The sequence below is a fragment of the Quercus robur genome, chromosome 6 (assembly GCF_932294415.1).
Source record: "Quercus robur chromosome 6, dhQueRobu3.1, whole genome shotgun sequence".
NCBI lineage: Eukaryota > Viridiplantae > Streptophyta > Magnoliopsida > Fagales > Fagaceae > Quercus > Quercus robur.
Window position 1 is genome coordinate 25,909,389 of NC_065539.1, and position 71,834 is coordinate 25,981,222.

General features: G+C 35.9%; 3 protein-coding genes and 2 pseudogenes across 29 annotated transcripts; 3 read left to right on the forward strand and 2 right to left on the reverse strand.

The window, feature by feature from the left end:
- Nucleotides 1-1,473: 1,473 nt before the first annotated feature.
- On the forward strand, nt 1,474-11,841 carry LOC126733381 (putative disease resistance protein RGA4). Of its 26 annotated transcripts, XR_007659687.1 has the most exons (18): nt 1,845-1,904; nt 5,116-5,224; nt 5,350-5,412; nt 5,904-5,978; nt 6,112-6,247; nt 6,580-6,667; nt 6,835-6,974; nt 7,065-7,110; nt 7,211-8,705; nt 8,822-8,918; nt 9,044-9,106; nt 9,636-9,719; nt 9,856-9,988; nt 10,320-10,407; nt 10,574-10,718; nt 10,828-10,865; nt 10,978-11,081; nt 11,683-11,841. XR_007659687.1 is itself a non-coding variant. In XM_050436679.1 (9 exons), exon 1 carries the CDS (start codon nt 1,605-1,607, stop codon nt 4,986-4,988), a length of 3,384 nt encoding a protein of 1,127 aa, XP_050292636.1. In that variant the 5' UTR covers nt 1,474-1,604; the 3' UTR covers nt 4,989-4,999; nt 5,116-5,224; nt 5,350-5,412; nt 5,904-5,978; nt 6,112-6,247; nt 6,580-6,667; nt 6,835-6,974; nt 7,065-7,110; nt 10,978-11,537. The 26 variants fall into 26 exon arrangements, 24 of the variants coding, with proteins under 24 accessions (XP_050292636.1, XP_050292615.1, XP_050292617.1 ...); XR_007659688.1 differs by lacking the exons at nt 5,116-5,224; nt 5,350-5,412; nt 5,904-5,978; ... (2 more) ...; nt 6,835-6,974; nt 7,065-7,110 and having other exon boundaries at nt 1,711-1,904; nt 8,052-8,705; XM_050436679.1 differs by lacking the exons at nt 7,211-8,705; nt 8,822-8,918; nt 9,044-9,106; ... (4 more) ...; nt 10,828-10,865; nt 11,683-11,841 and having other exon boundaries at nt 1,474-4,999; nt 10,978-11,537.
- Nucleotides 11,842-15,374: 3,533 nt separating this feature from the next.
- LOC126690048 (uncharacterized) lies at nt 15,375-17,584 on the reverse strand (annotated as a pseudogene).
- A 3,807-nt stretch (nt 17,585-21,391) lies between these two features.
- On the forward strand, nt 21,392-28,730 carry LOC126733385 (probable aldo-keto reductase 2). The gene is made up of 5 exons (XM_050436685.1): nt 21,392-21,724; nt 21,810-22,010; nt 24,136-24,308; nt 24,390-24,492; nt 28,179-28,730. Exons 1-5 carry the CDS (start codon nt 21,509-21,511, stop codon nt 28,515-28,517), a joined length of 1,032 nt encoding a protein of 343 aa, XP_050292642.1. The 5' UTR covers nt 21,392-21,508; the 3' UTR covers nt 28,518-28,730.
- Nucleotides 28,731-33,918: 5,188 nt separating this feature from the next.
- On the reverse strand, nt 33,919-37,189 carry LOC126733382 (APO protein 3, mitochondrial-like). Of its 2 annotated transcripts, none has more exons than XM_050436683.1 (4): nt 36,984-37,189; nt 36,053-36,340; nt 34,947-35,377; nt 33,919-34,666 (listed from the first exon to the last, which is right to left on the reverse strand). In XM_050436683.1, exons 2-4 carry the CDS (start codon nt 36,199-36,201, stop codon nt 34,257-34,259), a joined length of 990 nt encoding a protein of 329 aa, XP_050292640.1. In that variant the 5' UTR covers nt 36,202-36,340; nt 36,984-37,189; the 3' UTR covers nt 33,919-34,256. The 2 variants fall into 2 exon arrangements, with proteins under 2 accessions (XP_050292640.1, XP_050292639.1); XM_050436682.1 differs by having other exon boundaries at nt 36,053-36,452.
- Nucleotides 37,190-68,159: 30,970 nt separating this feature from the next.
- Nucleotides 68,160-71,834, forward strand: part of LOC126733387 (probable aldo-keto reductase 2) — a 7,964-nt pseudogene continuing 4,289 nt past the window's right edge.

Here is a 71,834-nt window from a genome sequence, read left to right on the forward strand (position 1 = left end):
GGAGAAGCTTGCTTGTGACATCCAATCCTACCTAATTTTATCATGCACTAGTCATGCTTTCATTGCTTCTTCCAACACCGCCATTGCTCAAAAATATCCTTGATCTCCAATAGATAAATTTCCCCCCCAAAAAAAAAACCAACAAGGTAACTATTACAAAGGCATTGAAACGTAAGCATTGTGACATGCTTGGAAGTGCACTAAACAATTGGTCTTAAAATGGCAAAGTAAACCCTCAAGTCAATCGAAGGATTGCAATTTTGTGCAATTATTTTTATTATGGAATGAATCAATCATTTACTACTTTGATATCATATTAAACAAAATGGCAACATCATCTAATCTAGAATTTTCTTTTCAAAAAATCTATTCTAGAATTTCAAGATCCAAATAAATAATTCTTGTACGATGAAATTTAAAAAAAAAAAATTAAGTGTTTGATGCATTAATTTTTTTTTAAAGCATTTTTAATAATTTTATTATTATTAAGAAGAGCTAGTTTCTAAACCCTAAACCCCCTCAAAAAGAAAAAAGAAGTTAGTTTTGGAACTGTCATTAAGAAATTATAATAGCTATTTCATTTCTATAGTTAAATGTGAAGGACACCTATGGTTCAAAACCAAATTAACCAATGGTTCTATACTATTACATCTTGTATCTTGAAAAATGAGTCCATTATAGGGATTCTTATGGTATGATACTTAAGAGATGGATGAGATAGATTGAAGCAGGGAAGACCTTAGAAAAATGCCAACATACTAGGTAGTCATGCGTCAAAAAATGTCAATGATAAATTCTCACATGAAATGCTAAGAATTCTATAAATTCAACTTTTAATTCTTGTGGATAGGGTTAATTGCTTCCCCCAGATAAAACATAGAGCCAAAAGAAACGAAGGACTAGCATTGAAGAGCTTTAGCATCGAATGTACTAAATAAACAAATACAACATTGCATTGTACATATTCATAATAGGCCCAAAAAGACACGATGGATATATAAATTGGCGTAAGATTTTTGTCTTCCTAAATCCTATCACTATCCTTTTGAAATTATATTTTTATCCTCAAAGACAAGTGAGGGTAAATAACGCCAGCCATTTTAAGTTCACATATGAAAAAAAAATCTAATAAGTGTTTAAAACTCAGGTGCAAACTTTTTCACCAAAGAAGAAATCTACATTATGTGAAAAAGGTTATTATTTATAATCCCATCAGCAATTTTTTTTTTTTTTTTAAAGTCATGGGCCGCACTCAAAGCCCATCAACAGAAGTTTTTGGACTAGGCTTTTGCAAGCCCTTCCTGAATCACGTATGAACGCGGTTTGCATTCGGTGCAGTGGGGCCATTCCGCCATTGCCATTGGTGTTTTGTCTGATTTTGATTATTGATGCAAGTTGGGCAAATATGAATATTTTTTTCGTTTGCATCGTTGTATTCCACTACTATGTGTTATTATACTAATTAAGAGCTCATTGTCATCGAAGCACTAGAGACAAACAGCATATTCCCTACCCTTTTCACAGATCACAGATCCTTCTGCTCTCAGTTCTCTGTTCTCACAAAGACACAATTAGCATTCATTCAATTCTCTCTAATTCAAGAAATGGCGGAAGGAGTTCTGTTCGACGTTGCTAAGGAAATCATTGGGATGGCGGGCAAGCTCGCACTGCAAGAGGTTGCGCTCATCTGGGGTGTCAAAGACGAGATCAAAAAACTCAAGGAGACAGTTTCCACAATCAGTGCTGTGCTTTTGGATGCAGAGGCGAAGAAACACAACAATGAAGTCAAACTGTGGCTGCAAAGGCTTAAGGAGGCCATGTTTGATGCGGATGACTTGCTGGATGAAATCTCCACTGAGGCCTTGCGACGGGAAGTGATGACCCGGGACAAGAAGGCCAAAGAGGTACGCATCTTCTTTTCCAAAACTAACCAGCTTGCATATGGTGTTAGAATGGGCCATAAGGTTAAGGAGATGAGGGAGAGGCTAGTTGCTATAGCTGCGGACAGGCAGTTTCCCTTGGAAGAACGTTGTGAGGAGAGGAATGAGTCAAGACGGCAGACTCATTACTTTGTAAGTGCTGAAGATGTTATTGGGAGGGAGAAGGATAAGAAGGCCATCATTGGATCTCTGTTGGATCCCGATGTTGAGGAGAATGTTTCTGTCCTTCCGATAGTTGGTATCGGAGGACTAGGAAAGACCACAGTTGCTCAACTTGTCTTCAATGATAAAGAACTCAAAGACCATTTTGAGCCAAAAGTGTGGGTGTGTGTCTCTGAGAATTTTGATGTGAAAATAATTGTTCAGAAAATCTTGGAGTGTGTAAAAAATGTGAAACCAGCAAAAGACCTTGAAATGAACACATTAGTCAATGATATTCATAAAGAAATTAATGGAAAAAGATACTTGATTGTGTTGGATGATGTGTGGAATGAGGATTGTGAAAAATGGTTTAGCTTGAAAAAAATTTTGATGGGTGGTGCAAGAGGCAGTAGAATAGTAATGACTACACGTAGTCAAAAAGTGGCTAAGATTTCACAACCTAGTCAACCACATGTGTTACAGGGTTTAGATGAACAACATGCTTGGTCTTTATTTAAGAAGATGGCGTTTGAAGAGGGGGAAGAACCGAAGGAAGTAAGTTTTGTAAATATTGGGAAGGATATTTTAAAAATGTGTGTAGGGGTTCCGCTTGCAATTAGAACCATAGGAGGTTTATTGTACTTTAAAAAATCTGAAAGAGAGTGGTTATCATTCAAAGACAATGAACTTTCGAAAATACCTCAGAATGAAAATGACATTTTACCAACACTAAAGTTGAGTTACGATTATCTCCCATCACACTTGAAGCATTGCTTTGCTTATTGTAGTCTATTTCCAAAGGATTATAAGATTAAAAAGGAAAGTTTGATTTATATGTGGATGGCACAAGGATTCATTAAATTGTATAACGAAAAGCAATGTCTAGAAGATGTTGGGCATGAGTATTTTATGGATTTGCTTTGGAGATCATTCTTTCAAGATGTTAAAGAAGATGAACTTGGCAATATATCAACATTCAAAATGCATGATCTCATGCATGATATGGCAATACAAGTAATAGGATCAGAGAGCACCACCATTTATTCAAAAGAGAAAGACATTGACAATAAAAATCGTCATGTGTCTTTTGTAGATACGTTGAACTCATCATCAGAAATTCCCATCTCATTATATAAAGCAAGAAGGATAAGAACATTTCTTTGGCCATGTGAAACAACGTATTGGGACTGTTCAACTTTCAGTGAAATTATTGCAAGTTTTAAGTTCATACGCTTGTTGGATTTGCATAAAATGGGGATTAAAACAATTCCAAGTTCTATCAAAAAGTTGAAGCATCTAAGATATCTTGATCTTTCTAGGAATGAAGACATTGAGATGCTTCCTAATTCTATTGTCAAGTTGTACAATTTGCAAACACTTAAACTCTCTCGGTGTTCTAAACTTAAAGAATTGCCAAGAGATATTAACAAATTAGTCAACCTCAGGTTTCTTGAGATTGATGGGTGTTTTGGTTTGACTCATATGCCAAATGGACTGGGCCAATTGACTAATCTACAAACATTGTCAAGATTTGTGATGAGTAAAGGTAGGATTGATTCAGTGCCTAAGAGTAACGGTGGATTGAAGGATCTTGAGAGGCTAAATGAGCTAAGAGGAAATCTGTCAATTGAAAATCTCAAACAAATAAAAGATGCCACATTAGAGTATAAGGCTGCAAATTTGAAAGAGAAACAAAGGCTTGATAGGTTGGACTTAAATTGGGTAGAAGAAGACACTGATGAGACGGGTGTTGTTTGTGACATGTCAGTAGTGGAAGCCTTGCAACCGCATATAAATCTCAAAGCATTGAGATTAATTAGGTACGGGGGAGTGATATTTCCACATTGGCTTGTGACGCTCACAAATCTTGTCCGATATGAATTATATTCTTGTAATAAATGCGAGTATCTTCCACCGTTGGACCAATTGCCTTCTCTCAAATTTATTTATTTGGACAGATTGGATTGTTTAGAGCACATATCAGATTCAGAGAGAGATTACAGTGATTCTTTATTCTACCCATCTTTGAAGAAACTCGATATTTTGAATTGCCCTAATTTAAAGGGATGGTGGCGGGGAAGGAGGGATTCTCTTCCTTCATTTCCTCTTCTTTCTGATTTAGACATTAGGGGTTGCCCTCAGCTGACTTCCTTTCCTTTGTTTCCATATCTCGAAAGATTGAACCTATGGCATTGTAGCTTGAAGCAGTCATTAGAGAGGATGATGATAAACAACAAGACTTCTTCAGGGAATCTACCATCAATTGCTTCTTCTTCTTCTTCTACAATTGTTGCCCCTCTCTCCAAATTAAGTTACATGCAAATAGAAGAAGCTTTGCCGGAGGAGTGCCTACCAAATCTCATTTCTCTCCGTACTCTAATTCTAGACAACTGTCCTCTTCCTCAAGGCATGCGATATCTTACGGCACTTCAAGATCTGAATGTTTGGAAGTCTGAGGTGGTTGATTTATCCAATGATTGGGATGAGATGGAATGGCAAGGACTTACGACCCTTCTCTCTTTGGAATTCTATAATCTTCCGAAGTTGGTCTCTCTCCCAACAGGGCTTCAATATGTCAGCTCTCTACAAAAACTCCAAATTTGGAATTGCCCTAGTTTGATAGCTATACCTGAGTGGATCTGCAAACTTATATCTCTTCAATTACTTGTAATTTGGGAGTGCCCAAATTTGGAATCATTGCCAGAAGGAATCGGTGCCCTTACCTCTTTGCAAGCACTACAAATTTGGGATTGCCCTAAATTGGAATCATTGCCAGAAGGAATCGGTGCCCTTACCTCTTTGCAAATATTAGAAATTGGAGAATGTCCCATCTTACTGAAAAGATGCGAGAAGCAAATCGGGGAAGATTGGCATAAAATTTCTCACATTCCCAATTTGAAATGTTAAAGAAGAGCCAGGTATGTAAAAGTCACCATTTTATTCCCAACCTTCGATTAAAAAAAATCCAAATGCACAATTCTTCTTCTCCATTGTTCTCTCTCAACGGCTGTATTTCTTGGTGATTAAATTTCAGATGAAGAAGAACCAAACGAAGAAGCAAAGAAACCTGCTTGTCAGAATTGGGACTTAATTAAAGCTTTTGGGTGCTGCAGTTGTTCAACAACACAACAACTCACTCACTGGTACTATCTCCTTTCTTTTCTTTTGCCTTTTCCCCCTTTATCTGCTTATAATATTCTCATTTTTTAAATTATGTTTTGGAAAAAAATTAATGTGAACTTTCTTTCATTACCCATTGTGTAAACAGAGTCAATATTACTAGGAGAATTGAACTAGGCAACCGTGCCATAGGATTCAGCTCATTGTACAGGTATTCATTCAATTCCTTTTTAAATATATAAGCTTCCAATTTTCTGTTATGTCTACAGATAATGCCATTTATCACAATTTGTTATCCAAGTTAAATCACTATGGGATCATGCTTTGTAGCAAAATATAATTTTCAAGCATCATGGTTTTATTTTGAAATGTAGCTTTTGATAAGTTGATATTTAGAAGGAAAATGTTACTATATGTTACCGAAACATCGAACCATCTAAGCTTTCTCAGTTTGTTGATTTTAATATTGTTGTCTGGTTTGAGCTAAAAAACATGAATTCTACCACTGACCTGTTTTATAAATTATAACACTAAATATACTTTATAGAGATCAAGCACCGATTCATTATTTTTATTGTCATTACAGACTAAATTCTGCAGTCAAGACAAATCCTTGTTTTTATTTTTTATTTTTTTATAGCTAGTTTTTCTACTGATAGTAACAGTAGAACCTGATGCATCATTTTAATGCAAGTGCTGCAGGCTTTTATCATGTACATTTATATAGCTAGCTTTCAACAACAATCTGTGGCTTTCTCAAGTGATTTATCAATGTAGGTAACTCATATACAATATCCTAACCTCTCTCTCAAGTGTCCTTTGTCCTTACTTCTTTAGTTTCTTCTTTCACATCTTTGCATCTTCAGATACTAACATCAATTCTTGTTTTACTGTATTTCACATGCATCAGCACAAGACAAAAAGTAGAGAATAAATATAGGGCCCCATGTGTAAGTGATGTAGTGCTTTTGATCTCAAAGTACATTGAGATACAGAGATGATTGCTTTCATACAGTTTGCATATAGCCTCAAGACTCCTATGAAAGGTAAGCCTACTTATCTAAAATCGTAATGGTTTAAGTACTGCTTTTGTATATTTTAGTATTTTATATTTCCAACTTTTACTTCTACTGTCTAATTCTGTTTCTAGGTATAATTTTTGTATGTCCTTTTTTCTTTTCCCTCTAAATATCCAATGATACTTCCCCTAGTAATGTGGGAGCTGTTTCACCAGTTTGTTTAGCAAACAAGATGTGTTTGCATCATAGTGCTTTTTTTGAGACATTTTAGCTTTATCTATTGAATGGGAAAGGAAGGGGAAGAGGAGGAATTTAATTCCTATGAACCAAAATAATATGAATTTATTTGAAAAATGTAGGAGGAAATAGGTCACTAGTGCATTAAGCTGCTCACATCCCAGAGATTGAAATTTACTTTGGAAGGATTTAGCTCCAGTGTGTATACAGGTTTCTCATATCCCTCCAAATTTCTCAAGTACTTTTTTTTTTATCAGTATATAAGTAAGTATTTTATCAAACAAAAAGACAAGGTCCAAATATACAGTTAGTATACTACAGAACCAAATTTCTCAGATACTATCACGTTCACTCTTAAATTTACCCTTTGGTTTCAGGTTGATGACTTTATCATTTATTGGGCTCTATATGCAAAAACTTGAGAAATGAATACTAAAGCAGGCAAGAATTTAAAAGTGCATGTTTTTTTCCAAACTCGACTATGCGAAGTTTACACAGAAACAAGGAGAAAATAATGGTAACTATCTCATTCCTCACCACATTAAATCTTTCCTCATAGGTTTGGCTTCAATTTTTGAGGTTCTTAATTTTTTTTTTCTTCTGGCAGTATGATAGGCAACATCAACAGCAAAGTGTTATTCCCAAGTTTTGAGGTTACCTATGGATCCTCATTTCCTCTCAAAACTTTTTCCTTCTTTGAAATATGGTGGAAAACTTATTCACCTTTTTATTTCTCAAAATTTGGTCTGATAGGTTACCATGGATGAAAGCTATAGCTCGGTGTTACCACTCAAAGTATTACCTACTTTTAAGGATAGCTTAATTTCATGGTGAATGATTTTTGGACTTCTCAACCGGTAAGACTTCGTTGAACAAGGGTTGCTTGGAGAGTTCCGTTACATTATAAAGAAGGCATTTCTTTCATCTTTGGATTAATTTCTTAAGGTTACTTAGCATATCATGAAGTTATATTAGAGATATGGCACCTGTGAAATATCACATGAATCTAACACCTTGTTGAAATTTTTTGTTAAGTGCTCTGTCTGATAGGTTCAGGCTTGCTGGTTTATTTGTATTGCTGTTGTAACGTGTCATTCTTTTGTTGTCCTGAGTTGTAACTTGTAATTGTCTTAGTGCTCTGTCTGCTGCTTCAGACTTGCTGTTGTATTTGAGTTGCTGGTTTTTGGCTTGGTTTGAATGAATTTTCTGCCTGATTATCCAATAATAAAATAAAATAAAATCTAGCACCTTTTATTCTCAAGAACAGGAGTTCCTAACTTTTCTAATGGCTTTTAAATTGAATCTGGGACAAATAGGACCCTTTTACTTCATTTTTTATAAATAATTTCCAATTATGTTTACTTATCATTTTTTATAAATTGATTCTTTATTCTACCCATCTTTGGAGACACTTGAAATTTGGGGAAGCCCTAATTTAAAGGGTTGGTGGCGGGGAAGGAGGGATTCTCTTCCTTCATTTCCTTGTCTTTCCTACTTATTCATTAGGAATTGCCCTAATCAGCTGACTTCCTTTCCTTTGTTTCCATATCTCGAAAGATTGAGCCTAATTAATTGTAGCTTGAACTTGAAGCAGTCATGGGAGAGGATGATGATAAACAACAAGACTTCTTCAGGGAATCTACCATCAATTGCTTCTTCTTCTTCTACAATTGTTGCCCCTCTCTCCAAATTAAGTTACATGAACTACATAAAATGGAAGAAGCTTTGCCAAAGGAGTGCCTACCAAATCTCATTTCTTTCCGTACTCTATATCTAGACAAATGTCCTCTTCCTCAAGGCATTCGATATCTTACGGCACTTCAAAATATGAGTGTTTTGAAGTCTGAGGTGGTTGATTTATCCAATGATTTATCCAATGAATGGCAAGGACTTAGGACCCTTCTCTCTTTGCAATTCTATGAACTTCCGAAGTTGGTCTCTCTCTCAACGGGGCTTCAATATGTCAGCTCTCTACAAAAACTCGACATTTGGGACTGCCCTAGTTTGATAGCTATACCGGAGTGGATCTGCAAACTTATATCTCTTCAATCTCTTCTAATTTGGGACTGCCCTAATTTGGAATCATTGCCAGAAGGAATTGGTGCCCTTACCTCTCTGCAAACACTAAATATTAGTCGATGTCCCATCTTACTGAAAAGATGCAAGAAGCAAATCGGGGAAGATTGGCATAAAATTTCTCACATTCCCAATTTGGAAGGACAACTGTTTTGGGAAGAAGAAGAGCCAGGTATGTAAAAGTCACCATTTTATTCCCAACCTTCGATTAAAAAAAATCCAAATGCACAATTCTTCTTCTCCATTGTTCTCTCTCAACAGCTGTATTTCTTGGTGATTAAATTTCAGATGAAGAAGAAGCAAAGAAACCTGCTTGTCAGAATTGGGACTTAATTAAAGCTTTTGGGTGCTGCAATTGTTCAACAACACAACAACTCACTCACTGGTACTATCTCCTTTCTTTTCTTTTGCCTTTTCCCCCTTTATCTGCTTATAATATTCTCATTTTTTAAATTATGTTTTGGAAAAAAATTAATGTGAACTTTCTTTCATTACCCATTGTGTAAACAGAGTCAATATTACTAGGAGAATTGAACTGGGCAACCGTGCCATAGGATTCAGCTCATTGTACAGGTATTCAATTCCTTTTTAAATATATAAGCTTCCAATTTTCTGTTATGTCTACAGATAATGCATGCCATTTATCACAATTTGTTATCAAAGTTTTTTTTTTTTTTTGACTGAAGAAGGTAGATTTGTTATCTAAGTTAAATCACTATGGGATCATGCTTTGTAGCAAAATATAATTTTCAAGCATCATGGTTTTATTTTGAAATGTAGCTTTTGATAAGTTGATATTTAGAAGGAAAATGTTACTATATGTTACCGAAACATCGAACTATCTAAGTTTTCTCAGTTTGTTGATTTTAATATTGTTGGCTGGTTTGAGCTAAAAAAACACGAATTCTACCACTAACATGTTTTATAAATTATAATACCAAATATACTTTATAGAGATCAAGCACCGATTCATTATTTTTATTGTCATTACAAACTAAATACTGCAGTCAAGACAAATCCTTTTTTCTTTTCTTTTTAAGCTAGTTTTTCTACTGATAGTAACAGTAGAATCTGATGCATCATTTTAATGCAAGTGTTGTAGGCTTTTATCATGTACATTTATATAGCCAGATTTCAACAACAATATGTGGCTTTCTCAAGTGATTCATCAATGGAAGTAACTCATGTACAATATCCTAACCTCCCTCTCAAGTGTCCTTTGTGCTTACTTCTTTTGTTTCTTCTTTCGCATCATCTTTCGCATCTTTGCATCTTCAGATACTAACATCAATTCTTGTTCTACTGTATGTCACATGCATCAGCACAAGACAAGAAGTAGAGAATAAATATAGGGCCCCATGTGTAAGTGTAGTGCTTTTGATCTCAAAGTGCATTGAGATACAGAGATGATTGCTTTCATACAGTTTGCATATAGCCTCAAGACTCCTGTGAAAGGTAAGCCTACTTATCTAAAATTGCAATTGTGTAACTACTGCTTTTGTATATATTAGTATTTTATATTTGCAACTTTTACTTCTCTTGTCTAATTCTATTTCTAGGTATAATTTTTGTATTTCCTTTTTTTTTCATCTCTAAACATCCAATGATACTTCCCCTAGTAATGTGGGAGCTGTTTCACCAGTTTGTATAGAAAACAAGATGTGTTTGCATCATAGTTCTTTTTTTGAGACATTTTAGCTTTATCTATTGAATGGGAAAGGAAGAGGAAGAGGAGGAATTTAATTCCTGTGAACCAAAATAATATGAATTTATTTGAAAAATGCAGGAGGAAATAGGTCATGAGTGCATTAAGCTGCTCACATCCCAGATATTGAAATTTATTTTGGAAGGATTTAGCTGCAGTGTGTATACAGGTTTCTCATATCCCTCCAAATTTCTCAAGTACTTTTTTTTATCAGTATATAAGTAAGTATTTTATCAAACAAAAAGACAAGGTCCAAATATATAGTTAGTATACTACAGAACCATATTTCTCAGATACTAATCTCGTTCACTCTTAAATTTACCCTTTGGTTTCAGGTTGATGAGTTTATCATTTATTGGGCTCTATATGCAAAAACCTGAGGAGAAATGAATACTAAAGCAGGCAAGAATTTAAAAGTGCATGTTTTTTTTTCCAAACTAGACCATGCGAAGTTTACACAGAAACAAGAAGAAAATAATGGTAACTATCGCATTCCTTACCACATTAAATCTTTCCTCATAGGTTTGGCTTCGATTTTTGAGTTTTTAAATTTTTTTTTTTATTTTTTTTTTTTCTGGCAATATGATAGGCAACATCATCAACAAAGCGTTATTCCCAAGTTTTGAGGTTAGCTATGGATCCTCATTTCCTCTCAAAACTTTTTCCTATTTTGAAATATGGTGGAAAACTTATTCACTCACTTATTCACCTTTTTATTTCTCAAACTTTTGTCTGATAGGTTACCATGGATGAAAGCTATAGCTTGGTGTTACCACTCAAAGTATTACTTGCTTTTAAGGATAGCATAATTTCATGGTGAATGATTTTTGGACTTCTCAACCAGTAAGACTTCATTGAACAAGGGTTGCTTGGAGAGTTCTGTTATTTAATAAAGAAGGCATTTCTTTCATCTTTGGATTAATTTCTTAAGGTTGCTTAGCATACCATGGAGCTATATTAGAGATATGGCACCTGTGAAATATCACATAAATCTAACACCTTGTTGGAATTTTTGTTTAGTGCTCTGTCAGATAGTTTCAGGTTTGGTGGTGTATTTGTATTGCTGCTGTAAAGAGTCATTCTTTTGTTGTCCTGAGTTGTAATTGTCTTAGTGCTCTGTCTGCTGCTTCAGACTTGCTGTTGCATTTGAGTTGCTGGTTTTTGGCTTGGTTTCAATGAAATTTCTGCCTGATTTTCCAAAAATAAAATAAAATAAAATCTAGCACCTCTATTCTCGAGAACAGGAGTTCATAACCTTTCTAATGGCTTTTAAATTGAATACTAGACAACAATAGCTATCAGACAAAAGAGAATAAATGATTTTATTTCCAGCGATTTGAGTTCCAAAGTAAAATTATAAGGTCCTTACACAAATTGGTCCCTTTTTCTTCATTTTTCATAAAAATTTCCAATTATGTTATATAAGTAAATTCTTTTCTGGCAGAAGTTGGTTTTCAAGGTGAAGGCAAGACTGTTTACCTAAACGAGTAAGATCAATTGTTTTAAACATGAACTTCCTCTCTTTTTGGTCGCGGGATGTTGGAAAGGATACCAAGGCTTATTTGACTGAACTCACTGGTATTTGACTGAAATTAATTCTTGCAACCATGCTGCTGGAATTAGCTCATTGTATAGGAATTTTGCGAGGTTTTGTGCAGAACAGATGTGAATAGTGATTCAAAATAGTAAGTTAGGAACGGTTTGAAAGATTTAAGAAAAGTAACATCTCGAGATCCATATTAGAACTCGAGTCCGAAAGACTCGCGTTGCAAGTGTGAAAATGCCACATAGATCTCGAGTCTTTAAGACTCAAGTTTCATGCAAAAAAAAATTCACCTATAGTGGCGTTTTTAAGCCTTACAGTGACGTTTTAAATCCCTATAGCGGTGTTTTCCTGCAAAATTTTTTTTCTAAGTACCAGGTTTATGGGGTCCTATAGTGGCGTTTTTAAGCCCTATAGTGACATTTTAAATCCCTATAGCGGCATTTTTCTGCAATTTATGGAATTTGAGTCTTTAAAACTCGATTTTCACGTCGATTTTTTTCTCACATTGGACCCATCTTCTTCCAAATCGAGACTTAAAAACTCGAGTTTTATCTTAGAACTTGAGTTTTAGACACTCGAGATGTTAGTTTTCAACATTGTTTTGAAACATGACAATTAACTAAATTTTTTAATATTTATTGTTATTTAGAAAAAAAATTCGAATTTTGCTGTTTCAAATCCTTTTTATATGTAAGCACCTAACTTGCTGTTATATCTTCAAATCACAATCATAATAATAATGACTCGCAATTTTCTCTTGTGGCTTGGTCTTATTTGAAAACACAGCTCAATTTTTTAAAATCATTTGATAAAATCAAATAAAATGGAAAATATTCCTATATGTTATCGAAACAACAAACTACTATATTTTTCTCACTATCAATTTTTGAATTATAGGTTGCTTGGAAAAGAAAAAGAAAAAGAAAATCTCTAGCATATGTTTCATAACACTAATTATCATATATTATAAAACTAGAGATCCAAAAATCTTCTAATTATTGGTGTTGCTATGACAGACTAAATAATATAGTTAGCACTATTGTTTTGTGAAGCAATCCTTTCTATAGAGATATTAGCAACAGAACTTGATGCTTCAGGGATATTAGCAATAGGACTTGATGCATCATTTTAATGCGTGCACTTTCAAGCTTTTATCACGTACATTCGGCAGTTTCTCACAACAATCCATAGCTTCCTTTAGTGAACTATCCAAGGAGGCAACTCATACAATATCCTAATTTCCCTCTCTAGAGTCCTTTATGTCATTTCCCCCTTGTTTCTTCTTTCACCTCTTTAAGACCTAATTTACTTGTAGATTCTATATGACTTCTTGTTGTCAGTTTATGTACTAATATCTATTCTTGATTTAATCCATTTCACGTGCTAATATGATGAGAAGTGTAGAGTAAATGATAACCCATGTATAAGGTGATGTAGTACTTTCTAATTCCATACTTACATTGAGATACATGGATGACAGAGTATGTAAATAAACTCATGAGTCCTGTGAGATGTGAGCCTGGAGGTATTGTGCATAACAGATGTCTTCAGCCATTCAAAATAGTAAGTTAGGAATGTTTTGAAAGAATTAAGAAAACTAACATCTCGAGTTTTTGAAACTCGAGATTCAACTTAAAAACCGACTGTTACAAAGTAGCTTTGCATTTGTTCTGAACAGCTGAGGTGGCAAAAATTGCCACGCAGATCTCGAGTCTTTAAGACTCGAGTTTTGCTTGGCACAAACCGAGTCTATAAGACTCGAGATTGGATTAGAGGAATTAACAAACTTTCAACAGATCTCGAGTCTTAGAGACTCGAGTTTTGCCTGACACAAACCAAGTCTATAAGACTCAAGATTTACTTCAGCAAAGCTCATTCTAAATAAATTTTGAACAGAACTCGAGTCTATAAGACTCGAGTTCTGGTGGAACTATTTTACTAACCCGTTCTGTCCACACTCAAAAACAGATAGTATATAATAACTAACGCGTTCCTGGGACTATATTATTCAGTCCACACTTAGCCTCACTAAACTCTCACCCAAAAACAGAGCATCCTCAACTCTCACAGTCCACACTCAGCCTCACTAACTCTTACACCTCTCAGTCTCACTCACCACATTGCCTCTCTCACTGCTCTTCCCTCTCAACAATTTCATATTTCAGGTATGGGTTTTTTTATTTGATTGTTATTGTAGTTGGGTATTATGGGTTTTGCCACTAAGAGAACTTTCCAATGGTTCTTAGTGTCTTTAAATCTTTTTATTGACTTCTTATCACAATTCATATTCCCATTCTGTGCTGCCAAACGCTACGTTAATTTATGTGTTTTGAGTTTTGTTATCTGATTTATTCTGAGCTGTGATGAAATTTATTTATTTGTAAGGATTTTGGGCTTTTGACTTACCAACATATGTAAGATATATAAGCTCACTTGGTGTAACTTTTTTCAATGTTGCACTATTAAATTAATAACTTTCATTGGATTTCCATGCTTGCAAAATTCGCAGATGAGTATATATATATGTAAATTGCAAGGGTTTTTTTTTTTTTTTTTGGTGCTTTAAAAATGTTGGGAAAAATATGAGTTTATGGATTAGAATTAAATAATGGTTGAGTAAAAGTGTTTGATTAAATTGTAGAAAACTTTCCAGTGATTCTCAGTGTCTTTCGGTCCATGGGTATTAGTTGTAGTTTTCTACTAAATGGTTCTTTGTATTTGATTAATGGGTTAAACATGCTGCCAGCCTTAGCGTATTGGAAATTCCTCTTAAGTAGAATGTTAACCTGCTTTCAAGCATGTAAGAAGTAAATATTTGTCCAATAGCATTAAATAGCATATTTAAGATAATCAAGGTTCTGGTATCTTCCGTTTTGTTCAATAATAAGCTCTCTTTACTTCTTTTTGATAAAAGGTTAGAAAATATGCTATGTACTTGTAGTACAGGTTAATATAAGCTCACGCGCGTGCTCAGAGGCTCTTCTATTTTTTGGGTAAGGATTAAATTAGAGCATTTATTATAATTTGGAATTATTATATTTTTCAATCACAAAAAAAAACCTAGGGGTGTGATGAGTGTCATGCGTGGAGAAATAATTTTTCAATCACAATAATTTTTCATCACAAAAAAATCTAGGGGTGTGATAAAAAAATTACTTCTCCACACATGACACTCATCACACCCCTAGGTTTTTTTTTGTGATTGAAAAATATAATAATTCCAAATTATAATAAATGCTCTAATTTAATCCTTATCCAAAAAATAGAAGAGCACGCGCGTGCTCAGAGGCTAGTATTCCGTAATTATTATCCATTTTTGCCCAAAAAAAATAATTATGCAGTAATCAACGTATTATTGATTGGGAGATAATGCAATAATTTAGTATTAACCTTTAGGGGGAGGAAAAAAAAGATCCTCTAAATAAATCTTATAAATAGTGCATATATTGAAAATGCATAATAAAACTGTAACAATAAGACTACTTACAAAATACATGTGATGACCTTGCCAAAAGCAATTATGATAAAACTGTAAAATAATGCACTACATCTGAAACATGGAATAGGTGAACTTATTAATATTATGACGACTACGGTGGAGAAGTTGGTGGAGCAATGCTATTTGTTTCACCTTCTAATTGCTTTCCAGCAGCATTTGCCATGAACCTATGATACAAAATGTGTTAGTTTGTGTTATTAATAGAGACTTTAAAACGTACATAATAATGATAAGCACTATAAATATCATGCATAAACTTGTAAAATGAAATATTTGAACTGACCTTGTGATGATATTGCATAGCTCCATGTATGTGAAATGGTCTACTTCAGCTTGGGACTTGAAGAACTATCATTTAATTACCAAAATTTAAAAAAAAAAATTAATTTAAAAACTATATAATTTTTTTTTTTTTAAGTAGACGTGGTAATGTTTTGTACCTGCTTTATTATTGCATCGTCCTTGACTCTCATTTTCTGTTTGTCTTTACTGTTTTTGGTGTTAAAGATTGCATCGTCCTTGATTTTTTTTGTTCGTATCTTTTTTTGCTCTTTGATGTTGGAAACCACATTGTCCTTGATTTTCATTCTCCGTTTGTCTCTGTTGGCATGAGTGTTAGAGATCACATCGTCCTTCATTTTTCCTTTGTCTTTATTCTTATGGATGTTGGAAACTTCATTGCTCTTGACAGCGATTTGTTGTTTGTCTTTGTTCTTGGTCCTTCAAAATGAAGGAAAAAAAATGTTTGTATATTAAAATTATCAATTAGTTATTTTCCTATTTTTAAAAATAGCATAACAAACCTTTCAATTCTTGTGACTCTAAAACTCGTTTCACTTCTCTCCAAAGCTCTTTCTTGTCAGCTCGAACAGTGAATCCCCAACCAGGTGAATAAATTTGCAATTTTCGAACCTAACCCATTCGCAACATGACATTTTTAATATTATTTTTGATAAAACAATAGAAAGGATGCTGATTATTGATATCATTAGAAAGAAATATACCTTGTTATCAATGGCCTCCATGTTCGATATTGACTGATCATCCTTCCACTTCTCCCAATGAGCAGTAGGAACAGCATGCACTCCATTATTTAGCATAGTGGACTCAATCCTCACATTTGAGTTAGGCATTCTTCCTGTTACCAATTAATTGTATACATAAAAAACTTCAAAGAGTGAAATATTAAAATGCAGATAGCATAACCATTAAAATTTGTAAATTATTAAAATAAATCTATATGTAAGACAGTTCTTTTCAATTGTTAATTAATACCTATGATGAAGGGAACAAAACATCTTTATATACAATATTTCTTGTGTGAACACCTTTCTCCTCAGGTATTCTGCCTTTTTGCACCAATAGTTTTGTGGTGAATTGGGAGACTCCCCTTGACAATGCCACATATAATTGGCCATGACTAAAAACATGATCAGGAAGATAAATTCTAACAGTTGGAATTGTCTGACCTTGCGCTTTGTTTATTGTAAGTGCAAAGCTTAAACGTACAGGAAATTGTCGTCTGAACATTACAAATGGCAAGTGTACATTTTCTGTTGTCTTTAAAGGGATTCTTGGCAAAAAAATGCGTGTACCCACATATTGTCCAGTCAAAATTTCAGCATCAATTACGTTGTTAAAACATCCACGGCATATCAATCTTGTACCATTACATAATCCGGCTTTTGGATCTATATTGCGCAACAACATAATTGGAGCACCCTTTTTTAGCCTTAATATATGTGGTGGTAAACCCCCTGGAGATATAGAATTTAGGAATTCTTGTTGATATAGATGTTGTGTATCTCCTTCAACCTCATCAAAAGAATGTAATGTAAACTCATCTCATGGAAACTGAGAAATTATCTTTGCATTAAGTTGTTCAACATCATCATTTATAGGTGTTAGCAAAGCCCTATCAACCATATACCTTGCATCATTGACATGGTCTTGTAAATTTGGAAAAACTTGATCAATCAAGTTGTATATAGAATGCTGACCCTCCCATTGCATTGCCATTGAAGGGGGTAGTTTAATCAAATCATCAATTATATATGGTTCATTCCCATCACCAATGTGTTGTATGTACTCAGCAAACTCTTCATCATTGCTAGACCTCATATTCTGCTTCAAATGTAATACTTTGACATCTTTCCATAATGGAGACTTGACTATGCATGCATCAATCATTTTTGCCTTTGTACCCTTTGGAACAACCGGAAGTAGAGATTGATGCAATGTCAGATAGATTGATGCGATGGTGAGATTCCAACCCTTCAGTATATCTCTATCATTGCCCATCAACAAAGCTTTGAATCCCTTCCATCACTGCCATTCAGGAGCTCTGTTACCACCGTGAAACCTTGATTTATTATTATTATTATTATTATTATTTAAAAATTTTGCAAGCAATTTGTTATGTTTTTATACTTCATTTCTGTTGAGGAATTTGAGTTTGGGTTGTTAAAATTTCTGAGTTCTGTAAAAGAGGAAAAAATTTTACAAAAACCCAACCGAATACAAAAAATTCAAATGTTCGCATTTGAAAATTGAAACTAACGGAGCCTTGCTTTCCTACCATTTTCTTTTTTGTTTTTGTGACATCTAAATAATAGGACACTGGGAAAATGGGTAAAAAATGTTTCATTCATGCCACAAGTGTGACCTTACATGTGTGAAGGGCATGGTGGCCACATGGCATTAATGGTCTGTTTGGATACCACTTATTTTATTGGAATTGAAAACTTATTGCTGAAAGTATTGTAGATAAAGGTAAAAGTTAATTGAAATAATACAGTAAGACCCATGAATATTATCAAAAAGTGCAGTGAGGCTTATTTTATTGAAATTGAAAAGTTATTGCTGAAAGTACTGTAGATAAAGGTAAAAGTTAGTTGAAATAATACAGTAAGGCCCATGAATAGTATCAAAAAGTGCAGTGTGGTCTATAAATAGTAGTAAAAATAAGTTAAAAAATAGTAGTAAAAAATGTTTCATTCATGCCACAAGTGTGACCTTACATGTGTGAAGGGCATGGTGGCCACATGGCATTAATGGTCTGTTTGGATACCACTTATTTTATTGGAATTGAAAACTTATTGCTGAAAGTATTGTAGATAAAGGTAAAAGTTAATTGAAATAATACAGTAAGACCCATGAATATTATCAAAAAGTGCAGTGAGGCTTATTTTATTGAAATTGAAAAGTTATTGCTGAAAGTACTGTAGATAAAGGTAAAAGTTAGTTGAAATAATACAGTAAGGCCCATGAATAGTATCAAAAAGTGCAGTGTGGTCTATAAATAGTAGTAAAAATAAGTTAAATAGTGAAATAATTTATAATTTTTATTGCTTCCCAAACACACACTAAATGTGATTGTGTGGTAGGTAGTAATGACTTAAGTTGCTTAAGTAGTTTTAATGACACCTAAATTTTATTTATATATATTTTTTAATGATAAACATGTCCAATCAAACCACACATTAGCATCCAAATTAGGATTGGTATTAAATGGAAAGCTTTCAGATTAATTAAGGACACAACTGACTTTTCAAACTTTAAGTATGAAATCGGAACCACTCACATGTTAGGGCGTAGGCGGATGATACCTCCCAAGCCTCAGGTTTTGTTTTGTTAAAGAAATGGAAAAGTAGGGGGATAGAAAATGGGGAAAAAATAGAAAAGTTGAGGGATAAAAAAAAATTTAGTTTTTTTTCATGGTGTTTGGTTTGAGGGGGTGGAAAATTTGTGAGATTAAAAACTCTTTTATTTGGTTGAGAAGAAATGAGATGATAGAAAATATTATTTGTAGAAATTTACTCTCAAGCGGTCATGCCCCCCCCCCCCCCCCCCCTTTTTAAAAAAAAAAAAATATTTTACTAGGAAAAAATGGAGTTCAAGTATAAAAATGCAAAATGCATGCCCAATGTTAACCGAAAAGTAGGGGGAAAAATGAAGGAAAAAAGAGAAATGATGTAGAAAATAGTTGGGGGGGGGGGGGGTTTGAAATTTGGTGGGTTAGGAGAGAATGATGTTGGGCCATTCCATTTTCTCCCCACTTTTCCCTTTCCAACCAAACACTCATCTCCCCCATTTTTTTTTCTCCCTCTTGTTTTCCACTCAACCAAATGGATTGTTAGATATTGGTGCTTAATATTTCTAAACTTGTGCACAAAAAAAAGAAAAGAAAAAGAAAAAGAAAAAAAGAAAAAAAAGAAGAAGAAAAAAAAAGAAGGATATGAAATTGGAAAATAAGGTATGCTTTAGGGAGGGAGAAATTGTGGTTTTTGGCTCTTTGCCCTTTTTTTTATACATTGCTTATTTTACCATAGAAAATTAAAACTTGTCTATTTTTAAATAGTACTATAATTTTTTTTGGGAATAAATTACATAATTATAATAGGGGAGAAGGAATTTGAACCTTTGATGTCCTTTATTGAAACATCAAACAAATATTACTATCATCTAATTAACAACAACAACAACAATGACATACAAAGTCTTAATCCCAAAATTTTGGAGTCGGCTATGGATCATCAACATATTAGTTAGGGTTGACCATATGTATTATTTACCTCTATTTTGCTCTATCTAAAGTTATATTTTTTGTTATTCTCTTAATTGGCATGTTATTTCTTTTATTACTTCTACTAATATGATTGTTGGTCTTCCTCTACCTCTTTTTTGTTCCCCCAACTTAGATAAACTCGCTCTTTCTTAATTCTTACTAATGCATTAGTTGCTCTCTCGACACATGACCGAAGGCTTAAGCGACCTACTCTCATCTAATTAAAATAAAAGAAATTAAATTATCTAATTTCAATATTTCCATCAATACAAGGGAAAATGTTAAAAAAAAAATTATTTTGGTAAATGTAAAGTGGTGCATATATTTTGGTAATTTTTAAAATATTAGAATTTTAAGCTAACTTCAAGGATAAGTTTTTATTTTTTATTTTATTTTGCTGATTAAGAAATATAGGATTTCGAGTGTCGACTTACCGACCCTATGTCACGTAATGATAAAGATAACGTCACGTGTACAACTCTAAGGATAGTTGTGGTTGAGGTCATGAGTTTTTGATATTCTTATGATGTTGATGATGATGATGATTATTATTATTATTATATAAAAGATGATGATGACGAGGACTTGTAGCATTAGGGTCAAATCTTTTAGGTGACTTTTGTAATTAAGTTATTAACGCTGCGATTATTTTGAAGTAAAATATTTTTTATGTTAAAAGTTTTATATGCCAAACATTTTCAAATGTTTAGTAAGATAAATAAAATATTTTATTGTTTTACTTTTGCCGTTAACCAACTAATGTCCTTAGGCTGTCAAATCTCAGCGAACGTATGTCCTTACGCCAGCAGTTTGGTAATTGTCACCCCGCTCCTCGAATTCTAGTCCTTTTGGCCAAGATCAATTAGTTGTATTGTCAAGTCTTATAGTGGAAAAGAAAAAAAAAGGGACCATCCTCTAAATTGGGATTAGCATTCGGTGCAATTACATTTAGCAATTGCTCCATCTAATTCACTCCAATTATTTCACAACTTTTTTTTATTTTTATTCATTTTTTTTATTTTTTTTATTTAGGTGCAGTTTGGATTCATGTTTTGTGCGTTCACGTTTTGCATTTTTTTTTTTCTTAGCCGCAGTTGTTGACTTTTTTTTCAGTGTATAGTGTAAGTGGGTTCTGTGCAAACTTCACTTTGCATTTTTTAAAAATTATTTTCCTACAATATTTTCAGTTTTCAGTAAACTAAACTGTATCCAAATGAATCCTTCATTTGGAATCTGCTTATTTTGATAAAATTGAAAATTTTTTGCTAAAAATACTGTAGATAAAGGTAAAAGTTAATTAAAATAGTATAGTGAAATCCATAAATAATACTAAAAAAAATACAATAAAATTTATAAATAATAACAAAAATAAATTAAATAATAAAATAAATTAACAAAAATAATTTTTGCTAAACGAGGGTCGGAGTGGGAGTGGGAGTGGGGGGAATAGTTACCCAAAGAAAACGTATGTCCTTACGCCAGCATTTTGATGATTACGAAAGAGGACAGTTTGTATTTGTAGGTGTAGGTGTAGGAGTAGAAGGACCATATGATTATTTCTATCTTCTTCTTCTTCTTCTTTTACCGCTTGGCTAAAACGCAGCAACGGCAACAAGTAGTAGTAGTAGCAGCAGTAGAAGTTGAGCAAAGAAATAATAATGGGTGGAAGAGTAGAGAGAATAAAGCTGGGTTCACAGGGACTGGAGGTGTCTGCACAAGGTTTAGGGTGCATGGGAATGTCCGCTTTCTATGGTCCTCCAAAGCCTGATGAAGACATGATCTCTCTCATCCATCATGCAATCCACACTGGTGTCACCTTCCTCGACACCTCCGACATCTATGGCCCCTTCACCAATGAAATCCTCCTTGGAAAGGTACTGATTTAAAATGTTGTACGTGTTCCTACTACTTTCCTAGCTAATTTTCCATTAATTTTGCGTGCGTGGGTGGTTGCTACAGGCTTTGAAGGGAGGGGTAAGAGAGAAGGTGGAATTGGCAACAAAGTTTGGTATTAGCTTTGCGGATGGGAAGAGGGAAATCCGTGGCGATCCAGCGTATGTGAGAGCAGCTTGTGAGGCCAGTTTGAAGCGCCTCAATATTGATTGTATTGATCTCTACTATCAGCATCGTGTTGACACCCGCGTTCCCATTGAAGTCACGGTTAGTTAATTCATATCTGATTCAGATATATCAACTCTTACTCTTTCTGCTTTTTTCTTTTCAATGTCCCCTGAAATTTATTTCTATCGACAATTCCGCACATATATATATATATATATATATATATATGGTACCATCTCCATTTGTCTTTTCATTATTATATCAAAAATTATTCTTTGCATATATATATATGTGTGTGTGATGGCTGGAACTGGAGTTTACATTTTTTAACTCTGACAACCTTATCTTAATGTATTTGTAACTAACCTCCACACAATAAAGACCATTGTATTTCTATAAAAATAAAAATAGGGGAGGGACTATTTAGTTCTAATTGTTTGTAAGCATTATTATATTATGCAATCTTTGTTCCCAAATTCTCTAGTCTAGTGTGCTTTGTTCCTTTCAAAGTTCTTTCTAGCTTACAAGGGTCACTCCATTTGTAGATAAAGTAATGTAGTAAAGCCTAAGTTGAGGCAAATGTCTATGGCGGCAGGGTTGGCTTATTAGTTGCAATGTCATGGCATGTCGCAATCGATCTTCTTATTTTATCCTGTTTATGTTCTCTTCTTGGTTTCAACTCATGATCTTTGTTAGCATCTATTTCTTCAATTTTAAGTGTTAATCTAACTCTTTTGCTTTGTAAATTTTTGTTCAATTGGATTTTTCCAAACAATAGCTGGTGGAAATAGAGTGTATGCATTCAATTCAGAAATAGAACCAGAAATGTTGGCAGTAGAGAAATCCCCTTTTACAGAAATTTAGCCTATTATCTTTTCTTTTTTTTCATTGTCTATTTCCTGATAATTATTTGAACAACATGAGCAGAATCTGTTCGGATTCCATTTAGAGTTGAGCTGATTTTGTCTTCTGATTTTAAAAGTCCCCGTTGGAGTCATATCCTGTCTCAGTGAAATGCCATATTAAGATTTGACTGAAGATCCAAGATTTAAAGAATGTCATTCAGAAAAAAGAGTGCGGATATTTAGCCACACTTTGTTACACTCTCCTTTTTGTAGTTTCCTCTCTCAGGAACACTATTAGAAGCCTTTTTACTTTCATATTTTTTAAACGCGAACATTGTGTAGACTTCCTTCTCCATTCTATACTTGCGGTGCCAAAAAAGTAGAAGTTTGTTCTCCCTTGCCTCTTTTGCTCATTCGTATCGGAAGAACTGAAACCTTCTTTCACATTTCCATTATAGTTTAGAGTATTGGAAGAAGATCATGTGTATGAATGACAACAAAAGCAAACCAAAGTAGGAACTCCTCATTTTCTCCTTTATTCTACTTCAATCAATTCAACTGAGTGAGGGAATCAAACTAATGATTTTTATGTTTTTTTAATTGATTGAACTGAATATTGAATTAATGCGGGAATCAACTAACACTTTTCTCTTGATGAATTCATTTTCATTTTTCTATATAATGTATTTCATACAACTTCACCCCATCCCCCCATTCTTATCTGTATCTCCACATCCCTAATATTTTGGACTGCGTCCTAGGCAAATTCAAGAAATCAATATTCTGAATTCATTTTTATATTTAATATATATTTTTAGTGACTTCACATTTCCTTTTGGGGAGAGAGAGAGTCAAAGGAACCATGTTTTACTTGTGCCCCTTTTGAAGGATTAATGAGCATTGTTGTGAAGGCGTCATATTTTGACATATGATGACTATCAATATGCATATTTAAATTTAGCTTCATGCTTCACTATAATTGATCATCATTGTTAAATTATTTTGTAATTATTTATGAGATCTTTGAATAAAGGAAACTACCATTTGCCTAAGAACATGTAACCATGAACCTATCCTATCAAGACTGTCAGATAATGATCAGCAAGCATTATAATTTGGCATTATAATATTCTAAGTAGTCTAATTACATATCAATATACTATTGTTACAGTGATTATCTTGCAGTTATCTCTTTGTTAGCTAGCTTAGTTGTTACATTTGTTGCCACTATTTTCTCTTAATGTGTCCCATTATGCATCTTTTAAAATCTTGCTGTTGAGCATCCTCTAATTCTATTTGCTCTTAATATGTCCCATTATGCATCTTTTAAAATCTTGCTGTTGAGCGTCCTCTAATTCTAATCTCCTTTGTATTGTAAGATTGGAGAACTCAAGAAACTAGTTGAAGAGGGTAAAATGAAGTATATAGGTCTATCTGAGGCCTCTGCTTCTACAATCAGAAGGGCACATGCAGTTCATCCCATAACTGCTGTGCAGCTAGAGTGGTCTTTGTGGTCTAGAGATGTGGAGGAAGAAATAATTCCTACTTGCAGGTGAGGTGTCAATTGCAATTGCATTTTAAGCTATATAATAATTATGGTTCAAAATTTAAATTTACTCTCCTATTTGTTCAGGGAACTAGGGATTGGGATTGTGGCATACAGTCCTCTAGGACGAGGGTTCTTTTCGTCTGGGTCTAAGGTTCTTGAAAATCTGACGGACGATGATTTCCGAAAGGTTTGTAGGTCCATCACTCAAATGTTGTGCTTCGAAATGAGATATACATGCATTTAGTTTCGTAGTTTTATAGCATCATCAGTGCATTATTAGAGATTTTATCTCCTCAGTTGGCTCACATGGTGATTGACCTTGCAAATATCTAATATCTATATGCTTTGCCTGATTCTCTTAATGAACTAATACAGCATATAAAGTTTAACTTGTTACCAACTTCGTTAGTGGTTATAGTATACAGGTAATCTAATAATCTGAACAAGTGATTTCCAATGTCTAAATGTTTTGCTGATAACTTCACAGTGCAGATGTCAAGTGTCTATTGTATATTTGTTATCGTATCCTACCTCATTTCTCATTTAGCCATTCAGAATATTTGGTTCTTCTCTATAATAAGATTTTTAAACCACTTTCTAGATCAGTTTTCTTGAAATAGAATATTTTCCCATTTAACTCCTTTTCATTTTACAGAAAACTATTTTTATGTAATGGTTATGGACTAATTGTTTGTTGCTATTTTGTCATTGCTCCAAAGAATTTTAATAATCAATTCTAGAATCTATGTAAGTCATCTGTGAGAGAAGTTTTTGACTTTTTGGATGTGTACTACTTGAAAGATACTTATTTTAATATATGCCAATACTTCAATGGCACATCATACTGATTGAACTGAATAAATTAAGCATGGCATACCTAGATTACAATTGTTATTTTCCTACCTCGGTTTATGTCATCTGTACTGCCTTCTGGAATCTTTTAGAGTCATGAAAATTAAGTGATGCAGGACAATTAAGAGAAAATAAAAGAACAAGAAAACTAAAAGATAAACCCTAAGAATCAGCACCTAGGGGTCTCTTGGAATTGGCACTAAGCAAGAGAACTTAGCCATCAACACCTAAGGTGTTAGGAATCAACACCCAATGAATTAGAAAATCTCCCATCTGAATTTCATTAATCAATAGAGTTGTTAGAGGGACACATGGCTGTGGGTTGTGGAAGAACATTAGGAAAGGTGCAGTCATGTGGTGTATGCAGTGGGAGAGGGTATTCGCCTTCGGTTCTAGCATGACTCTTGGAGTGGTCCTATTTCTTTGAAAGAGTTATATCAGGAATTTTTTGTCAGTGCTGTGGTTCAAGATGCTCTGATTTCTAATCTGATTTTATATGCACCAGATGGGGGAGGCAGGAGTTGGAACTTACTTTTTCGTTGTGAGTTTAATGACTGGGAAATAGGGAGATTTTACTCTTTCTTTTAGCATGTTTCTGCTAGAATTCCAAGGGGGGTGGGTGATAATGTTTTGATTTGGCAGTTGAATCGTTTATGGTATTTTTTATGTGCACTCCTTTTATAATTCTTTATTGAAAGCAACTTCTGTTTCTATCCCTTGGCAGAGCATTTGGTGTGTTAAGATACCTAAAAGGTTGTCTTTCTTTTTATGGACTGCTACTAGGGGTGGGATTCTTACAATAGATAACCTTGTTAAAAAGAACTTGCCTCTTGTTAATTGGTGTGGCCTATGTCGGTGTGATGAGGAAACTGTGGATTACCTTTTACTCCATTGTAGTTTTGCTCATGCTTTGTGGAGTGAGGTTTTTCTTTTGTTTGGGGTTTAGTGGGTGATGCCGAGTAGCGAATACTGTTGTCTCTCTTTCTTTCGCTTGGAGGAATTGATTGGGGAATTATTCTTCAATTGTTTGGAATATGGTACTAGTGGTGAGTATCGAAGGAATGCAATACTTGAACTTTTGAGGACATTGAGAGACCCATTTATCTGTTGAAGAATTTGCTAGCTAGGACCTTGTTTGAGTGGTCTCGTATTTGGGGTCTTACACATTGTATTTCCTTGTCTTTTTTCCTTATTTCTATTAGAGTTTCTATTTGATTTTTTTTTTTTTTTTTTTTTTTTTTTGGGTATTATTTTATTTTGTTTTAGTTTACAATCGTAAACACATTGCACTTTTGCTATCAATAAAACTTTTATTACCTATAAAAAAAAAAAAAAAAAAAAAAGTCTAATAAAACATAAACCACTTGAATCCATTATATAGAACTTGCAAGAATAAAAGTTCATAAACCATAAAACTCTAAACTGATAGTAATCTAAAGGCCAATCCTTATCTAATCGTCTAATCCTTATTTGAACTCAAAATAAAATGGAATCCTAAACTAATCCAACTACACAAGAAATCCAATCTAATAAGGTGTGTTGTCCTCATCAACCCTCCTGGGGTGGGGAAGACTTGGCCCCATCAAGTATAACTCTGAGTAGTACTCTAGTAAATCCAGATCAAGTTGCTGCAGTTCATCTTGTGTGATCCAAGTGCAGTCTGATATTGGTTGTCCCTTCTAGCGAACTAGGTACCACTGAATTTCTCCATCCCTAGTAGAAATAACCTGTTCATCTAAAATAGCATCAATATTTTATTTACGTGCCGGTATAGGGATTTGGACAAAATCATGAGGTTGGTAATAAACTGCTGGGCCTTTATAAATAGCCAAATTCTCACTATTAAAGATGGAGTCATTTTTATAATCAGTTTGAAAATCAACAATATATGCATTTGGTCCAACATGTTTCAACATCTTGACTGATGCAGTACTACAAGCTTGCAATTGCTTACTTGGAACCATGATGAAATCCCATGCTTGAAATTTCATGTAATCTGAACTAGCATGAATTTTATAGGGATTATCATTTTCTGGAAATTGTTTACTTACCTCATGATGCTTATATGTTCCTATTGACTCAAGTGCCCTATCATGGGGTGAAATGGGAGAGTACCTAAAGGCTTCCTAGACTTTACTTCAAATGGAATCATGCTTTCAGTTTTGGGACTTTCACATGCATATTGGTTGACATGGGAAATGGAATCCTCACTCTGTCTTTTCTAGATCACTCTCATGGGTTGTGAGTTGGTATCATTTGAATGCAACCAAGTTTAAGGTTTTCCTTGCATTAATCATCTTTGACATTGATTTCAGCCATGTTGGGTTCAGACACTTCTTCTATATCGTCCTCTTTATTCTCTTTCTCCTCTTCATAAAGGATAAGGGCCTTAGTTGGGCATTTGGCAGCAATATGACCAAAGCCTTGCCATTTAAAGCATTGTAGGTGGGAATCTTTGATGATTCACTCATCACTCCTTTTCCTTTATCATCCCTAGCTAATGGTGCACTAATTGTGTTGGGCATAGGAGGGGGTAAGGTGAGTTGAGGCCTAGAGGGTAAGGTGTATTGAGGCTTGCTACTTGAAGATAGAGGACTGGTGGTGACACTACGGATTTCAGGATACCTCACAAACAAGGATCTAGAAGCTAACTCACATTTGCTAGCAGTTCATAGGCATGATCTATGAACTAATCCAACTGCATAAGAAATCCAATCTAATAAGGTGTGCTGTCCTCATCATTAAGCCAGGGAACAACAGCTGTGGATGCCTACAAACCTAAATAGATATGTTATGGATTTTTTTAAAACTTTATATTCATCATTGTCTTTATAAATTGTGCTACCTCAAAAATATTTTTAGTGATGAAGTCTTGATGCTGATAACAATAAGTATTTTAATGTGTAATTATCATTGGCTTTATGAATGACAGAATGAGTAGTGACCCTGCCTCCATGAAAGTCTCCGTTGTTTCATGATTCAGTCCCGATGCTAGCTAATATATGTAGTTGCTACTTGCAGTTCCTACCCAGGTTCCAACCTGAAAATCTGGAGCATAACAAAACCATATTTGAGCGTGTTAATGAAATGGCAGCAAGGAAGGGATGCACCCCATCACAGCTAGCACTGGCTTGGGTTCATCACCAAGGAAAGGATGTGTGTCCCATACCTGGAACCACCAAGATTGAAAACTTTAACCAAAACATTGGAGCTCTGTCTGTGAAATTGACACCAGAAGAAATGGTTGAACTTGAATCATTTGCTGCTGAGGATGTCGTGAAGGGTGACAGATATATGAATGAGTTTGCAACTTGGAAGGATTCTGAAACCCCACCACTTTCTTCATGGAAAGCTACATAAGCACAAGTCTATTTCTATGTATCAATATGTACGTGAGTTTCATGAGCTTTTGTCATGCGTCATGTATCAACAAGTACGTTGAGTTTAGGTTTCTTGACTGCTTAAAGAATAAGTACGTTATGTTGAAAATAATGTATGCTTATAAATTATAATCATACCAGCTTCAACGACCTCGATTATAAACATAGAATACAAATTATCTATTCCATTTTTGATATTCTACTTTATGCTATGAATGCTTGCACACGTAGTAAACCTTACCAAAACAACATGGTCCCAAGTACTAGACGATTTAGTCTATGGTGCCTGGGGGGTCAATCAAGTTTGGGTTGTATTCAACCTTATGATCATTATATTTATTTCACCGTGGAACTGGCTTCCTGATCATTTGTGGCCTCTAGCCCTCAAACTGAGTACAGGTGAGGCATCTAATCTAATACATGAAAGACAAAAAGATTCCCACTCTTGTTAATATATAGTATCTTCACATCCTTCTTAGTAGTATCATGCAAACCAAAATGTTAAATGTTGAACATCCAAAAATCCATGACACAACTGTTACGAATTATTTCAAAGCAAAAAATTAGTATCCATCACCATAAAAAAAGTTGAGAAATGGCCTTGGCTTGTACCTCAATCTTGCAAAATTTTGTTAGTGTTAATGACTTGAAGCCTTTAAAACTTGGCCACCAGATAAGCTTTCAGCAGATCCCAAATTGAATTGGGTAATGTGAGGATCATGTTTGAGCTCCTTCAAAATTTAAGCTCTTGTTTCTTTTATTCTGAGGTAAGGGAATTTTTAAAATATAAAAATAAAATAAAATAAAATAAAAAATAAAAAAAAGCCCGGAAGGTCATTACATGATTTAAAAGCTAATAGTGCTCTAACTTGCTTTAATAAGAATATTATAAACGGTTAGTCATGTTTTATGCAAAAAAACTAGTGGATATGCAATATTACATTTAAACCAAGGGTGGAGCTAGGGGGGTCGAGCGGGGGGCAACTGTAACACCCCGACCTAATTTTATAGTTAACATATGTGTTCAATTGATTAATTATTATCTTGAGTCACTTATTTCCTAAAATTAATGTAAGAGTATTTAATAAGCCTATTATTTTATTATGCCATTTAATAAGAATTATTATCTTGAGTCACTTATTATGCCATTGAAATTGGATTTGAAGAGATGGAATGTGGAGGAGTTCGGTAATATAGGTCTTAGGGTTCAGAATCTGTGGAAGGATCTCAATGTGTTGGAAGCTATCGAGGATGATCGTGTTCTTTCAGCGGAGGAGAGTTTGGAAAATGATCGTATTCGTGGAGAGTTAGAAAGATCAACCTTGTTGGAAGAAATCTGCTGGAGGCAGAAATCTAGGGCTCTTTTTCTTAAGGAGGGAGATAGGAACACTAAATTTTTTCACCGTATTGCAAATTCTCATAGAAGATGTAATACCATTGATAGGCTTCTGGTGGATGGAGAGTTATCCTCGGATCAGGGGATCATTGAAGGGTGTATTTCTCATTTTTATAGGTAGTTATACTCGAAGACTGAGGTCCACAGACCTATTTTGGATGAGGTTGTTTTTTCTAGCATTTCTGAGGAAGATGCCAATTGGCTGGACAGACCTTTTGATGAGGATGAAGTTTTTAGAGTGGTCCTTGATTTCAATGGTGATAAAGCGCCAGGTCCGGATGGTTTTTCAATGGCATTCTTTCAGTCTTGTTGGTGCTTGTTGAAAACTGATATTATGAATGTGTTTCATAATTTTCATACCCACGCAGTGTTTGAAAAGAGTCTCAACGCTACTTTCCTTGCTCTCATTCCTAAGAAAAATGATGTTGTGGATGTTAAAGACTTTCGGCCTATTAGTTTGGTGGGAGGGTTGTACAAGATTATTGCTAAGGTGTTAGCCAATCGAATGCGGAAGGTGGTTCATGGTCTTATCTCAGAATCTCAGAATGCCTTTCTGAAAGGTCGTCAGATTTTGGATTCTGTCCTTATTGCTTCTGAGTGTTTAGACAGTAGATTGAAGGCAGGAGTTCCGGGGGTATTGTGCAAACTGGATATTGAGAAAGCTTACGACCATGTGAATTGGGAGTTTCTCTTGTTTTTGCTTCAGCAGTGTGGCTTTTCTGACAAATGGAGAAGGTGGATTAGGTGTTGTATTTCTACTGTTAAATTCTCCATTTTGATCAATGGTTGTCCTTCTGACTTCTTTGGGAGTTCTAGAGGTTTGAGGCAAGGTGATCTGTTATCCCCTTTTCTCTTTGATATTGTCATGGAGGCTTTGAGCCGTATGTTGGATGTAGCTATTGCGGTAGGTCAGTTCTCAGGCTTCTCAGTGGGGAATGCAACTGGTACCTTGTTGACAGTGTCTCATTTGTTATTTGTGGATGATACTCTTATTTTCTGTGATGCTGACAGCAATCATATAATAGCTTTGCGTGGGATTCTATCTAGATTTGAGGTGTCAGGGCTAAAAATTAATCTAGAGAAGTCTGTTTTGGTTCCAGTTGGGGATGTGCCTAATCTGCATGAGCTAGTGGAGATTTTGGGTTGTAGTGAATCTGCTCTTCCGCTGAAATATTTAGGTCTGCCGTTGGGTGCTTCTTTTAAAGATAAGACGGTTTGGAATCCTATTTTGGAGAAGATGGAGCAAAGGCTAGCTGGTTGGAAGAGAATGTATTTATCTAAGGGGGGCAAGATTACTCTTTTTAAGAGCACTCTCTCTAGCTTGCCTACTTATTTTCTTTCTCTTTTCCCTATTCCTGTTAAGGTGGCCAAGAGGATGGAGGAATTACAGAGGGATTTTCTTTGGAATGGTATTGGTGATGATCGTAAACTTCATTTAGTTAAGTGGTCGAAGGTTTGTAGGCCACTGAAGAATGGAGGGCTAGGCATTCGGAGCTTGAGAAGGTTTAACTCTGCCTTATTAGCCAAATGGTTGTGGCGTTATGGTGTGGAGAATGATGCCCTTTGGAGAAGGGTAATTGGGGCGAAGTATGGGAACGAGTGGGGCGGTTGGTGTTCAAAACCTGTGTCTGGGGCACATGGTGTTTGTTTGTGGAAGTCCATTAGAAAAGGCTGGCTGAATTTTTCGAAGTTCCTTCGGTATGATGTGGGTGATGGCACTTGTGTGAAGTTTTGGATTGATGTGTGGTGTAGGGATCGTCCTCTTAAGGAGGTGTTTCCTGACTTATATAATATTATTAGGTCTAGGGATGTTTCGGTCTCTGAGGTTTTGTGCTATGCTAATGGGAGAATTTTTTGGGACCTTCAATTTCGCCGCTTAGTGAATGATCAAGAGTCTCAATCTTTGGATTCTTGTTTGGGTTTGATCTATTCCACTAAGGTGCGAGGTGTTGGTTCTGACAAATTTAGTTGGAAGCCAGCCAGCAGTAGGGGTTTCTTGGTGAGCGGGTATTATCACTCTCTTTCCCCCTCTATCGTCTCATCGTTCCCGTGGAAACTTTTGTGGCATTCGAAGGTTCCCCCCCGGGTAGCTTTTTTTTCTTGGACTGCTGCTTTAGGCAAGATCCTAACTATTGATAACCTTCGGAAGAGGGATCTTGTTATTCTTGAGTGGTGTTATATGTGCAAAAGGTCTAGGGAATCTATTGATCATCTCCTCCTTCACTGTCCTTTTGCTTTTGAGATGTGGAGTATGGTTTTTTGCTTGGGTGGTTTTTGCTTGGTGATGCCGCAAAGGGTAGTGGATTTGTTAGACTGTTGGTCTTGCAACTTCAGGCGTCATCGTAATATAGTTATTTGGAGGATGGTGCCTCATTGTTTGATGTGGTGTATCTGGAGGGAGCGGAATGCTAGAAGCTTTGAGGGTCGTGAACGGTCCATTCTTGAGTTTAAGTCTTTTTTCTTTCTTACTCTTCTCGAATGGTGCTTAGTTTTACCTGCTTTTTTCTTGTTTATCTCTTCCTGCTTTGTTTGATCTTTGTAATTTGGTTTCTTGATGTTTTTGCCTTCTTAGTACATTTCCTATGTACGGGGCTGAGTTCTTCTTTTTTATATATCTTCCTTTACTTATCAAAAAAAAAAAAAAGAATTGTAAAGATTATAAATAATTGAATGACTATTTGTATTATATATATATATATATATATATATATATATACTAAGTATGTACAAAATTATATTAAGTGATTTGAGTTATTAAATACATAGTTGGTGTTTTAATTAAGTATGATGCATGAGATGTTATAGTAGATTTCCATCCACACATGCAACCAATGGAAATTCAACAAATAATGCCAAAGTTTTATGCATGTTGACAAACCCAAAGACCAACACTTGGCCGGTCAAAGAAAAGATTAGGTGGAGCTTGCTCATTGCTTAGATTCCCCTCTTAAGATTTTGACATGTAACTACTTAACTTAAAAAATACATTTCATTCATGAGAAAAAAACCATATGACAAAATCTTAAGAGAGAACTTAACAGACAGCATCATGCTCTTTTCTAAAAATATTACTAATTCAGAAACATACAAACAATGCCAGCTTTTTGGTTAATTGTAAATTGTCGGTCCAGAAGGTGTGAAACAAATGTTGTAGTTTCAAACAACTGCCTAGTGGTGATGTAAATCATTGACCAACTTTACTTTCAGACTTTTTTTTTTTTTTTTGGGCTCATCATCAATACCCAGATGTAATTGTAAGTTTGTAACAACTAGGCCGAAAAACGATTTCTTTAGTCTCTGCACATAAATTACTTTAAATTGTTTTGTTTCATCTTGCTTTGGGACTTGAATAAAACTAGTTCTTGATTTGGTGTTAGCTGTAGTGTTCAATAAATTAAAGCATTGGAAAAGATTAAGCAATGCCTGTTAATAATTGAATATTAAATATTTCTTAAAATGAGCTTAGGGTATCTATCAACAACATCCTTAAAAAAATGCAAATGAGATGACAAAGAATGACCAAAAGGTGATTAGTGAAAGTAAAGGGGTGATTGGCTTAGAGGTTTAAACAGCCTTGTGCGATCTATGAGGTCTTGGATTTTAAACCTCTAGCCAAGTAACTCGGAACTATTCTTAATATATTTATTCTTGTAATTTTCTAATGTGTGGTACATAATGACGATAAAAGACCCCCTCCAATTTCCTCCCATTTTTAATTGAATGGGCGCTACATGTGACATTTATTTAATTTTATTAGATTCCACATATCTTACATTTAAATAAAAATTGGAGAAAATTGGAAGATTCAATGAGAGGGTAAAAATTAAATATTAAAGCAATGATTAGTGAATGTTAATAGGTTAAAGACAGCCAAATTTATTCTTATTGAGTTATTATCCAAGAGATTAGAGACACAATCCTGCTTACTTACTATCCAAGAAATTTTTTTTTTTTTTGCATAAACGGGGAATATATTAGAGTAGGCTTTAAAGGCAAGAGAACAAAACTAGTCTCATTTAGCTCAAGAGCCCAACGTATGTAAGTGAACAAGAGCATATTGAAACAAACAAATGTATGCACACAACCTTCATTTCCTTTTTCCCCGAGAGAGAGATTGTACCCCCATGCATCCTAGATAATTCGTGCAAAACTAGTAGATAGTGAGATATGCACAAGTTTTGCACATGCTATTTGTGCACATACAGATTTCACACTATAACAATGAGCTGTTTGTAGCAAAGAAGACAGAGTGATGGCAATTGACAAAGCTCACTTTCTTTTTCAAACGAGTAGGCAGCATCTGACACTAATTCTACTCAAACATTACACAACCCACTTTAGTTCATCTAATTCAGGAACTGCAACATCTTCTCTCATGACACCCGCATAATGATCACCCACATATGCCCCAGCTTGAGCAAATAGTTCCACCACTGCAGGCAACATACCATAGTACCTCTTCAAACCATTTACAAGTGGCTCACCACTATGCCTATCTCGAACATGCCACACATACACTGGAGGAATTAAATCATCAACTGTTGCCTCCTGCCAAGCATGTTGCCCATCCCTCATCTGGTGTTTAAAAGCTTGGCAATTCCTTACCTTGTGACCCTTGGGCCCCACTTGCATCTCTGAACAATATCCACAAGTTTGGACAGCATACTTCTTCATAAGTTTTGATGCTCCTGAACGCATTCTTTCCCATGCCTCCATGCCTTGAACGGCAATAGCTGCATAATGCTAGAGCATTAGATGCTTGTGTAAAAAAGTGGTTTAGAACTTTTAACTTTTTTTCCCCAATAATGGTTAAAATATAGTAAGTAAATGCTAATCAGGTCCTGGAGAAAATAATCTTCAAGAATTATAAAAATGATAAAAATGAGAACTGGAATAATGATCCATGACACCCAAGACACCAATGGCAATTGAAGGTTGCTGAGGAGTAATCTTCTGATGAAAAGAGTCATAGATTTTTTCAACTTGGAAAAGAGTAGCTAGAAGAAAACAGACCTTGTACATCATCGGAATGCAAGTCAAAAAACTTGTTTTCTTCACTTGACTTCTTTTTCTTATCCCAAAACCCATATGTGTTAATATCTTTGCCAGGTGTGTCCTCTTTGGGAAATCTCCGCTCAAAATCTATAACTTTACCAGCAAGACTGTAAATAGGGAAGGTCCTTCTCCTTGTAGGGTACTCGGGTATGTCAAAACCTGCTTGAACACACAATTCTACAATTGCTGGAATTTGATCCACTTGGAGCTGCTCATTATGAGAAACAGCTCTCCCTACCCGGTCATATAGATGAAATGATTCTACAAGAGGCAAAATATGCTCCACACCTCCTCTTTCCCAAGTGTGCTCTTTGTTTTTCAGGCTACCAGCAACATCGCATGTCCTAATTCTGTGTGGTGGATCACCAACATGAACCTCTCCACACAAGCTGCATGCAATAGACAGCCATTTCACAAGACAGGTTTTTCCCCCCCAAAAAAAAAAAAAAAAAAAAAAATCAAAAAGATAACCATTCCAAAATAAAATACTTACCCATAGGTGTTGAACTTTTTTTTACTCCATATCTAGTTTAATTAATTAAGGACTTAACATAACCAGATTTTCTGGATTAATGTTCACACGTAATGCCGATTGTTGTTGTTTTTTTCAAGGCAAATAAATTCATCAATGCCTACTGTTTCTTAGAATTGTGATTTTCTGAAAATTGTGTCATCTATCTTTTAAAAATGTTATATCAAGTTAAACCAACATTACAACATTACATATGTGAAAAAAAAAAATCCTAGTAATGGAGTGAATATAAAAATGTTTTAATATCAGATTCTTTGTTTCATGATTCATGAATCTAGATATAAGCCATTTCAATTTAACTAAAACCCTCAAAATATACTTTTTTTCCTAACCCACTAAGAGCAGAATAACACACATTAATTGTTCTTTTCAATAAGTGCCATTTTCTTTAACTATAACTTCAAGGATGTTTTTGTGGGAATCCCATCTATTTAAAGACACACATCACTAGAAATTCAACCAACAGCCTTACATAGTTACATAACTGGTTGCTCAAAAATTTTTAAAAAGCATATGCCTTTTACGGGTTTACCTGCAAGAAAAAATAGCAATGCTCTTAACAATCCTCGAGACACAAGCATTAAGCTTGGCCCTGGCAGCATACACTTCATGAGCAACTGGAACTAATCCCTTGACCAACAGTCCATTTTCGGGAGGCCGCAGAGTGTTCTCCTGCACCATCTGCTTCTCTTTCCTCCTCAACCTAGCTTCACGCTTGAGTTCATTAACACTTGTCACCAATGGCTTCCTCTCAGACTTCTTACGCTTAATTGGTAGCTCCACGTGAGAAGAGCCAGTTGAATACCAACCACAGAAATGCCTGTTTATCCCAATAAAGTTTTCAGCAGATCTTTCTGTGATCATATCAAGCAAATTTACCACGTTTCTAATTCGTCCACGCAACATTTCTGCTCATGACAATTTACCCATCTCTGCAATAAACAATAGCACAAGATTTACATGTATAATGCATCAAAAAAACCATCACTCTTCAAACAATTCACATTAATAAAAATCAGCTTAGAACTTTGGCTACTTGCATTGCTTCAGTTATTGTGATAGTAACATTGAACTGGCAGTATAAAATCACTGTTTAGGGACTCATTTTAACATCTTAGTATGAAAATATGATATGGTAAGTGAATTTGTCTGAAATAAAAATTGCAGTTCTAATTTCCAAGTTCCAACTGCCAAAAAGAGCAGGTGTATTTTTTTTTTTTTTTTTTATACATTGATATCAGCATCTCTGAAGCAAGATATGTTTCCATGGCCATCAACTGTGAAACTATAAACATATCACGAAAGGACCAAAGCACTTTCCCAGTCCTTTTACCATACAATCAAATATCATGGGTTAAAAAAAACAAAAAAAAAATCTCAGATTTTGACAGATGGACAAATCTATAACGTTGATTTTGTGATATACCCTAAAACAAGAAAGCTTGAGTCTGAGAAAACATTACCGTGAAAGTTGGAACCCACAGGACAGCCCGACCTTCTCTTCAGTCTTCTCCCTCTGCCCGCTGCCCTCTGTCCCTCGCCGGTGCTAGATCGGGCCGATCGGCGAGTCGCCGTGCCCTCTGCCCTCTCTCTCTCTCTCGGCGTGGACAGGTTTTTCTCTTCTCTCTCTCTGTTTCGCGATTTCTCATTTCTCTCCTTCTTTTTTTTTATTTTTTATTTTTTATTATTATTATTATTTTTTTATTTAATGACTTTATCTGCTTTGGGCGTGTTACTTATCACTACACCACTACACCTTTTTTTAATCCCACTCTCACGTCACAGACTCACTGCTTTGGGCGTGTTTGGGGTATATTTTTAATTTCTTTTGTATCTTTACTCTGCCTTTTGCCTTATAAATTATAATGTTTATCATGAAATTAGAGACTTTTGTATTTGTGTGTCTTCCTATAGTTTTATTTATTTATTAAAGTTAAATATTGTAGGTGAATTTACTAAAATGAGATTTTACTTTATAATTTATAAAGCTAAATTATAATATTTTACTAAAAATATGCCTAAATATAAAATTTAATTAATTATTTAATTGCCGTACCAACGCTGTGTCGTACCCTTATTTTTCAAAAATTGTCGTACTCCCGTATTCGTACCCATGTCGTATCCGTACCCGTATCCGTATCGGTGCAACTTAGCATAGCTCGTCTACATAATGTGGGCATTCACACCAAATTCAACAAATTAGCTTCTCAGAAAACATATAGCTAAACTCAACTAAAACTGTCATGCATCACAATTTGTCAAAAAAGACAATGTTCATCAACACACAATTTTATATTATTCTCTCTCTCTCTCTCTCTCTCTCTCTTGACCTCCATGGTTGAGCTCCTTCTTGAACTCATTCACCCTCTTGAACACATCTTCCCCTCTCTCTTTAGATTAGCTCAAGTGGTTGTGGCTCCATTTTCAAAATTGGGTCAAGTGGCTGTGGTTGGGTTGTGTTTACTTTAGATAACTGGGTTTGTGTTGGTTTATGCCTTTATGGTTTGATTTGGGTTTAATATGTGTTGGTTTATGGGTTTGATCTCTGTGTTTGGTTTGATCTAGTTTATGGGTTTGATCTGTGTTTTGTTGTTTTAGATAAAAATTAAAACCAACTATGGAGAACAAAGTTATCAGCTTAAAAAATTTAGACGCCATTACTTACAATTTTCTCCATTCATTCTCATAAAAAATTCTTTAAGAGTTGCATGAGATTAAAAAGAATTTTGTATTTAATAGAATAAGTGGAAAGCTGTATTGCTTCTAAAACTATTGTAGGACTTGTTAAGGCGACTTTTGATAGAAATCAATGGCGCCTTGAAAAAAAAAACTTTTGTACCGGCATCTAGATAAATCGTTACGCTGGGAACTGTTAAAGTTGACACAAGTTCATCCTCTCACCAGCCCACATTAACTTCTTAAGTTCTTTGAAAAAGTTACAAGTTTTTAATTATGCATTTTCCAAGGCAGCCCAAAGAAAAAACAAATCTCCATTTGTGGATTTTGTTAAAATCACAAGCTAAAACAAGAAGCCTCAAATCAAGAAAGAAAATCATAGAAAGTTCAAGAAAGCTCTAGAAAATAGAGAGAAAATTTTGAGTGAAAGAGAGAATTTTATTGCTAAATTCTATGAATTACAAAGACTAACTAATTTACACACATTAACCTCTATTTATACTAGCAGTTACAAATCAAAAAGAGGAGCAAAAGCACCGGAAAAACTCTAACAAAATTCCCAAAAACTCTCCTCCAATAAGATTAGGACAAGTGTCACTCTACATCTAACTAACTAACTACTCTCTCACACGTGTAACTCATATGCTTTTGCATAGCTCTTCAACATTGCAAGTAATTTCTTCAACCACACCTTAAGCCTCTTCTGGTTTCTACTTTGATCACACTGCCTTGTTTGTGCAACTGTTTTCTTCAAACCGCACTTGCTTCCATTCTTCAATTTTGTTTTACCCTTCTTCAATTCAATTGCACCCTTAATATTCTTCTTAACAGCCCCCCTCAAGACCAAAGCTACTTCTGCTATAGAAATAAGTTCTGTGTCTTGTAGTGACTTTGGATAAGTAATGCTGGTACTGAAAATGTTGATCAAGCCTAGCCTACTTATTAGGTCCATGAAGACAGGTACACCAAGTGCTTTAGTGAATACATCAGCCAATTGCAAATTAGTTCTCACATGAAAAGTTTTGATCATACTTGCCTGTATCTTCTCCCTAATCAAGTGGCAATCCACTTCAATATGTTTAGTCCTCTCATGGAACACAGGATTTGCAGCTATGTGTAAAGCTGCCTTGTTCTCACAATAGAGAAGTGTAGCTTTTGAATGCTCAATTCTAAAATCTTCAAGCAAGTAGAAAAGCCAAGTAATTTCACAGCAAGTTGAAGCCATTGACCTGTATTCAACCTCAGCTGAAGGTCTAGACACAATATTTTGTTTTTTTGATCTCCAAGAAATCAAATTCTCTCCAAGAAATACACAATACCATGTCAATGACTTTCTAGTATCAGGGCAGGTAGCCCAATTTGCATCACAAAATGCTTTCAACTGGAAATCTGATTTTGCTGAGAAAAACAAACCTTGCCCTGGAGTACCCTTAATGTATTGCAAAACCCTAAGTGCTGCCAACATGTAAGGCTGCCTAGGCTTGTTCAAGAATTGACTCAATCTGTTTACAACATAACAGATGTCAGGTTTGGTCAAGGTAAGGTACATCAACCTTCCAATTAACCTCCTATATTGTGAAGGATCATCAATTAACTCACCCTCATCCTTGGACAATCTGAGATGCTATTCCATAGGTGTTCTCATGGGCTTGCAACCTAACATTCCTGAATCTGATAGCACTTCTAACGCATACTTTCTTTTATTAAGACTTATACCCTTCTCATTTATGGCCACTTCTAAACCCAAGAAATACTTCAAGGCTCCTAAGTCTTTTATCCCAAACTTAGTATCCAAAAGCTTCTTCAAATTAGCTACACATTGTGAATCATTTCCAATGATCAATATGTCATCAACATACACTACAAGAGCTATGAAACAAGAACCCTTTGTGTGTACAAAAAAAGCATACTCAGATTTGGTCTGCACAAATCCTAACTCAGTGATTGTTGTTGACAATTTGGCATGCCATTGCCTGCTGGCTTGCTTCAAGCCATAAAGAGACTTCCTCAACTTGCATACAAGAGGTCTAGCAGTAGCATTAGAGCAGCCCCCTTTGTTGTGAAATCCCTGGAGTAAAGACATATACACTTCCTCATCGAAATCACCATGAAGGAAGACATTGTTAACATCTAACTAATGCAAAGGCCAACCTTTGATAGCAGCAATGCATAACAACACCCTAACTGAGACTGATTTAGCAACTGGTGAAAAAGTTTCGGAGTAATCCAGCCCTTCTTGCTGAGTATACCCTTTAGCCATTAATCTGGCTTTATACCTCTCCACTGAACCATCTGGGTTATATTTTATCCTATAAACCCATTTACACCCAATTGGAGCCTTACCAGGGGGTAAAGGAACAACATCCCAAGCATGATTGAGCTCTAAAGCAGAAATCTCCTTATCCATTGCTTCCTGCCAAGCCTTTGAAAGCACAGCCTGATGGTAAAACTCAGGTTCAACTTCAACACTAGCAGCAAGAGCAAAAGCTTAATGGGAAGTGCTAAGGTTAGCATAAGAAAGGTGTTGTGCAATATCATAAGGACTACCTGAAGGTGGTTTATTGGTAAGCAAAGAACAAGAATAGTCCTGCAAGTAAGAAGGCAGTTTATGGACCCTAGTGGATTTTCTAAGTTGAGTGGAAGGTATAGTAGTAATTGGAAGAGGTGGATCAATGGGTGAATCAAGTGCAAGAGATGGTGAAGTAACATCATTAACAGAAGCATCTAGAGGAACACATTCTATAGTAGCATTAGTATCTACTGCAAAATCACTAATAGTAATGGGAAGATGCTCATTAGAAAAAGTAGGTGAGGAAATAAAATCTAAGGAGATAGGTGTGATAAAAGAAGGATTAGTTTCAGAGGAAGGACGCACATCTGTCAAAGGATCAGAATCAAAAGGATCAAGGCTCTGAGGAAGAACATGAGATTGAAAAGGGAATATGGACTCATAAAAGTGCACATCTCTTGAGATGAATATTGAATGTGTAGCAAGATCCATTAGTTTATAACCTTTAACACTAAAAGGATAACCTAGAAACACACATTTAGTGGCTCTAGGTAAAAATTTGTGCCTGTTGTGTGCAAGTGTAGATGCATAATAAAGACATCCAAACACCCTAAGGTGTGAAAAACAAGGTAATTGTCCAAAAAGAACTTCAAAGGGTGTCTTATTTGCAAGAACAGAAGAAGGTAACAAGTTGATAAGGTAAACAGTTGTGAGCACACAATCTCCCCAAATTTCTAAAGGAATATTTGATTGGAATTTAAGTGCTCTAGCCACATTTAAAATGCATTGATGCTTTCTCTCCACAATTGAATTTTGTTGAGGGGTTTCAACACAACTCAAGTGGTGCATTATGCCCTTGGATTTAAAAAAAATCTCTTAGCAGAAACTCAATGCTGTTGTCTATTCTCATGCACTTTATTTTCCTATTAAACTGAGTTTCAACAAAAGCATAAAACTGTGGCAATAGAACCTAAGTTTCTGATTTAGTTTTCATCAAATAAATCCAAGTACATCTAGAGAAATCATCAACAATAGTAAAAAAAATACTTGTATCCATCAACAATAAGAGTAGAAAAAAAACCCCACAAATCACAATGAATTAGATCAAAAGGTAAATTAGAAACGTGAGTGCTAAAAGAGAAAGGCAATCTCTTTTGCTTTGCCATTGGACAAATGTCACAATGAGCAGTCTTATTACACTGTACAAAAAACACAATCTTATTTACAAGCTCAAGTTTACCACTTGAAGGGTGCCTTAGTCTAAAATGCCAAAGATCAGAATGAGTAGAAACTGAATGATAGTGAGTAGAGGCTGGGATAAAAGACAAATCCTTGTACTTGTTATCCAGCAGATACAATCCATTTTGCTCTCTACCCAAATCAATCATGCTCCAAAGAGCAAGATCCTGAATGAAGCAAAATGATCCAAGAAAAATAAGGGAACAATATTGTGATTTGTTCAATTTACTAATAGACATGAGGTTAAAGGTAAAAGAAGGAACACATAACACATCAGTAAGAATTAAGGTTTTAGTGAGATGTTCTGTGCCAATATGAGTCACTAAGACCTTTTCACCATTAGGTAAGTAAACAAAAGAATTAGAAACCCAAGTGATGGAACTAAAAACTAAGACGGAATGGATCATATGATTAGTAGCCCCTATGTCAATGATCCAATCTGTTTTATCAAAAGCTGATCTATTTACTACTTCAGCAGTGAAAATAGTTGAATTTGGAACTGTAATGGATGAAGAACAAAAGGCTTTACTTGAGAAATTGTTGAGATAATTGGAAGTGGAAGCACTTAATGCCAAAGGCTGTGAAGTACTTGCTCCTGTAGTGGTCAAGCTAGCTAGTTGCTATGAAGCTGAAGCTGAATGCTGAGTGATTTCACCAACTGATTGTGAATTCAAGAAGGCTAAAAGTTGTTCATATTATGACTTGGAGATTGGACACTGTGGAGTTGAAAAAACAGATTCTTCTCCAATTTGACTATGATTGATAGTCCCAAATCCTACTATCTGATTGCAAGAGACTTGGTTTGCCATGGATTCGTTTTTGAACTTAAATCCTGGTGGAAAACCATGTAGCCTATAGCACTTGTCTGTTATATGCCCTGATTTCCCATAGTGGGTGCAAATAGGTCCTTCCTTCTTGGAATTTTCTTTGCCACTGTGACTGTGTTTTGAACCAGAACTTGCATTGGAATACAATGCTGTGGCTTCAATAGGATGGGTTATGACAGGACCAGTGAATTCACCATTCTTGAAGCTTCTTTGTTTCTCCTCTTGCAAGATCAAGGAAAGAACCTTGTTAATATCAGGTAGAGGCTTATACAGCAAAATCTAACCTCTAATAGCTTAATAGGAATCATTTAATCCCATCAAGAATCTCATTACGTGATCATGATCATGAAGATCTAAAGTGATTCTTTGAGCTCCACAAGTGCAAGGACACTTACAGAGAGGAATAGATTGGTAGTTAGCCAATTCATCAACCAAAGCCTTGAACTTTGTATAATCCTCCATAGAGAATTGACCTTGTACAAGATAGGCAGATTCCTTTTGAAGCTCAAAGATTCTAGGTCTACTTTTCTGAGAAAACCTGTGATGCAAATCAAGCCAAATTGCTCTAGCATTATCTATATACATGATGATAAAACCAATGCCAGGTGAGACTGAATTGATGATCCAACTCAGAACTGTCATGTTGCATCGTGTCCATAAGATGAATTGAGGTGAATCTGGATTTGGTTCTAGTATTGTGCCATCAATAGATCCAATCTTGTGTTTAGCAGTGAGTGAAATGATCATTGATTTAGCCCTTGGAAAATAGTTCTTTCCTCCAATCAACTTCTGAGACACTAGTTGAACTGTGTTGTTATCACTACGACTAAGAAAGAAAGGATTGACAGAATCTTCATTCATAGTAGAAGAAGATTGATTGTTTGAAGCTTCTTTAGTGGACGCCATTAATGGAGCTTCAAAGCTTGAAGAAGAACAAGATGAAATTCAGAGAATTCAAGCAAAAGAAAAAAAAAATTTGATCTGATTTGATCTTGTTTAACGCTCTAATACCATGTTAAAATCACAAGCTAAAACAAGAAGCCTCAAATCAAGAAAGAAAATCACAGAAAGTTCAAGAAAGCTCTAGAAAATAGAGAGAAAATTTTGAGTGAAAGAGAGAAACTTTTATTGCTAAATTCTGTGAATTACAAAGACTAACTAATTTACACACATTAACCTCTATTTATACTAGCAGTTACAGATCAAAAAGAGGAGCAAAAGCACGGGAAAAACTCTAACAAACTCTAACAAAATTCCCTAAAACTCTCTTCCAATAAGATTAGGACAAGTGTCACTCTACATCTAACTAACTACTCTCTCACACGTGTAACTCACATGCTTTTGCTTAACTCTTCAACATTGCAAGTAATTTCTTCAACCACATCTTAAGCCTCTTTTGGTTTCTGCTTTGATCACACTGCCTTGTTTGTGCAACTATTTTCTTCAAACCACACTTGCTTCCATTCTTCAATTCTATTTTACCCTTCTTCAATTCAATTGCACCCTTAATCTTCTTCTTAACAGATTTACAACTCCTTTGTAATATTTTTCTTTGAAAGTTTGTGTTCATTATGTTTAGAGTTTATACCATTTTTAGAATGAATTTTGTGTCGATGAATTGTTGAGTCCATTGGATCAAATTAGCAAGTCATGATAAAATGTATTCATGTTTTATGTGTTTAGTGAGTCTTGAGTGTGTTTGAAGTTTGGTTCAAGTCCAAGACAAGACCAAGGATTCAAGCCCAAGAAGAATTGAAGTTTCTTGAATTTTGATAACAACTCAGATCGATCAAAAGTCACTAATCTATAAAAGAGTCTGTGAATTTGGAGCTGTATTGGGTAATGTTAATAAGTTCTACATGAGGTATCAAATTATAATATAATTATTCTATTTGTAAACTTCGATTTTTTTATAGTGGATTTGTTTTTCTTGGAGTTGGTGGTTAAGCCCTCATGACTTGTAGTAATTTTCACTTAGAAATAGTTGTTCCATTGATTTTCCCTACATTATCATATTGCATGTTCATGTGTTTTAGCTATTTTTTATTTTGTGAAATATTATGCGTGATTACATTAACCAAGCCTTGAACATTTATAGTTGGACTAATTAATATGCTCGGCTTATTAATTGGTTAATTAGCACAACTAGGGCCTAAATCCCCTAACATGAACAGTTCTATTTCAATATTGTGGGGGGAAGGAACATCTACACCAAGTGGATGGCATAGCAAGGGCATTCTGCACCTTCTTCTTCATTGAAAAGTGGTACTTCTCCATATAGTGGAGGTTGAATAGTTATATAAACTTGAAAATAGGGAAAAAAAATTGCCTCAAGCAATTAATTAAGTGTAAAATTTTGACCTTTTTAAAGTTTAGACGCATTCTACTATTTTCTTCTCCACCCATCCTTCTACAATTATTAATTGTTTATTTTGAAGGTGACATTTTTATTTCTCGTTTAATTCCTACTTTCGAGAGTGACTTTGATAATGATTCCCTTTTTTTCACCTTCATGTCATTTTTATTGGATATGATCAATTGTGAATATTATTACATGCATATAATACACATGGTAATGACTAATGAGCCAACAAATTTGATCAATCATAATTACAAAAATTAAAAAAAACCACTTGCTCTTTTTATATTTAAGTTACATCCGATATCAATTATATATACTTCATTTGGAGTGTCTAACAGTGTTTTTCAGTGTCATTCTAGTTTGAGGAAAAAAAAAATTCTTTTATATATATAAAGACCTTAAGCATACAATTAAAAAAAAAAGGACCTGAAGCATGCTTTAAAGGAGATAGAGAAAAGGGTTTGAACATTGTATCATTTAATAGCCCTCATGGTGTATCAAAGCTAATATTTAACATGTGGAAAAGGGTATCTTAAATATCTTTTTTTTTTTTTTGAAACCGGGAGCAACATTCATTCATTCACTAGATAAAAAGTCATTGTACAAAGCATGTAAAGCTGGCGCGGGGGGGGGGGGGGGGGGCATCCAGTACTGTTCATCATGGACATTCCTAGCAAATCTAGCAAGAGAGTGGGCCACTATATTGGCTTCCCGTTTGACACAGTTGATAGCCTTCCAGTGCAAGCCATGAATTAGACAGAGGACATCACTGTATACACCTCCAAGCAAGGAAAGACAGGGAACCTGGGAAGAAATTGAACGCATCACATTGACATTATCTCCTTCTATGATCAAGTTCGTGAACCCAGCATCTGTTGTGAACTCCAGGGCTTTTCTACATGCTTGAACCTCGGCCTCTTCGCTATCCGCAACGGGTGGTCCTTTGATCGACATAGCTGCCATCACCTCTCCCTTTTCATTTTGAATAATTGCGCCAAAACCTGAACACTTTAGCTCAACGAAAATAGCAGCATCAAAATTCAATTTAAAAATTGATGTGGGGGGAGGTTGCCACACAGTCACACTTGGTTGCGTTGCTGGAATATGCAGTTGATCCTGGGCTTGTTGAAACTCCTACAAAAACTCCACTGCTCTTTTATATAGCTAGTTTGGATCCTTTAATTTTCCCCTATAAATTATTGTATTCCTTTGGTTCCAAATTAACCAAGCCTGTACTAAGAACAATTCAAACTCAGTTACAGGGAGTCGGTCAAGCAAGCTTTCAAATAACTACAAAGTGTCCACTTGATCTCTAGTGTGTTTTTGTAATCTGACTTGACTTCCAGCGCATATGTCCTGAGCCACCCCACATTCCCATAGCACATGAATCTCGGTCTCTGGAGCTCTCTTGCAGCACTCACAAGTGTTGTTTGTGACTATTTTCCTTCTTGTTAGGTTCACTCTGGTTGGTAGGATATCTTGACATGCTCGCCACCCAAAAACCTTGATCTTGGTTGGAACATGAAGATTCCAGAGTTTAGCCCAAACAAATTGGCCCCTTGGACCTGAGGAGCTTTCAGCCACATCACCATCTCACATAATCTGCCTAGCTACATGATACCCAGATGTGACAGAGTACACACCCTTTTTATTATTGAAGCCAAACAATGGAATCCATGACACGCCTATGACTCAGGGGAATACGGCATATAGCACCAGCATCCTCATTATGGAAATTTGCCATAATAAACTCTCTCCTCCACTCTCTTTGCCCCAGGTCTATAAGCTCAGAAACTGTCCTCCCCTCATCTTCTTCATACAGAGGAACTAAACCTTATTCGTGGGATGGTTAGGGAGCCACTTATCCGAAAAAATCCTAATGGAAGAGCCATCACCAACCTGCCAACAACACCCTTTCTCTAAAATTGGCTTTGCTGCCATAATGTTTCTCCACACATACGAGCTATTATTTGGGAGTACAACTACATCAAGAAAGTGACACCTTGGGAAGTATTTTGCTTTGAAGCATTGAGACAATAGTGACCCATTCTCATGTATCAACCTCCAGCCTTGCTTCGCCAACATTGCAAGATTAAATGATCTCAAATCCTGGAACCCCATGCCACCCTTTTTCTTAGAAATAGTCAATGAACTCTAGCTTTTGCAGTGAATCTTCCTCTCATTCCCCACTTGTCCCCACCAAAACTTTGCACACATGGCTTCAAGATCATCACACAAAGACTTGGGCAATTGAAACACACCCATTGTGTAAGTTGGGATCGATTGGGCCACCGCTTTTATAAGTACCTCCTTCCCCGCTCTACAGAGCATCAAACCCTTCCAACCTTGCAATTTTTTCCAAACCCTATCCTTCAGAAAGGAAAAAGTTTGGGTTTTTGCTCTCCCAATAAAAGTAGGTAGACCTAAGTAGGATTCAAATTTCTCCACCTCCTTCACCCCTAATGTCGACTTGACCCAAGCCCTCTGTGTTTCTGGGGTATTGCTACTAAAGTAGACTGATGACTTATCCATGCTAATGCTTTAGCCTGAGGCACCTGCATAAACCTGGAGGATTTTAGTAATTTCTTCAACTTCTCTTTGAGCGGTTTGGCAAAAGAGCAATGAGTCATTTGCAAAAAGTAAGTTGGAGATTGTGGGTGCTCTCCTACAGTAATGCGTCCCTCCATTTCTGCCCTTGTCAATAGTGAAGTAAAGCCCTCTGCACACAAAAGAAACAAATAAGGTGAAAGAGGATCTCCTTGCCGGAGACCTCTAGATGTAGAAATATTACCATAGGGTTTGCCATTAATAAGTATGGAGAAAGACGGCGTAGTGACACATTCCATCACCCTACTGATCCACCTCTTAGAGAAGCCCAGTTTAGACATGACCCCATGTAAAAAAGGTCATTCCACTCGATCATAGACTTTACTTATATCCAATTTCAAAGCAAGTGAGCCTTTTTTGCCCTTTTTCCGGCAATGCATAGCATGTAAAGTCTCATAGGCCACCAATACATTATCTGTGATAAGTCGCCCTGGGACAAAGGCGCTTTGAGTTGGGGAAATTATTTGGGGAAGAATCTGCTTTAAACGGTTCGCCAAAACCTTAGAAATTATTTTATATATCACATTGCAAAGACTAATAGGCCGAAAATTAGACATTTCTCAGGGGACTTAATCTTGGGGATAAGGACAATATTAGTGTGATTAACATCAGGCACCATATTACCAGAATTCAGAAAATCCAACACAGCATGGACTACATTATTACTCACAACATGCCAAAATTTTTGGTAGAATAGAGCGTTCATACCATCAAGTCCAGGAGCCTTGGTGGGTCCCATTTGGAACAGCGTCGCCTTTACTTCTTCAGCACTAAAATCACTGGACAAAACTTCTTGCATATCATGAGTCACCTTGTGAGGTACTGCACTCAGACATTCTTCCTTCTGGTCACACCTCCCTGCCAAAAATAAATTCTCAAAATAATCGTTGGCAACCTTTGCAATACCATCCAAACCATCAACCCATTCATTGTCAACATTTTTAATTCTCTGTATGTAATTCTTTCACCTCCGCTGAGATGCCTTTGCATGAAAAAACTTTGTATTCCTATCCCCATGTTTAAGCCAAGGAATCCTTGACCTCTGAGCCCAAAAAATCTCTTGCTTCATTAGTAAATCATCCATTTTCTTACTGACTTCTAGAAATTCTGCTGTGTTCTCAATTGTAGCCTCTGCCGAGTTCAGAGCTTCAAACCGTTGTTGTCATAAGTGCATTTTAAGAAAACAATATTCAAAATGTGTACTAGTTGTAGTACTTTAATGGTGGCTTCATTTTTTTAAAGAAAGTGCAAATTGTGGGGTTCTGCAACTTCTGCTACTATGTAGGAAATCAGATATGCCATTTGCGTGGTTATTTTATATAATACTTGGCAAGAAAGTAGCAAACTAAAGTGCAATTTCTTGATTTTTTTTATTTTTATATTCAATAGAATCTATGTTGATTGTTTTTTACCATCAGCTTAAAAAGCCAATATGATAATAAGTTTTGTTTGGGTAAGGTGAGATTCGTACCCAAATTCTTTAGTTTACTATATCAAATTTTTATCAATTGAATTTGCTAAGACTCCCCCACACTAACTAAAATCCTTTTATAACTAGAGAAAATTGTAACAAGAACAATAATAAATTATCTTGGTCTGAGATTTAGCGCATTTTTTTCCGTATGAAAACTATGCTCATTGGTTCAAAACACAATTAAAGAGAGAAATAGAATTTGCACATTGTTCTCAAAGGAAGGAGTAGATTGCTTTGTTAAGTGGGTCCCCCATCCTATTGGATGGTTACAATAAAAAAAGGGCAAAGAAAAATAATGGCAAATTGGCATCAAATAGGAAAACAAAATATACATTTTTTTTAAACCCAAAACTTTCGATTTGAACTCCCCACAAACGGCTGTGTCCCCACTCCCTTTTTTCTTTTTCTTTTTTTTTGGGGGGGGGGGGGGGGGGGGTGGTGAAAGATTTTTTTTAAGGAGTAATTAATTATGGTATTAGATAATTGCCTAATTATGGTATTGGACTTTTATGGTACCTTTAAATAATATGCATTATATTTGGATTTTTTTCCTTTTTAATTAGTATTTAAGTCTCAACAATTATTGTACCCTTGAATAACATGTCATGTGGGTGATGTGTATAACTTAAACAAATTGAAACTCGTCACATAGCATTATTAGTCCATATCACCCTAATTTATTGAGGATTTTGACCACCACACACCCTTGGTATAATGGTCACTCCACAAATATAAGTACTTGAGAAGTGTAGGAGGGCAAGGGTCGGAGTTCAAATCTCCAAGAAGGAGTTTCACACACATATACACTTAGATTAGGTTAAAGTAAAATTTCTCTCTAACAAAAACATTCTTTATTTTTCTCTATTGTCTTCCGTCAAAAAAAAAAAAAAAAATTGAGGATTTTGCTACATGCCAATGTTATATGCTTTAGTAAATGTACATGTGGCATGATTATATTGTGCGCATCCACCATGTTGGGATCTAGCTTTTATAATATACTAATCGCTAACATGTGTTATACACGGGAACTGTAAGGTTGAATTTATTCAACCATCTAATTGGCTTTATTCCGTGCCAAATTTGCTTGTAATTCAGCATTTAGTAACCCTGTATTTAGGTGGGATTGTTGTAAGGGTAGTGTGTGAGATAGAGTGAAGATTGCTCAAGAGTGTGCAAGAAAACAGAGTGTCGCGGCTGGGACTCGCGGGTGGACTCGCGGCTGCAAGTCGCCAGAAGCTGCACACGTGCCAAGCATGCTGGAAGATGAACAGTCATGCTAGCTGGAGCACTACAGGACAAAACAGGACAACTGGCCATACGGTTAACTCGCGACTGGATATCGCGACTTGGTCAAGCCGCGAGGTCAAGCCGCGAGCCACCCCTGTTTTGGAAAAAACCTGACGTTTCACATTCCTCTTCACTCCAGTATAAATACCCTTTTAACCCACGATTGAAAGAGAGCTTCCAGAGAGAATTTTGAGAGAGAAACCCTAAAGAAAAACAAGATTGTTTCACACACAATCCCTACCTTAGAGTCTCATCAAATTCCCTCACTCTCTTCCTCTCCATTGTTAAATCCTTGAGAGGCATTATACCAAACCTGGTTCTCACCATCATCATCTCTGTGAGACAGTCGTTTGGAGTTCTGGGAAGCAGTTAGGAAGGAGTCAATCTTCATTGGTTGATGCTACGGTGTAGTAGCGGAATCCGGAAAGCTAGAAAAGAAAAAGGTTCGGCGCAACCTCGTTGGAGCAAGAAGCTTGGAGGGCTTAGGTGCATTGGGTAGATTAGGCTTGGAGGGTCTATTGCTGTCCTTGTATCCCAACTGTATTTTCTAGTGGATTGATTACCGCTTGGAGGGCGGCGGAGAGGTTTTTCGCCGAGGTCTTCGGTTTCCTCTTCGATAACACATCTGGTGTTATCTCTGTGTTTGCATCTTCCTTCCTCTCTATCTCTGCCTTTACATTATCTGCTGTGGTTTATTTTGTTATGGCTTAGATAGTTGTTTAACCAATTCCATATTATAGCATATGTTAAGTTTCCGCACACTAGTTGTTTGACATATTGCTTGTGTTGGTTAAGTTGGTTTTTGGGGGTCTAAACGTTCAAAAGTGTTTTTGTACACGTTTTTGAACTTTCAATTGGTATCAGAGCGGGTACACTGCTGTTGGTGTTATTACCTCAGTGTGATCCTAGACCCCTGAGTTGTGGTTGTTGTTTTTTTTTGTTTATACCATGCTGAATTGTAGCTCAAGTGTTTGTGAAAATGTCTCTATGCATATGTCTGAAAGGTGTCTTACTGATGATCTTGTAGAGTTATTAATAACTAAGAAACATGCTAGAGTTTTTGTTCACATGCTGAAATATCTTGAGAATCAGAATCTTGCCTTACACAGTAGCATATCTGAATCAAAATCATTGATTAAGAAATATAAAAGAAAGAATAGAATGTTGTGTGAGATGATTGAGAATCTGAAAATGAAAAATCAATCTAAGAGTAGCATGAAACCTGATGATGAGTTTGTGTTTGAAGGTCAAGATTGTCTGTCACATGTGAACCTATTTGTGCATACCTCATTAAAGGTGTTTAATGCGTGTTTGTGGTATCTTGATAGTGGGTGTTCTCGCCATATGACAGGGGATAAGTCACTGTTTAAGTCACTCAAAGAAAAGGTGGGTGACTATGTGACCTTTGGGGATGGAAGCCATGCTCAAGTCCTAGGCAAAGGAACCATTGAGATACCCGGTTTGCCTCTGTTGAAAGATGTGCTGTTCATAAAAGGGCTGAAGGCGAATTTGCTGAGCATCACTCAAATTTGTGATGACGACTTCCTGGTACAATTCTCCAAGAAAGGATGTTTGATCATCAATAAAGAGGGGATTCAGGTCTTAGAAGGAAATCGGACTACGGATAATTGTTATGGAATAGTTCCGACGGCACCAATATCGTGTAGAAGTGCTCGGGTGGATATGTTGGAGCTGTGGCATCACAGATTTGGGCATGCCAACTTCAAACAAGTAGCAAAAGTCTCCAAACTTGAAGCATTTGAGGGACTTCCTAAGTTTGGAAAAGTAAAGAAGACCATTTGTGGTGCATGTCAAATGGGGAAGCAAACTAAGGCTAGTCATCACAAGGTAAATGTGATAGCCACCTCTCGTTGTTTGGAGTTACTTCATGTTGATCTGATGGGGCCCACCAGAACTGAAAGCCTAGGGGGAAAAAGATATATTATGGTCATTGTGGACGACTACTCAAGATACACTTGGGTTGAATTCCTTAGAGAAAAATCAGAAGCTTGTGAGAGGCTGGAGATTCTGTGCAAGAAATTACAAAATGAAAAGGGGATTCCAATAGCCAAAGTTAGAAGTGATCATGGGAGAGAATTTGAGAATGCAAGATTCGAGTCCTTCTGTGAGAAGAATGGTATTAAAAGAGAGTTTTCAGCTCCCAAAACTCCACAACAAAATGGAGTGGTAGAGAGAAAAAATCGTGTGATTCAAGAGATGGCAAGAGTCATGTTGCTTAACAAGCAAATATCTCAAAAATTTTGGGGAGAAGCTGTCAACACCTCGTGTCACATTGGCAATAGGATTTTCTTTCGAGTTGGTACAAAGAAGACTGCATATGAGATATGGAATGAGAAGAAGCCTAAAGTGAAGTATTTCCGGGTATTTGGAAGTAAATGTTATATCTTAAATGATCGAGAGAATCTTGGGAAGTTTGATGCAAGAAGTGATGAGGGTATTTTTCTTGGCTACTCTACTACAAGTCGAGCATATAGAGTGTTTAACAAGAGAACAAAGACTGTGATGGAATCCATAAATGTCAAGATTGATGATGCCTTACCTAAGGTGGAAATGATTGATGATGTAGAAGGGCCGAGCACCGAAGAGCCTGATGTTGAGGTAGAAGCTTTGGATATAGAAGGTGAAGAACCTATACCAGAAGTAGAATCGACTCCCATCAACCCAAGAAGAGAAACGAGATCGATGTCTAGAACTTCAAGCCCTCTTACTCCTCCCGAAGTTCATCCTCCTATCTCTCGTAGTGATGAAGTTTCCACTTCAAAAAGGCCATCCTCAAGAATTATCAAGAATCATCCGGAAAGTAATATCATAGGATCACTTGATGACGGTCTTCGCCTCAGGAAAGGAAATATTCTGCTAGCCAATCATGTAACATATCACTGTTATCTTGCACAGTTTGAACCAAAAAGGGTTGAAGAGGCTCTTCAAGATGAGAATTGGGTTGAGTCAATGCATGAAGAACTGAATCAGTTTGTGAGGAATGACGCGTGGGAACTTGCTCCACGGCCTGAGAACGTTCATGTTATAGGCACAAAGTGGATTTTTAAAAACAAAACTGATGAAGATGGAGAGATAATTCGAAACAAGTCTCGGTTGGTGGCTCAAGGATACACACAAGTAGAAGGGGTGGATTTTGATGAATCATTTGCTCCGGTGGCAAGACTAGAATCCATTCGAATCCTCATGTCCATTGCGTGCACTTTGAAGTTCAAACTTTATCAAATGGATGTTAAGTGTGCTTTTCTGAATGGATATCTAAATGAAGAGGTTTTTGTTGAGCAACCAAAAGGATTTGAGGATCCTCATTTTCCAGATCATGTATTAAGATTGAAGAAAGCACTATATGGTTTAAAACAAGCGCCTAGAGCCTGGTACGATCGTCTTACACATTATCTTCTAGATAGAGGTTTCAAGAGAGGGTACGCCGATCGAACTCTATTTGTCAAAAATGATGAAGATTATCTCCTTGTGGCACAAGTCTATGTTGATGACATAGTGTTTGGAGCAACTATCGAAGATCGTGCTACTGAATTTTCTGAGGAGATGAAAAAGGAGTTTGAGATGAGCATGGTGGGGGAGCTCACATTCTTTTTGGGTCTTCAAGTCAAACAATAGAAGGAGGGTATATTTGTATCTCAAGAGAAGTATGCCAGAAATATTGTCAAGAAGTTTGGCCTAGACTCCAAAAAACATGCCTCCACTCCCATGAGCTCTTCCACTAAACTGAATGTGGATTCATCAGGAGTTGAAGTAAGTCCTACATTGTATAGGAGCATCATAGGAAGTTTGCTCTACCTTACAGCAAGTAGACCGGACATTGCTTTCAGTGTGGGCGTTTGTGCCAGGTACCAAGCTAATCCGAAGGAATCTCATCTGACTGCTGCTAAGCGAATCATTCGATATGTGAATGGTACTGCAAACTATGGTCTATGGTATTCAAAAGACTCAAATGCGTGTCTTGCTAGGTATTCGGATGCTGACTGGGCTGGCAGTGTAGACGATCGGAAAAGCACTTCAGGCGGCTGTTTTTATCTTGGTAACAATCTTATTTCGTGGATGAGCAAGAAGCAGAATTCAGTGTCTCTATCTACTGCAGAAGCAGAATACATCGCTGCTGGAAGTTGCTGCACTCAGCTTCTTTGGATGAAGAAATTACTTCATGACTATGGAATTCCTCAAGAAACGATGTGTGTCTTCTGTGACAACACCAGTGCCATCAATCTTTCCAAAAATCCTGTTCAGCATTCAAAATCCAAACACATAGAGATACGTTACCATTTCATTCGGGATTTGGTAGAGGAAAGAGTTGTGTGTCTTGAGTTCATACACACCGACAATCAAAAGGCAGATATCTTCACCAAGCCTCTCGATGGTCCACGGTTTGAATCACTCCGTAAGACCATTGGTGTCGGTACAATTCCTTGACTCTCTTGTGTGTTGTGTGCTTCACATTTTTATAATATGTTATATCTGTCTGTGTTGGGGCACACATTTTTTTTGCAACATGTTTCTTGTTTGTTTGTTCTTTTGTGTATACTGCTGGTTATTTTTGTGTTTGTTCAATCTTTTTTTGTTTCTTGTGTCAAAAATCCAAAAATCACATAAAAATTAGAAAATCAAAAAGCTTGATTGACTTTGTTGAGTTTTGTCTCAAAACTTATTTTGCCTTGTACCTTTGTGCTAATGGCTTTGTGCATTTTCGAGCATTGCTTGTTTTCATGCACTCATATCACTATGGGAAAAATCTTGAAATCTATGTGATTGTTGTAAATAGATCTTCAACCTTATCATGAATGATTAGTGAATGGTTATGTTGATCTTGAGACATGCATAGACTTGTGTCTATATATCTTCCCACTTTTTATTTTTGTTTTGCTAAAAAGAGCTCACCAAATGTAAATCTCCAAATGAAAAGAGATATTGAGCTGCAAAAGCCTGTCGCACATTCTAGTATTTGACTAGGAAAAAGGGTAAGCGACCTTATATTAAAAGAGAAATTTCATTCAAAAAGGCCAAAGGCCTGTTCTTCAAAGAGAAATGGTACATATCCCTCTCACAATGAGAGATGATTGTCTCAAAAAGATCAAAAAGATCAAATGTTATGTTTGAAAGTGGAGTCAAATGAAAAGCTCCAAGTTATGTTATCAAGTTGTGTGGGAGGTCATATATACATATTTCTATAATTGAGATTGGTCACATGATCTAGTGCTAATTGTGTATGCCTTGGTTGAATTGATCATTGAAGCTTCACATTAGACAAAGGACTATCTCATTGTTGATATCCACACACAACACACAAGTTTATGTTCAATAAATGCCATATTCATTTGTGTGATTGTACTTGATAAAATGTGTTTTCACATGCTCAATCTTTGTTAATTCAAGCACAAAAAGATTTTTGAGTGTTTTAGGTGTTTTTGGAAAGTGTTTTGTTGAAAAATCTGAAAATTTCAAAAATACAGTTTTGCCCTGTTTTGGTGGCTCAGTCGCGGGTATGTCAAGTCGCGAGTCTCAGTCGCATCTTCGCTGGTCAGTTTTGGCGACTTGTTCGCGAGTGGAAGGTCCAGTCGCGAGATTCACTCAGAGATTTTCGCGGCTCAGCTCGCGACTCACTCGCAGGTAGACCTTCCAGTCGCGAAAAACACTTAGAAAAATTTTTCAAAACTTTGTTCTTGAGTGATTTGGCGGCTTGAGCTGGCGACTATGTGGCGACTTAATCCAGTCGCGAAAATCGCGTGTTTTGGACATACAGGGGCAGTTTTTAAAATTTTCTGTTTTCCCTCGATCTTTTTGTGACTGTTCATTGTCTTTTACTTCTGCACTTTCCCTTTCACACCGTGCCTCCATTGTCGATCTCCATTGTTTGCTTCTTCTCAGCTAAAAATCGTCGACTAACAGGTATGGTTCTCTGTCTTGCACTCTAATTTTCCTAATGTCTTGGTTTTCCCTCTGGATTATTCACTTTTGCTTGTGGTTTTGTGATGGGTTTTGTGATGTCATCGTTGTCCTTTCTTAGCTTATGGTAGCCTGTGCTTCTGGTTTTGAGCTAATTTATTTTGTTGGTTGTGTTCTTCATCATGTGCTTAGCTAGGGTTAGCTAATTTTTGTCTGATCTGCTGTTGCTATCATGTTTCACTTTGATCTTGTGTGGTATCTTGTTGATGTGGTGTTGATTTTGGTCCTTTTTCAGCTGATTATGTGGTTATATTTGATCTCTCTATACTGTGTAGTTCTAATTTGGGCCTTTGGTGTCCCTCATTGTTACTTTCTGACCATACTCATCTAGCTGTTAGGGTTTCTTCATTGTTCCTAAATTTTCACTAACCCACTACTGATATAGTCTGTTGGATTGTGTTCTGTCATTTCCCTTGTTTATAATACAGACTGGTCATGTCTCCATTCAAAAAGGCTGCTGTGAAAGGAGGTTCTTCCAAAGGGAAGGAACCCGTAATTGATGTTGATGAAGACACACCTCTCCCGAAAGTGACTCGCTCTTCATCACAGCGATTCAATCCCAATAAGTTCAGATCCTATTCAGCCTATCAGTCATATGAGAATTTTTTTCTTCATGCCACACCATTACTAGAGAGAGCTGTGGATCTGCCCTCACTTCACAACACTGACATTCCAATATGTTTTGCTCACAAGGATTGGAATTACCTTCTCTCTGATCCGGATATCGTGTATGAAGAGTTGGTTAAAGAATTTTATGCTAACGCAATTGTGGAAGGAGATGAACTTAAGTGCTGGGTTCGGCAAAAGAGCTTTTCTGTCTCTCCTACATACCTGGCAGAAATTCTTCACATCAACAGACCCATTTTTCGTCATTCACCGGTCTATGATGATCTATGTCCTGATGAGGAGCTTCTCAAACAAAGTCTTGGTCAAGACTTGGAGTTCTCACCCAATGGCAAATCCATCAGTGTTTCCTCCCTTTCTCCGAAACTGCGAGTGCTTACAATTGTGATGTTTCACAATTTGTACCCTTTATCAAGTACTGGGTATATGAATCTCGGACGTGCTTTGTTTCTTCATGATCTAATCTCTGATGAAGAAATCGACATTTGTGCTCATATCTTTCATGTTCTGCGCAAAACAGTTCTTCGAAGTGAGTCTCGGATCTGCATTCTTTTCTGCAGTCTCATTTCACGGATCTTGAAGCTCAAGGGAATTTATCCAACGGCTGATGAGTCTCCTATCCCCAAACCGAGTCCGATTAACATGCGTACATACAATGCAAGTGTTGGACATAGTCGGAAGAGAGCCAAACCAGAAACTTCTGCATCTCACAATGACTCTCAGTTCAGCAATCTCTCCCTCGATGAGAAACTTGATCGCATTGTTTCCTCTGTCCACGAGTTGAATACAAAGATGTCTGGACTCACTGCTTCTCTACACCATCAAAGCAACCGATGGGATATGAAGTTTACTTCTCTTCAGACTCAGTTGGATCAAATTCAGAGAAAGCTAGAAGAGGATGACTAGCCTATTCCATGACAAAAAGGGGGAGTGATAGGCATAATCAGAGGGGGTGGATATTACCCTAAGGGGGAGCGTCTTTATCTAAGGGGGAGTGTCTTTAATTTTTTTTGTTTCTTTCTTCTCTTTAAGTTGATATATTGTGTTTTGTAAAACTGTTATTCAGGTATTTGTTGGTATGTACCCATGTGCTTTTGTAAGCTTTTAGGGTTATTGTTTTATGCATAATTTGTAGGCTTTATGGTATGTACCTTGCTTAAGTGCAGCCTTTATGCTTTGTTGAAATCAGTACCTTAATCTAAATGTTCTGCATTTTGGTTTATGTACTGTCACTCTTGTGCCCTTGTAGGATTGTTCCTAGATGCATATGCCTTGTGTGCTATGCATTGGTTGAGTGTTGAGCATACAAGTGTCTTGCCTTGTGCTTGTTAACTTGTATGTCCTTGTGTTCATTCCAAGTGTGAATGAGCACTGTGATCACTACCTTGTGGTGTTCACTTGGTTGATCAAGCCATGGTTTGTTTATTAACTCCATCTTTGCTTGATTTCATATTGCCTGTTTCATATGCATTTATAATTTTCTGCTTACAATGATCATGGTGTATTGTTGTGTTTCAGGAGTTTATGTTCATATGATTCAAGTGCTTCACAGCTTCTAGAGTTAGGTGTGAGTGAGTTTTGTTCAACTGTTCCCAACTCACATGTTAAGTCTAGAGTCTGTTTTAGGGTTTTGTCACGGAATAGCCAAAGGGGGAGATTGTAAGGTTGAATTTATTCAACCATCTAATTGGCTTTATTCCGTGCCAAATTTGCTTGTAATTCAGCATTTAGTAACTCTGTATTTAGGTGGGATTGTTGTAAGGGTAGTAAGTGAGATAGAGTGAAGATTGCTCAAGAGTGTGCAAGAAAACAGAGTGTCGCGGCTGGGACTCGCTGGTGGACTCGCGGCTGCAAGTCGCCAGAAGCTGCACACGTGCCAAGCATGCTGGAAGATGAACAGTCATGCTAGCTGGAGCACTACAGGACAAAACAGGACAACTGGCCATACGGTTAACTCGCGACTGGATATCGCGACTTGGTCAAGCCGCGAGGTCAAGCCGCGAGCCACCCCTGTTTTGGAAAAAACCTGACGTTTCACATTCCTCTTCACTCCAGTATAAATACCCTTTTAACCCACGATTGAAAGAGAGCTTCCAGAGAGAATTTTGAGAGAGAAACCCTAAAGAAAAACAAGATTGTTTCACACACAATCCCTACCTTAGAGTCTCATCAAATTCCCTCACTCTCTTCCTCTCCATTGTTAAATCCTTGAGAGGCATTATACCAAACCTGGTTCTCACCATCATCATCTCTGTGAGACAATCGTTTGGAGTTCTGGGAAGCAGTTAGGAAGGAGCCAATCTTCATTGGTTGATGCTACGGTGTAGTAGCGGAATCCGGAAAGCTAGAAAAGAAAAAGGTTCGGCGCAACCTCGTTGGAGCAAGAAGCTTGGAGGGCTTAGGTGCATTGGGTAGATTAGGCTTGGAGGGTCTATTGCTGTCCTTGTATCCCAACTGTATTTTCTAGTGGATTGATTACCGCTTGGAGGGCGGCGGAGAGGTTTTTCGCCGAGGTCTTCGGTTTCCTCTTCGATAACACATCTGGTGTTATCTCTGTGTTTGCATCTTCCTTCCTCTCTATCTCTGCCTTTACATTATCTGCTGTGGTTTATTTTGTTATGGCTTAGATAGTTGTTTAACCAATTCCATATTATAGCATATGTTAAGTTTCCGCACATTAGTTGTTTGACATATTGCTTGTGTTGGTTAAGTTGGTTTTTGGGGGTCTAAACGTTCAAAAGTGTTTTTGTACACGTTTTTGAACTTTCAGGAACCTACCTATTTGTGAGATAAATTAAAATAATTTTATAAAAAAATTAAGAAATTATATCATTGCATGATTTAATCTTGTATGACTTCAATTTGTGTTGCAATTTGATGAAGAAGCCATTGCTTGAACATGCAATGATTTACAAAAAAATTGTCAGATAGTTTTAGATACTGCAAAAAAATAACTCAAAAATTTAGATATTAAAACTTCTGAAAAACCAAAAAATATTAAAGAATCATATGATTCACTTCTTAGAAATTATTGAAACAAAACAAAATATATATAACTAAATAATAGAGAAATATAAGAGAAAGATGAGCTACATTCAAAAGAATAATTTCAACTATTGCCAGCTTTTTTATCTTGTAAAAAACGGCTAAAGAGAGTTTGGTGGTTCATGTACGAAAATTACTTTTTAAAAAATACATGAAAACCCATAAAATATAAAATAAAAAATAAAATTTTTAACAAAGTAGAGGAAAAGAAAATAACATAAGAAGAGCTCATATCTCTACTCGGCTTTAAAAAAAAATATTGGGGTTTGCTTTACTTTTATAGTGTTCATGATTAACCTCGCAAATTTGGAGATAAATTATCAATGTTTGAGTTTGAGTTTAAGTTGGATTTGTTAGAGAGATAGAGTTTCACTTTTTATTAAGTTTGGATTAAACAAAAATAATCTTGTTTAAAAAAATGACAATGATAAGTTTGAGTTTAAGTTAGACTTGTTAGAAAGATAGAGTTTCACTCATTGTTAAGTTTGGACTAAACAATAAATAATTTATTTAAATATTGTGTTGACGTGAAAAATTGTGAGAGATTCAGATGTTTCTGTTATATATATATATTATAGATTGGACTTTTATGGTTCCTTTAATTAATATGCATTATATTAGGAGTTTTTTTTTTCCTTTTTAATTAGTATTTTTTTGAAAACAAGGCATTCATTCATTCACTAACATGTAAAGAATCTTGGTACAAAGCCTCCACCGCAGGTGGTGGTGAGTCCTCTAACCAATAGACTACATCACTAATATTTTTTGCATACTTTGCTAAAGAATGCGCAACAATATTCCCCCCTCTCTTAATACAACTTATTGAAACCAGCTGCATCCCATTTAGGTAAGCACAAATATCCTCATATACATGCCCAAGCAAGGAATTATGGTAAGACAAACCCGAGATGGCTTTCATTACTGTGCTGTTATCACCCTCAATTACAAGCTCTGAAAATCCAGCTTCCAAGGCAAAAACAACTACTTGTCGACACGCCAAAGCTTCTGCCTCTTCACTATTTCTCACATAGGGCCTTTTAGCTGACATTCCAGCCATTACTTGCCCCTGTGCATTTCGGATTATTGCTCCAATTCCAGAACTTTGCTGCTCCATGAACACAGCTACGTCAAAATTCAACTTATACATAGTCTGAGGTGGAGGCTTCCAATGGTGTACGTTTGAAGTTGTATTCGAAACAACCAGCTGCTCCTGCGCCTTTCTGAACTCGTCCAGGTAGTCTGTTGCACGTCTGTTCAGCCAGCAAGGATTCTTTATCTGTCCTCCATGCACCATCGTGTTCCTCTGATTCCACACAGTCCAAGCTTGCACCACAAAAAGCTCCAGCCCAGCTGCATCAAGTCTATTCATCAAAGCCTCAAAAAGCTGCATAAAATCATGAAAGTTAGTAGCACATTTCTGCATCATAATGGAACTGCCAGCCCACACATCTTGGGCTACTGGACATTCCCAAAGAGCATCAATCACGGTCTCTGGAGCTCGCTGACAGCAAAGGCAGAAATTCTCTCTGATAATATTTCTTTTGGCCAAATTTACTCGGGTTGGCAGTATCTCATGACAAGCCCTCCACACAAATACCTTCACTTTGTTAGGCACCCTTACTCTCCACAATTTCTTCCATAGTTGCTGCCCAGAACTTGTTGAACTTTCAGCCCATTCTCTAAGCACTTTTCTAGCCACATGATACTCGGATCTAACTGTGTAAACACCTTCTTTATTATGCAACCACACCACAACATCATTCACACACCTATGGCTTAAGGGAATTTTACATATCGCCTCTGCATCCTCTCTATTAAATAGTGTCATGATGGTATCTCTCCTCCACCCATGTAATTCCAAATCTATAAGATTCGAAACCCTCCAATCCTCCACACCCTCATGAACCGGATGCAGCACCCTATTTGATGGATAATTAGGAATCCATTTATCCATCAAAACTTTTATAGATTCACCATTTCCCACACGCCAACAAGATCCACTTCTCAAAATTGGCATGGCAGCCATAATACTTCTCCATACATACGAACAATTGGGAGACGCAGTAGCATCCAAAAAGTGGCATCTCAGAAAGTATCTAGCTTTGAAACATTTGAAGAAGAGAGAATTTTGGTCCTGCATTAACCTCCAGCCTTGTTTAGCTAGCATAGCATGATTGAACAACCTCAAATCCCGAAATCCCATCCCTCCATCCGCCTTTGGTTGAGTTAGGCTACCCCAATTCTTCCAATGAATCTTTCTTCCATTACCCACTTGTCCCCACCAAAATCTAGCACACAAAGCATTCAGTTCCTCACACAATTTAACTGGCAACTGGAAAACCCCCATTGTATATGTAGGAATTGCTTGTATAACTGCCTTTATTAATACTTCCTTGCCTGCTCTTGACAACATCATGCCCTTCCACCCTTGTAATTTTTTCCAAACTCTATCCTTTAGATAGGAAAAAGTTTGATACTTTGCCCTTCCCACCAGTGTAGGTAGCGCCAAATTTGATTCAAATCTGTCCACCACCTTCACCCCTAACAATGACACAATCTCTGCTTTTTTCCCTTCTTGAGTGTTACTCTGAAATAGATCGAGGATTTTCCATATTAATGCATTGACCAGAAGCATTAGCATATGTCTGTAAAACTTCATTAATCACTCCAACCTCTCCACTAGTAGCTCGATAAAAAATTATTGAATCATCAGCAAACATTAAATTTGATACTCTAGGCGCCCTATGACATATAGAAGCTCCCCTGATACGCCCCTCCAGCTCTGCTTTCTCTAATAATGAAGTGAAGCTTTCTGCACATAATAAGAACAGGTATGGGGAAAGGGGATCCCCTTGTCGGATTCCTCTAGTTGGCCGGATATTTCCATATTCTTTTCCATTAATGAGAATGGAAAATGAAGGAGTAGTTACACACCCCATCACCCACTGAATCCATATGTCTGGAAATCCCAATTTAATCATCATGCCTTCTAGAAAATTCCACTCAACACGGTCATATGCTTTACTGATGTCAAGCTTTAATGCCAATGATCCTGTTTTTCCTTTTTTTCGAGAATGCATAGAATGTAAAACTTCATAAGCCACCAGCACATTGTCAGTAATAAGCCTTCCAGACACAAAAACACTCTGTGTAGGAGATATAACAAATGGCAGAATCTGTTTCAACCTGTTAGCCAGAACTTTGGAAATAATTTTATAAATTACATTGCACAAGCTAATTGGCCTAAAATCAGACATTCTCTCAGGAGATTTAATTTTAGGTATCAGAACAATATTAGTGTGGTTTATATCAGGCCCCATAACACCAGAATGTAAATAGTCTAACACTGCACTAACTACATTATCACCCACTATATGCCAAAACTTTTGGTAGAAAAGAGCATTCATACCATCAGGTTCAGGCGCCTTTGTTGGTCCCATTTGGAAAACCGCTATCTTAATTTCCTCAGCAGTAAAATCACTGGACAATATCTGTTCCATATCTGGGGTCACCTTATGCTCCACTGTGCTAAGACAATCAACAACCTGAGTACAAGTACCTGTATGAAACAAGTTCTCAAAATAATTTATTGCTACCTGAGAAATATCTTCCACCTCCTCCACCCAATCTCCATCATAATTTTTTACACCCTGAATATAGTTTCTCCTCTGCCGTTGTGACGCTTTAGAGTGAAAAAATTTTGTATTCTTGTCTCCATGCTTAAGCCAAGAAACTCTAGATCTCTGTGCCCAAAAAATCTCCTGCTTCATCAGTAAATCATCCAACTCCTTGCTCACCTCCAAGAATTCTGCCCTTGAAGCTTCCGTGGTCACCACCATGTTCAAATTTTCCAATCTTTTTTGGAGTTGTTTGATGTCTTCATTGTTCGGCCTAGCCTTAGAAGATCCCCAAGCTCGTAAGTGATCCCCACAATTTTGAATTTTGTGTTTGATATCTACCAACCCGTGCCCTCCATTATGCTCCAACATCCATGCTTCTTTAACAATAGCCTCACATTCCTCCCAAAGCAGCCATGTTTCCTCAAACTTAAATCCTCTCCTTCCTTGTCTACTATTCTTCTCAAATTTCTGTGTGTGGAGAACAATTGGCAAGTGGTCTGAAGCATGAGGGGCCAAATGCACCACTGAACTCAGCTGAAATTTTTCTCTCCATTCCCTCGTTGCAACAGCTCTGTCTAACCGGATTCTGGTGTTTGCCTCTCCTGGTCGCTTATTATTCCAAGTATAAGGATATCCCTTAAAGCCCAAATCCTCCAAATGACACTCCTCCATTGCAGCCCGAAAATCTTCAACTTGGCTTACTTGTGCTGGCCGTTTACTGAGCTTTTCAGAAGATTGGAGAAAAGCATTAAAATCTCCGATACATAACCAAGAACCCTCTACAAAAGACTTTAAATGGTTTAGTAACTCCCAAGACTTATGTTTTTACTGCGCTTCCCTTTTTAATTAGTATTTAAGTCTCTACAATTATGTTCTAAAAAAAAAAAAAAAAAAAGTCTCTACAATTATTGCACCCTTGAATGACATGTCATGTGGATGATGTGTATAACTTAAACAAATTGAAACTTGCCACATAGCATTATTAGTCCATATCACCCTAATTTATTGAGGATTTTGCTACATGTCAATGTTATATGCTTTAGTAAATGTACATGTGGCATGATTATGTGCATCCACTAGGTTGGAATCCAACTTTTATAATATATTATAGATTGGACTTTTATGGTACCTTTTACTAATATGCATTATATTTGGAGTTTTTTTTTTTTTTCCTTTTTAATTAGTATTTTAGTCTCTACAATTATTGTACCCTTGAATAGCATATCATGTGGGTGATGTAATTAAACTTAAACAAATTGAAAATTGCCACATAGCATTATTAGTCAATGTTATATGCTTTAGTAAATGTACATGTGACATGATTGTGTGTATCCACCAAGTTGGAATCCAACTTTTATAATATATTATAAATTATAGATAGGTTTCCTAATAAGAAGTTCAAAAGTTTTATTTAGTGTCGTAAAAAATACACAAAACAATAAAGTAACAAGTACAACATGTTTTCATACAAAATTTAATGCTGTGGATAAAATAGCAAATATAATAAAATAATTAAAATATGAGTAATGCTATAATCAGAAACTATATATTTTATAAGAGATCTAATGGTTGTATAAAAGATCTGGGTTCAATCCCCGTCTACACCAAAAAACTAATTGGTGTCTTAGTCTGATGATAAATAGTTTTCATCAGGAACGGACGCCATAGGTTAAAACTCTCTCTCTCTCTCTCTCTCTCAAAAAAAAAAAAAAAACTATATATTTTATAATATTTTTACAAACTATTGATGTGGCAAATTCTTATTAGTTATAATTTAAGTCCACCACTAACATCATATTTTTATTTACCAATAACTATTTAGAAAATGTTAAAACCACATTAGTAATTTGTAAAAATGTTATAAAATAGTTTGTGTCTATTGCATTATTCTTGGTCAATGACTTTCTCCAAAAACAAAATCCACCTGATCAATGAGAGGAGAAATTATTAGATCCACCGGGAGGATTGCTAACGTGATCCTCATGGTCTTTCTAACCAATAAAACACTATTAGCTATATAAATGTGACATCACCTAGTAGTTTTTTATTTTTAATTCTTGTGCTAATTAAGAATCTGACTCACACATTTGCATAAATGACATTATATAATTTATTGGAAGGACCATGTTAGCAATCCTCCCGATAGGCCTAATAATTTCTCCAATGAGAAGTGCATCCCAGTTAATTCAATTGGTTAAGTTTTAAATGTTCAAATAGAGAATTAACTTCTTCTTTTTTTAGGGGCATAAAAAAACAATCAAATTAATATGGACTGGACCACTAAGGTATTTCATTGTTACATATGTTATGGAGTGATTAACTGATTACAATAAGCCTAGAACCCAGTGGCGACCAGGGTGTTCCCAGGAACACCTTGACCCGAAAATATTTTTTTTTTATATATAATAATTTAAATTTTCTTATTTGTTTACTCTTAAAAAAAAAAAAAAAATATATATATATATATATATATATATATATAGGAACACCCTTAAGTGCAAAATCAGGAACACCCTCAAATAATAATAAAAAAATTATCTGTTCTACTTTCAAGCAAAAAAAAAAGCCCAAATTTTTTTTTTTTTTGAACTAACATCTGAAAAAAAAAAAAAAAAATTGTAATAGAGCAAGCCCACTGCCCAAAGCCCAACATCAATCCTAAACAACAGATGAGAAACCAAACCCAATCTAAAGAAAACAAAATAACATACGGCAAACCCAACAGATGCTAGCAAACCCACGGATTCTTAAAAAAAAAAAAAAAAAAAAAAAAAAAAAAAAAAAAAAAAAAATACCAAAACCCAACCTAAAGACAGATGGTAGCAAACCTAACCCACAAATGGTAGCAAAAACTGAAATCAGAAACGGAGAAACCTAACCTAAAGAAAAAAACCTCATCAGTCATCAACGACCAACCGATGGCGCCTCCGCCTAAAACTCGAGCAACAGAGCTCATCGCCATTGGTCATCGTCAGTTGGATCGGAGATCGGTCATTGCCTCGGCCTCGTCAGTCGGATTGGAGATCGAAATAGCACAGATTGAATCGGAGATTCCTTCCTCGCCAGTCGCCTCGACGTGCTGCCCAGCCCGACGGCGCCGCCCCTCAGCCTCAGGCCTCCCTGCTCCCTCAACCTCAATGTATTTCATTTTTACTTTACACTTTTCTTCTCTTTGACTCTCTCTTTTTCTCTAATGGGTTCTCTCTACTCTCTTACTTCTCTCTATCTCTCTCTCTCTCTCTCTTTTATCTGAAGACTAAAAGTATGAAAGTGAAATGAGAGTCTCTCTCTTTAAGACTAAAGACTTAATCTGATTGGTTGATTCTCTTTTTTTTTTTTTTTTTTTTTTTTTTGGTGAAATTGCTTAGCTTTATTGTAACTTTATTAATATTTGTGATTGGCTGATTCTTTTTTTGTCTTTTAGTGTATTGTCTATTGTGATTTGTGATTGTGAATTTTTGATTGGCTCTTGTGATTGGAGCTTGTTTGAGTGGGGGGGAGGGGTGAATGGGGCATGGGGCCAGGTGGGAAGTAAAGGCAGGCAGGCAGTGGGTTGGCAGTGGATAATGCATATGGGGTGTGTGCTAATAGTTTGTAAAGAAAAATAATGAAGCAACTAATAAATAATAATTAATAATTTTAATTAACCAATACATTATAAAAGATAAACAAATTAAATTATGTTAGGCTAAATAACAATTAATAATTTTATAATTAATGAAACAACAATATAACAAAATATAGTTTACAAAAGACAATCAAATTAATGAAATAGCTAAACAACAATAATTAATAATTTTATTAATATTTCAAATGAACTTATAGTTTATTGATTATTCTTTTACTAGAATTATGGACAAATATTTGATAAGAAAACCACGTACCCAAGATTTATCTCCTGTGCAAGATTCATCTTCATCTTTTAAGCGAATTCGTATTGACTTTATTTGTGTGTTTTTTTATTATTGTTGTTGTCAATATATAAAATTTTCTTTTTATTAAATTGTATAATTTATGTTTGTTAAGAAACACTTTGAAAAAAATTCCTGGAGTCGCCACTGCTAAAATCTCCTTCTTCTCTCTCTTTTTTATTTTTTATTTTTTAATTGCTAGACAAAAAATTGTAAATGGTAAACAACAAAATAGTATTATTGGTTGACAACAAAACAATTACTACGTAAAAAAAATATTATAGATGCAGCAGTGCTAACTATGCGAGAAAAGAAAGTCAATATTTACTAACGTATGTACTTACGCAATGGATGTGATAGAATCATAGAAAGTCAATATTATCTAACGTATGTCCTTACGCAATGGATGTGATAGTCATAGAAAGTCAATATTATCTAACGTATGTCCTTACGCAAATGGATATCAACTTGTTACGCTCGCAGTTTTATTTTGGCACTATAAACTCTTAGAACAGACACTACTGCTCAGCAGCTACTCTAGTCTTTTTTCTTCTAAATTAACTCTTAGAACAGACACTACTGTTCATTGTTTCTTCTAAATTGACTCTTAGAACAGACACTACTGCTCAGCAGCTACTCTAGTCTTGTTTCTTCTAAATAAACTCCAACTACCACTACCGGCCAAGAGCTTTTCAATTGCTTTCTGAAAGCAACTAGCAAGTAGTGTTTGAAAACTTAAAGAAGAAATGGCGTCAAGAATTGGGAAGATAAAGCTGGGTTCACAAGGACTGGAGGTGTCAGCACAAGGTCTAGGCTGCATGGGCATGTCCGCCTTCTATGGGCCTTTAAAACCCGAACAAGACATGATCACTCTCATTCACCATGCCATTCACAACGGCGTCACCTTTCTTGACACTGCCGATATCTATGGTCCTTTCACCAACGAAATCCTCCTCGGAAAGGTACGTACTTGCAGCTGCTAGCTAACTAATTAAGCAAGGTCCTCCCCTTTATTTTGGCTGTAATTAATTCATTACAGGCTTTGAAAGGAGGGATAAGAGAGAAGGTGCAACTAGCAACCAAGTTCGCTAATAGTTTTGAGGATGGGAAGTGGGTGATCCGTGGCAATCCAGCATACGTGAGAGCAGCTTGTGAGGCCAGCTTGAAGCGCCTTGATGTCGATTGTATTGATCTCTACTACCAGCACCGCGTCGACACCAGTGTTCCTATTGAAGTCACAGTTCGTTAATTCTTCCCTTTTGCCTATAATTTCTTTTTCTCCTCTAAATACAGTGTGACCTCTACTAACATTTTTAGTTGCATAACTTAATTCTGTCAACTTGTTATCTACTTTTAAATGTAAACCAAAGAATTCTCTTCTCGTGTTAATTTTCATTGTTGACTAAGCCTTTTAAATGATTCCTATATAATAATGAAACCATCATCTACCACTTGATTGTTGTTGCAGGAATCACTAGGTGTTTAATATATATATATATAGCAGTACCATCTCCATTTTTCACTTCACCCTAGGCAAGTTCAAGATTATTATTATTATTATTATTTTTACAAGATAGAATTTTTACTCTAACATAATCTAAGTACAGGGCCGGCTCTATGGTGGAGCAAAAAATGCAACCGCCTAAGGCCCCAAGTAAAAAAAAGGCCCCTAAATTTTAACCAATAGGATTATTTATAATCAATAAATAAAATAATTTTTTTTATTAGATGAAAAAAAAATAAAAAATAGAGAAAAATGAAACGTCGTCCACAATATTTTTCACAACACTTGTACAACTAATGCTAAGTAGCAAGTTATTACAGCCTATTGTTGATGGCAAAAAAATAATTATAGTGATATTTTCAAATAAAAAACAAAAAACAGTTTAAAATCTAGGATTTGTTGTAAAAAAATATTGTGAATGTTGCACTTCTAAAAAAAAAGAATAATAATAAGAGTTTAATTAGCAAACTTTTACTAGTTTTCATCTAAATCTACCACTAACACCACTGTTTTACTTACCACTATCAATCTATCACATCAACAAGTATGAAAAATTTTGTCAAATTTTTTTTTTCTTAAAAATTCAAAAAAAAAAAAATCTATGTAGTTCATGTTAATTAGTAGTAATTTTGCATCTAAATAAGATGATCAATTTTCGCCTTAGGCCCCCAAATGCATCAAGCCGCCCCTGTCTAAGTATATGTATGTGTGAAACACCCTCTTGGAGACTTGAACCTCAATCTTTACCCCTTATACCCTACAAGCATTTATACTTATAGAGTGATCACCGCACCCAAGATGTGCGATGGTCAAGATTAATTCTGAATATATATGTCAATCTCCTCATCTTAAATGTTTTGTACTACATCTTAGGCTAATTCCTTTTGGATTTCTGAGGCAAATATATGTTTTCATCTTCATTTTCATTCCTTTTGCCAAAGATCATGTACTCATAAACCTATATTGTCATGCTGCTTTTGCTAAGTAAACCCATAGATACATGCTTTTCATCAGCAAGAAGCCTTATAATCGGGCATACATTGTATTATAATTATTCGAAATACATATCAATATACTGCTCTCTTTCAGCATAATTATCTTTCAGTTGTCCCGTTTTTAGATAGCTCAGTTGCTACATTTTTTGCAACTCGTCTTTCTTAATGTGTATCATTATATATGCATCTTTTGAGAATATTTCCATTTAGCATCCTCTAATTCTTTTCTTTTGTGGATTACAAGATTGGGGAACTCAAAAAACTAGTTAAAGAAGGTAAAATCAAGTACATTGGTCTATCTGAGGCCTCGGCTTCAACAATCAGAAGGGCACATGCCGTTCATCCCATAACTGCTGTGCAGCTAGAGTGGTCTTTGTGGTCCAGAGATGTGGAGGAAGAAATAATTCCTACTTGCAGGTGATGCATCAATAATTACTATTGCTTTCTAAGTTATAAAATAAGGAAAATTATTAGTTCTTATTTAATTATTGATTCCTGTAAAATTTACTAAACAAATGTATATAATAATTTTACACTTTTATGCAAATTTGTACAATATTATACTCATTTGTTTAGTCTACAATGTCATTCTTACTTTAATTAAGCAATATAAACCAATAATTGCCCATAAAATAATTATGAACCAAATTTTATTTTTGTCCGGATCCTGCAGGGAACTAGGCATTGGGATTGTTGCATACAGTCCTCTAGGACGATGATTCTTTTCGACAGGGCCTAAGTTAGTTGAAAATTTGTCGAATGATGATGTTCGAAAGGTTTGTAGATCTATCTACCACACAAATGATGAGCTTCAAATTAACTGTGTTACAGATGCATTTAGAATAATAAATTTATAGCATCATCATTGCATCTATGAATATCCTGAGATTTACGTATGCTTTTCCTGTTTCTCTTATTCATATAGTAGTCAATATTTTATAATAAAAACAACTTGATTAGCGGACAAAATTTCTTTCTTATAGGAAGAATTGTAGTAAACCAACATGTGATTTGGTCTGAAATCACTTTACTTATTTATAGTTTAAAAAAGTTACTTTATCTACCTGAGATTTACACCGTTTGTCTCATGTAAGTCACCTCTATTAAAAATATGAGTAAATATATATTTTTTCTTCCCTTTCATGTTTCTCTCTTCTTAAAAAAAATGAAAAAACAAGATCAAAAAAGTGTTTTTAAGTAAGTAATTGAAAAGGAATGAAAAATTCATCCAATATTCCTATTGAAATCGAAAAATTTTCAAACACATTCAACCAAATATTTAGATTTTTAACTACATATTCGAGCACATCTACAACCCAAAATTCTAAATCAAAACACAAACACTTTCAACAGCTGATACATTCAAAACCATAAATCTACAAACTTCTTGCCCACCAAATCAACCAAAAACTAAACCCAAAAATTAGAATAATCAGAATAAAGAGCATCCGCAGACTTTGACACTAAATTGCTCTTCATGTTGGCAGAAAGTTCGATCGTTTCTTCACTAGCCACTTTTACCACTCTATCATCTCCCCTACTTTCATCAATAGGACCACATAAATTATAACCCACCTCCCTTACAAAACCATCATCGCCATCATCATCATCAAGAAAAGGCATACTGTTTATAGCGACAGATCTCCAGCTTTCTTTGA

Excerpts from the sequence above, each read along its gene's own strand:
- LOC126733381 (XM_050436679.1), top strand. The coding sequence starts at position 1,605 with ATGGCGGAAGGAGTTCTGTTCGACGTTGCTAAGGAAATCATTGGGATG.
- LOC126733385 (XM_050436685.1), top strand. The coding sequence starts at position 21,509 with ATGGGTGGAAGAGTAGAGAGAATAAAGCTGGGTTCACAGGGACTGGAG. Across the intron at positions 21,725-21,809 it reads ATGAAATCCTCCTTGGAAAG|GCTTTGAAGGGAGGGGTAAG; the intron begins GTACTGATTTAA and ends TGGTTGCTACAG. Across the intron at positions 22,011-24,135 it reads GCGTTCCCATTGAAGTCACG|ATTGGAGAACTCAAGAAACT; the intron begins GTTAGTTAATTC and ends TTGTATTGTAAG.
- LOC126733382 (XM_050436682.1), bottom strand. The coding sequence starts at position 36,426 with ATGTTGCGTGGACGAATTAGAAACGTGGTAAATTTGCTTGATATGATC. Across the intron at positions 35,378-36,052 it reads ATTGCTATTTTTTCTTGCAG|CTTGTGTGGAGAGGTTCATG; the intron begins GTAAACCCGTAA and ends TATTGCATGCAG. Across the intron at positions 34,667-34,946 it reads GCATTCCGATGATGTACAAG|CTATTGCCGTTCAAGGCATG; the intron begins GTCTGTTTTCTT and ends AGCATTATGCAG.